The 72,089-nt window shown below is 35.3% G+C and overlaps 2 long non-coding RNA genes and 2 pseudogenes across 2 annotated transcripts; 2 read left to right on the top strand and 2 right to left on the bottom strand.

The window, feature by feature from the left end:
• Positions 1–33,396: 33,396 nt before the first annotated feature.
• LOC120126988 lies at positions 33,397–33,841 on the top strand. The gene is made up of 3 exons (XR_005516498.1): positions 33,397–33,445; positions 33,546–33,618; positions 33,686–33,841. It is a non-coding gene; the product is annotated as an uncharacterized LOC120126988 (long non-coding RNA).
• An 18,091-nt stretch (positions 33,842–51,932) lies between these two features.
• On the top strand, positions 51,933–53,166 carry LOC120126980. Its single transcript, XR_005516494.1, has 3 exons — positions 51,933–51,967; positions 52,051–52,171; positions 53,118–53,166. It is a non-coding gene; the product is annotated as an uncharacterized LOC120126980 (long non-coding RNA).
• A 4,016-nt stretch (positions 53,167–57,182) lies between these two features.
• LOC120126970 lies at positions 57,183–58,683 on the bottom strand (annotated as a pseudogene).
• An 8,430-nt stretch (positions 58,684–67,113) lies between these two features.
• Positions 67,114–71,751, bottom strand: LOC120128129 (annotated as a pseudogene).
• Between the last annotated feature and the right edge of the window lie 338 nt (positions 71,752–72,089).

The following is a 72,089-nucleotide window of genomic DNA, read 5'->3' as shown; positions in this document are numbered from 1 at the left end:
AATGCACAGTTAAGCATTTATTCTTTCATCCAAGGGTATTTACCTTTCATCCAACTTGCATTATTGGCACTTTTCTACCAAATGCATAGTTAGGCATTTATTCTTTTATTTTAGAATAGTTCCTACTCTAATAATTATTCATAATATCAATTAAATATTTAATTTAATTAGCTAATACAATAATTCACCACCACATTAAGAATTGCGTTGGAATGCACACCTAATGCCAATACGGAAATTCATAAACTCATTATGAATTTCTTAGGTTGCACACACAGTGCCAATACAGAAATTCATAAACTCATTATGAATTTCTTAGATTGTACACACAATGCCCATACAGAAATTCATAAACTTATTATGAATTTCTTAGTTTTGCACATACAGTGCCCATACAGAAATTCATAAAATTTGCACACACAATGCCCATACAGAAATTCATAAACTTATTATGAATTTCTTAGTTTTGCACACACAGTGCCCATACGAAAATTCATAAATTTATTATGAATTTATTAGTTTTGCACACAAAGTGCCCATACGGAAATTCATAAACTTATTATGAATTTTTAGTTTTGCACAGAAAGTGCCCATACGAAAATTCATAAACTTATTATGAATTTCTTAGTTTTACACACACAATGCCATACGGAAATTCATAAACTTATTATGAATTTCTTAGTTTTACACACAAAGTACCCATACGGAAATTCATAAACTTATTATGAATTTCTTAGTTTTGCACACACAGTGCCCATACGGATATTCATAAACTTATTATGAATTACTTAGTTTTGTAAACAAAGTTCCCATACAGAAATTCATAAACTTATTATGAATTTCTTAGTTTTGCACATATATTGCCATTCGTTAATCACCATACGTACATTAAGCAGCATGCATCTATGACTATCCCAACATATAAGTACATAATAAATGCACTCACCTGGCTTGCCTCACTATTATATCCTAAAACGCAAATATGATTACTCAACTACGTTGCCTTTGCCTTTCATTTTGCTCGACTCTGGAGCTTGATTTCAATCTACTCAAGCATCCATTAAAGACACGTACAATATCAAATATTAGTATATTCCCCTAACATTTATACTTACACAATACCCAAAAGTACTATTATTAAATTTTCTATAACAATCTCAGCCTATCTTAAAATTTCTGGCTCAATAGTATCGGTACCCCTACCATGGTATCAATATTTCTATACTATGGTATCGATACTCCCTTTCAGTATCGATACCATTTCTACATTCTGGATCTATAGTATCGATATATGTCTCTTAGTACCGATTCTTCTATATTATGGTATCGATACTCTATTACGGTATCAATACTCACCTTAGTATTGATACTAATTGCATCAGTATCAATACTGTTCAGCTGTTTTCTTCCAATTTAAGCCTATAGTATCGGTATTGTACAGTACCGATACCCTTACCTAAATTTTTCATTTTCAGCCCGATTTTTGCCCAAATTTAACCAATTTCCCTTATTTTTACCTCCAACAACACTATCAAACTCTTTTTTACTTATCCCGACTAACTTTCCCTCATTTAACTTCTTATAACATTTGCAATCTCTAAAGAACACTTCAATCCAAGAATCATACCACTTTTCTAACATGTTTTTAAACCCATTCAATGCTTTTAATCTATTATTTACTTCTTTGACAAGTCAAATATACTAGTAAACATAAATAAAACACATATCTTAACATATCATTCAAAAACCCATTTTCCTAAATCTCAAATATTTCATCCATCTCTTAGTTTTAATTTTATTTGACCATTCCTTAAACCTCTATAATACTCAATGATTCAAAAACCAAACAAAAAAACGAAAGAAAAAGCTAGCCAAATGAAGCCTTACCTTTAGTTATGGAGGAGAGCTCTTCCATGAGAAAGAAAAAGTAAAGAGAGATGGCTTTTGTTTACTTACTTTCCCCTTTTCCCTTACTTTAATACCTTATTAAAAAATGAATTTTAAATTCATTTCCCTTTAAAGGACCAAAATGCCCTCTTATTCATCTATTGTTACAAATTAGTCTAAAACACTATTCCAAATCAATTTCTTAGCTTTTATCATTTATTCAAATAAATCCTCAAATTTTTAAATCTTTTTAATAAAGTCAATGATATGATATTTGGGGTATTACATAAGCAGACCACCCAATAACATCAAAGTACATAGTAACTGAATCACGTAAATGCATTGAGTCAAGAATACACTCAGGAATATACTTACAAACTTGAAACTTATGATGGAGGATGCTATCGAGCTTCTAAGTTTCATCATCGTTGAAGTCCAAGTAACCCTGAAGAACCTCATCGACTGGAACTGAATACGGTCGACCACACAAAAAATGCTCGGATCGGATGAATAAATGTGTTCGGTCATGTCTTCTTCACGGGCAGGGGTGTTGCTTGAGCTCGCGAAGAAGGTTGGTAAAGGTAGATATTGGCCGCACAATTGGTATGACAATGAAGGTTGCTGCTGGCCGGAGAATGGGGCTGAAGATGAGGCATGGTGGGCAGCGGGTGACGGTGGTGCTTCGGCCGGGAAACTGCCTCGAAAATCCTCTGAAAGACCAAAAATAAGGTGCCATATTAGTAATGGCTCAATCAAAACGGGGTCAGATCTTACTGTCAAACGAGCAGAATAAGATGGCGCAATACGCGAGAGTATACGAGAATGAGAACCTGACGGTACCGTATGCAACGTTCCAGTGGTTGATGATGATGGACGGTTCTACCACAATCCGGAAGGACCAACAAAATCACGTAGGAATGTCATGAAGTTAGACAAGGTGGCGTTGGAAGACTCATGAGTGACATGGATAGGCTCGGGTGGTGGAGAAGGAATGTGTTGCTGCCGCGCGTGCTAGACACCACAGTGCTAGGCATGGGCAGGCTCGGGCGCGAGTTGCGCCGGAGGAAGAGAGTCAGAACTACTAGGCACATCAACGACCAGCGGGGCATTTAAGCGACGACGACGCCCAAGATTAACTGGCTGCCGAGACGGGTTACCACTTTGGTTCCTCGTGGGAACCATGCTTGAAATCGGGAAGCGAAGAGCGTAAACAATTGAATGATGATCGGTAGACGAGCGGAGCGATGATGCGACGATAGGGACTTGTAAGACGACGATAGAGCGGTGACTTGTTTGAAGATGAAAAGAAAATAAGGAGGAGTGGAGTTAGTCAAACGGTTGAATGAAGCCAAAAAGGGAAAAATTTGGGAGTTTTAATTGGGCACTAGATTTTTATGGGATAAAGATAAACAAAAGGTTTCATTTGTTTTGAATTTCAAAGGTTATGGGATATGGTAGGTGAAGATACTAATTTTTTACCCATATTAATTTATTTATTATTATTATTATTATAATTATTATTATTATAATTATTATAAATAATATTATTATTATTATTATTATATTATTATAAATACATTAAATATTATAAATATAATAAAAATTACAAGCCAGTCAACCGGCCACTGAAACCCAAAACATTTAGGGTTTCAGTTAGGGTTTCCTAACCCTAATCACGTGTGCCGCCGCCTCAATGGTTTCCAGCCGCCTCAGCCAACGGTCCAGCTTCCAGCCGCCTCTGCTGCCAATGCCACGCCTCCATCGAAGCCTCCAGAAGACCCAGATGGCCACCCACGTTGCTACTCTAGCAGTGAGTCACCACTGGTAGTCCGGTGACTCACCGAAGAGTAGTCTATTATCCGGTCCGATGACCACACCGGTGATGGCTATAAAGCCATCACCCCATCTGCGAGAAAAGGAAGAGAACAACAGACCCCAGAGAGACAAAACCGAGAGAAAAAAGATATAAAAATAGAGACCAAATCACAACAACCAGCAACCAAAAATAGAAGAAAAGGGAGGAGAGAAGCTTACCGAGGAAGCCACGACCACTAGAACCCTCCAAACGTCACACCAACTTCGAAACCGAAGGTATTTTCTTAGATTTGCTCCGATTAGGAGCTTTTTAGGAGAAAAAAGCACCGGAACCATCCTTAGGACGGTCCGATCTATCTAATGGTGTAAAAATAAAATTTTCCGGCCACCTTATGCGGTGGCCGGCGGTGAGGGTCACGGCGACAGACGGCTGCCGCCCGGTGACCGGCTTCCCTCCGATGAGGGAAACTAGAGAGAGGCGAGAGAGTTTTAAAACTCTCTCAGTTTAGAGAGAGAGAGTAAACTGAGAAATGAGCCCTTCGGGCCAGCCATTATGGACCTTAAATAGCCTTCCCGAACGACGTCGTTCGGGAAGGACTATGTGTAATTAATAATAGTTAAACCCCGTCCGAAGCCATCTAAACTTGTAAACTTTATATTCTAGTCACTAAATCAAATTTATAATCCTTTTAATTTGGTTCTTTAATTTTAATTTTATTTATTTTAGTCATTTCTATTAAATAATATATTTAGGATAAATACGTATTTAGTCCTTTAGTTTTAATAATTAATATTTCAATCCCGAGTTTATATTTTTAATTTATTTTAATCTGATATTCGAATTTTAGATAAGTTTTATTTTAGTCATTAAATTAATAAATAAGAAAATAGCATGTTTAATACCTATAATTTTGATTAATTATGAATTAGATATTTAATTTTAATTTTAATATAATTTAGTCACTATTTTTAAATGTGTTCATTTATTTTACTACTTTTAAATATATCATTCTAATTGTATTTTTATTGCTTTATTTAAATATTTTTATTATATAGTCATAAATATATATAATAAATAATAATTTATATTTTTTCAATAAATTATTTTAATATTTTTCAATATCGAAGAAAAGGACAGTCTTAATATAACTGGATGTCCTATTCTGGTATTTTAAAATTAAATATTATTAAAAATTATTATTTAATTTTATTTAAATTTAATTTTATTAATATCAGAGAAAAGAGCTGTCTTAAGGCACCTAGAAGTCCTTTTCCGATATTTTTAAATATTTTTTTTTATATATAATTTTCAAATAATAGAATTATAAATTAAATATATTTTGAATTTTTAAAATTTTTAATAATAGAGACAATTTATAATTAAAAAGTACCAATTTTGGGCGTTGTAGGGGTGCTAATCCTTCCCTAAACGTAACCGACCACGAATCCCTTTTTATTAATAAAAAGAACGAATTTTTGGTTATAAACGCAGATCAGTTCATCTTTTAACTGATGTTTTCTTAAAACTCTTTTAAAAGATAATTTTTAGGTATTCGACCTACCTGACCCAAAAGGCCGATGGCGACTCCCAAATTATTTTCAAAACCATTTATTCACATCACTTTTCCCGTCAAGTAAATATTTCGTGCCCGGACGAAAACCGGTTACGACAGCTTGGCGACTCCGCTGGGGAACTGTCAAACTTTAAAATCAATTGTAAATTGTCTCTATCAGTTGGAAATTAAAATTATATATTTAATTCTTTTCTTTCAAATTTTTTTATTACTTATTATTTTTATATTATTTTATATTATTTTATGTATTTATTTTATTCATGTATTAATTATTTTATTTGTCTGTTAGAGGTTTGAACATTTCTCCTCACACACAACACTTGCATTGCATAAACATAATCTCTATAATTGAGATTTATCCCTTTTAAGTGGGAGTGAAAGCGACGTCTTCGTGAGAATTTATTCTCCGTGTCAGACCTAGCAAGTAACTTTCGGGGTTCATATGCTCTATGTCTTCGTGAGAATTTATTCTCCGTGTTAGTCATAGAGAAATGTATCCCCTCGAATTGAACTCGGTCCGTTTAAGTCTGTAATGGACTAGGATTGAGGGTTTGATAGCCCAAGGGGGCATCAACAAGGACATTTTGAGTACCTTTACTCCTAGAACTGAAAACCTGCATATAATAAACCCTAGAAACTCTCCCGATCTGAAACCATGCCGAAACTTTGTCAGTAGGTATACACAAAGGAGAAATAAGCTCTAGCTTTTAATTTATTTTATTTCCTTTTATTTTTCCTGAATAAATGCAAGCGAACTAGAAATCGTGCGGTTAAGTTAAATTTTCCAAACAAAGCATGGAACTAGAAAACATGAGGTTAAGATTTTTACATTGATAAATAGATTTTTTTAGTTGGTACTAACTATTCTATTTTTTTTTCATGCATATTACATTGCTCTAATATGTTCATATTGATTTCTTTTGTTTGCATTACATGATCATGGCATAACCAAAAGGTGTTGGCTTGAAAGACTGTTCATCATATTGGAAAGAAATCGTAAATGGACAAAAAGTTTTATGATCAAACAAAATATGATACGACCAAGGAAAGACATCCTGAAGAAACTACGAGGATCGAGAGAAGTTCTACACACAGAGAACCGGTTATATTAATACCAAAAGTACTCCACAAAGATTCTGCCAGATTGATACCAAAAGCAGTATATGGTAAGAGTATCAGTCGGGACATTCATAGTAGTGGAGATTTTTATGAAGCTCAAGCATGTTATTTGAAGAACTTGAACGACCAAAACAAGAAATTGAGCATAGAAATGAAAACTATGCATGAAGATTTTCAGAAAATCAGTCAAGCCTTTCAAAATACTGGCTTAGGAAGTACCCCAGAAGAGTGGATCACAGGGGTCACCAAGCTGAAAAAGAACTACAACATATATGAAGATCTTGTTCAAGAACTTCTTAGACAGAAAGGATCTCTTACAAGGGAAAATGAGCAACTTCGAGAAGTGACACAGAAGATGAAAGAGAATTTCATAGAATAAGTTGCAGTCCAGACAAGCAATATGGTTCTTAAATGATAGATTTAGCTTATTTTACAAGAAGATGAAGCAGACTGAAGACTCAACTTTTTGAGCATGAATGGAAACTAATTAGGCTTTGGAAAAGTTAGGAGTAAAATATATCCCTATATGTAAAGTTTTGTTTGATGTACCAAAACTTTTGCGTTCAATGAAATCTGTTCTAAGATGATCACTCTTGAGTAACACCTTTTCATACATGCATTTGTATTTTGCATTTGTACATTTTTACGTTTGTATTTCCATTTACATTTTTAAATTTACATCATGCATTAAAACATATTTAATTAAATAATAATGTTTATTTATTTTCAATATCAAAGAAAAGGGCAATCTTAATATAACTGGATGTCCTATTCTGGTATTTTAAATAATTTACATTTACATTTTTACAATTGCATATTTACATTTGGCATCTTTGCATTTGTATTTTTATGTTTGCTTTTGTATTGCACAATTTGTATTCTTATTATTACATTCACATATTTACATTTGCATTTGGCAACTTTGCATTTTTTATGTCATAATACATTAAAACATTCATTCATTAAAATAAGGATTTCAAACGAAGTGATCTTGGTTTTTCCTTGAAGCAAGAACGCTAAGCACGACACAAGAAAAATGTCTAAAGAAACTGAAGATAGGCTAGCCAAATTTGAGATAAAGCAGAAAGAAATACAAGAGGAATTGAGGAGCAAGTTGGCACAAATCGAAGCTAATTCTCAGATCGATCTACTGAACAATATGAAAGAAATGATTGATAAGCATTTGACTGCTGGAAAGAGTCTTGTTGAAAACCCCACAAATTCTTTGGGTGTTACACCTGTTCATATTCCTGAGTTCACCTCTGTACCCCAGGAAATTCAGTCACCAATTTATTTTGCTGTTAAGAACTCACCATATCAAGTTGGAGCATCGTTCCCCACTGATTGTCCTACTACTTCTGAGTTGAAGCCTGATGAATTTTGTAATGAGGTCCTTGACCTAAACAAATCAGTTGAGAAGGAAAAATTCACTCAACTACTGGAAAATATAGAAGAGGTGATAAAATCTATAGAGACAGTTGTGACATTTTATGGGTTTGACGCCAAAGAACTAAGTTTGGTCCCTGGCCTGGTTATTCCACCAAAGTTCAAGGTTCCAGATTTTGAGAAGTATAATGGGACTACATGCCCTTCATATCATATCACTATGTATTGTCGTCGTATGACTGGCTATGTAGAGAATGAAAAATTGTTGATCCACTGTTTCCAAGACAGTTTATCTGGGTCTGCATCCAGATGGTATAATCAGCTAAAACGTACTCAAATATGTTCTTGGAGGGATTTAGCTCAAGCTTTTTTGGGTCAATACAAGCACATGACTGATATGGCCCCTGATCGAACAATGTTGCAAAGCATGAATATGAAGTGCAATGAAAGCTTTTGACAATATTCACAATGATGGAAAGACTTTGCTTCTCAAGTACATCCACTATTGACTGAAAAAGAGTTCACTACTTTGTTCATCAGCACATTAGAATTTCCTTATGTTAATCACATGATAGGGGTTGTCCCTAATAATTTCTCTGACATCATCATAAGTGGAGAAATCATCGAAATGGCTATCAAGAATGGCAAGATAAGAGGCTCTGACAATACTAAAGTCAAGAAAAAAGCTGGGGTTAATACAATGAGGTCTTATTCAGTTAAACATGGTGCCAAACCTTATAGAGTGATCAAGAAGAAAAAGAATGTGCAGGGATTTCAATTTCCTCCCTTCCACTGTTCGAGTGAAAAATTGCATCCAAAAATGCTCTCAGCCATATCAATTACTCCACAACTTGATCAATCACAATGGCCTCCAAATGAGAATTGGACCTATAAGGAAGTTCCTTGGATAAATTAGACTAGAATTCCAAATTGTTCAGCTAAGGTTCCTGGTAACCTTAAGGGAAATTTCCAAGACCCTTTAGAGCAAGCAATTCAAAAATGCAAGATAAAAGAAGGGGTTAAGGTTCAATGTTCAGAAACCATTGTTGTAACAGAAACTAATGTAACCAAATCCTACGAAGAATATCAGGCATAAGAAAATGGGAAAAGAAATCAAAAGGCTCTCATGGATGTAATTCGAGATTGGCCTATAGGTCTAAGAAAGAATGAGGCAGATATAACCCAGAAGACACCTCAGATACCTATATCAGATTTTCCGAAAACCAGTAAGGCAAGGGGAAACTTAAGGAGTCTGGTTAATACTACCCCAGTTATAGCTGAAATGAGCATTCAGAACCCCCTCAATAACATGAGAGCATTCATTCGTTCAGAACGATCAAAGAAAGTGATAGCCTCGCGAGCAAGAAAAACTCTAAAGGTGTTTCAAGAATCTATCTCAGACCTGTACCCTCATTTGGTTAAAGGTCAATACATTACACCAAGATTGGTGAAGGTGTCACCAAGGCCTTATGCTCATTTCTATGATCAAAATAGCTTCTGTAATTTTCACTTGGGAGTATCTGGACATTCAACAGGGAATTGTTGGTCACTGTTAAAGGAAATAGAGACGCTCGTCAATAAGGGAGTCTTGACACAAGAAATGATGATCAAGAAATGGGGAGCAAATAAGGATAAAAATCCTGGGCCAAGTACACACCCAACAATAGAGGAGTAATGATGCATAAACAAGTGGAAGTATTATTTACCACTGTAGTACCTTTCTATTTTCAGCATCTTGTTTGAATATGTTTTCTGTTCCTTTCTCCGCCTTTTGTGCAAAAAATAAATAAATTGTGTTGCTTTTATGGTTATGAGCAAAGAATCAAGTTTTATCTTGAGATTATTGAGTATCAAGTAGATTAAATATTCTTTTAAATTTGCAAGAGTTATATATCTATTGGCAAGTGATAAAATTATATCTTCCATATCCCATCCAACACCAATTACTCGACCTTTACCAAAACCAAATCCTGACACTACATTTATCTGAGACTCTGAAGAAATGTCTCTACCTGTTTTTGAGACACAAACTCTAGATGTTTACCTTCTCGGGTAGAGTCGATTGATTGATGATACTACCTTCCACCATATACATGACTTTATAAGTCACACATTTGTCCTTCCAAATACAAAACCATCATAAACCAAAAGACCTCAAAAGAACCAAACTTTCAACTATTCGTGAATTTTACTGCAAGAAGAGACGAGATGAGGCATCATGGACCAACTCATTGATGATAATTTCGAGTGATTAGGGCATACTCAAAGAAGAAGGGGAAAGTGATTGATTGAAATAAATATATCATGCATTAATTACATTTTTTCATGTAAATAAAGTTAATCTTGAATATTCATCCCCCTGTGGATACCTCTTTTTACAAAGGTTTCTGTGTATGAGATGATGAATGGCATTGTTTCATTTATCCTTTAATATATATATATATATATCCTTTGTTGTCCCCATTTGAGCCTGAATAATTTTTCTTCTAATTCAACCCTAACCAAGGATCACCCTCTACATTGGGGGGCAAGGTAAAGGATATTGGCTCACAAGAATAAAGATTGTCAATACAGTTTTATTACGAAGACAAGTTTCCATGAAGTCATGAAAGTTTTGAACTACAAAGTATGTCAAATACAGAGTGCTTGAAGATCAATCCAATCAAGAATAATGGAAAACCTCCAAAAAGCAAAAGGAAAAGGAGGTGCTCAAAGCAATTGAAGTATTATACTCATCCAGCAAAGAAAGAAGAAAAAAAAAAGGAAAATTGAATCAAGATGGGTGATTTATTGAGCCTCAAGTTACAAGGTTGATCAAGTACAAACAAGAAGAGCAAGAAATGCTGGAGATATGAGAAAATGGAAATGAATCCAAAATTTGGCAGTCTTGAGGGATCCAGTTGATGGAAAATTCCCCAGCAAGGCAGATCCAAGTCAAACAAAACAAGATTGATGGCATCAGAATGAATTGATCCTTGGTTTGATGACCCTTAAACACTTATTTGGGCCTTTTTATCCCTTTTTTTCATAATCATAAGCCATGGCCTACGTTACGTACCTGAAAAGTCCATTTTAATCGTACATGGATTTCTAAGTAAAAGAGAATATCTTCAGAATTCATTCCGCCTCTCAAGATTGATTTTTATTTGCAAAAATTGGTTTTTAAAATCTTTAATGCATGATATGAAAAATGATAAAAGGATGGTTCAAGATATAAATTTTTAAAAAAAACATCTTTGAAACCAAAGGAGGATTCGAGTTGAAAACCTGAAAAGGCGGCTCGAATATTGAATGGTGCAACAACGACATAAGAGACGATCTTAAGCTCTTAATGAAGCACCACACATCTCAAAAACGTTCCTGAGATTCTGGAAACGAGAAGCATCTCTACAAGATGAGCATAACAACCATTTCTTCAAGTTAGTGGAAGCCCGAAGCGACATACTGAACCAACTTGAAAGAACCTACTTTACCAAAATCAACCTACACCTCAAATCAGTCAATAATTTTGACACTTGCCATAGGACTATGATTTTTGAATGATTTAAAAGTGTAGTTGATTTATTTGATATTCATTAAACTCGTTGTTTATGATTCGATTATATTATGAACCTGAAAGGGGTAATACTTTGCAAAATTCTTTCATTCTTCAATAAAGAAAGGAGAAAAAACATTTTCAAACAGTACAGTCTCAAATGAGGAAGGTCCTTAAAGCAATTGTGGCTTATTCTACCCCTGTTGTAGAAAAAAGAATGAACGAGGCCAGAAGAATGAAGCACTTCACATTTTTGAAGGCAAGTGGTCCAAGAAGCCAGAAAATCTGGGGGAATTGAACTTGCGACACTCCCCTATGACATTATTAGCAGTTCATCAAGAAAGATTATCGTTTATCTCATGCCGAGGGCGATAAGCATCACCAGACAGATTATTTTCCCCAACCATTAATTCATGTTCTCTAAAAGATTGCATCACAGAGATATAGGTCCCAGTAAGATGTATTATGGGAATGAACAAGTCACTATCTGCGCTCTGGTTATACCGGGATGCTGGCTCAAGTCTTGATACATCATTGCTACTTCTTCTATGCCGATCATTTTCTTTGTCAAGATGATATCCATTATGTCCTTCAGAAGATGGCTAAATTTGAATTTGAGGACTTATGGCACAGAATAAGACATTGGAACAGAATCTATCCTTATAGGCCTTTTATATAGGGTAACATTATAGGGTAACATTGGTTACAGGATTCCAAAAGTTGAAGATGACCAGTTTTACTATTAATTAAACTGTTCCATGATTCGAAAAGAGTGGGATATATTGAAATAGCAGAAGAGACAGTCACTGTAGCAGTCATTGCAAGTAAATGCACCAACAAAAATCTTCAAGCCCATCACAATGATGTTTATTTCTTCCAGTAAGGTTGTTACGCTGGATGCCACTTACAACAAGGTCGAATTCGACAAAACTACTCATCAATTGCTCCAACCGATCATCATTCAGTTCTTGCACATCTGTTTTCAAAAGTATGCCAAGACAGTAAAAGGCAACTTCTGCATCATTGATCCCAGAGAAAAGAGACAGGACATTGATACCACCATGGAACATGTCTCTATACAGATCCTTGTGTATGGTTTTTAGGGAAACCTAGAAGCATTTCCACCTCATCAGATTCAAGTGGAACAGTTTTATTCTTTTCAACCCATACCAGATTCCATTTTCAGCACTCATCAAGAACATACTTCTGGACACTCGAAGGTGGCTCATTGTCATAAGCTTCAAGAGCCTTACAGATCCTTTCTGTCAATTTGGCACTTCCTGTACATGTTTATAAACAGTTTAACTTTGTTCTTGGATCCCATGAAGGCCATCATTTCTTTGTCAATGGAAAAGCATCAGCACATGGAGGAAGCAGAATAAGAGAAAATCTGTTCTCAATTGGCAGAATTATGAATATAGCCCTTTTCAGTGTAGTAGCATGAAAATGCTTCGAATCTACAAATTCTGGCTCTACATCGAATAAGTACTGTGATATTCCAGTCCAAACATTAACTAGAGCAAGTGCCATGTGCTCATAGTAGAAATAAGAAGACTCAATAGCATCTTTTGGAAGTGTTCTTTGAGTTATCTGATCTGGTTTGGTATGAACCCCAAAACCAATCATTGGATTTAAAAGATGAATTTGCTCATAGTAGAAATAAGGAGACCCAATAGCATCTTCTGGAAGTGTTCTTTGAGTTATCTGATCTGATTCGGTAGGAACCCCAGAACCGATCATTGGAATTGAAAGATGAACTGCATGATCATCTTCATTAAGAAGCTTCTTTTCAAGCTTCCTCTGCTTCTTCCTTTTCCACAAATCATAGCCCAAGTTTCGCCTTTGCTTGTAATTGGGATCATTGCATAATGGCTTCCTATCTTCTACCATAAGAAGTGCATCAGTAACCTTAGCCATTTGATCAGCACATATAAAATCTGTCAATTCTGCAATTGATGAATCTGAACCACATCTCTCCATGGTTATTGAAGCCTCAACCTTTGAGAATCCCATTTTTGTCAAGTATAACAGTTTACTCTCCTCATCAGAATCAGAATTGCCCAAGTTTCGCCTTTGCTTGTAATTGGGATCATTGCATATGGCTTCCTATCTTCTACCATAAGAAGTGCATCAGTAACCTTAGCATTTGATCAGCACATATAAAATCTGTCATTCTGCAATTGATGAATCTGAACCCATCTCCCATGGTTATTGAAGCCTCAACTTTGAGAATCCCATTTTTGTCAAGTATAACAGTTTACTCTCCTCATCAGAATCAGAATTCATGATTTCCTAGATATCAGAAGAACTATCAATATCTGTGAAATCATCCTGAAAGATCGCTTCATAATCAGATGAGTTGTTATCAGGATCAACATGTTGCATGGGTGCGGATTTTTGATGAGCCTATACCACTGTATATGTAGTCTTGCTATTGCATCAGATTACTGTTTGCATAAATTGATTTCTCTCCCACAGAAAAACATAATTCAGAGATGGCCTTCACTGAAAGATGATATGCCACTGTGTCAACCTGGAACGGATTACCAAGTTATTTTTACTACTCTGTCTGATTAAATCCCTCTATATACAGAAAATGGTCACTTCATTCAAAAGAGGCACATATCTCAGACGTTTTTGTCTAAATGATTGATTGTTTCTTAAGTCTGTGACAACGTGAAGAGGATTTCTCCAGTTACTTGACAACATTGCTATTCAGTAACACCAGAATGAGAGTATTCAAGATAAACAGATTTGAGGCATGAATAAAGCCACAAGTACAACAGTGTATTGTCAAATTAGCCTCGTGGGGATCATGATATTCAAGTCAAACAGACATTGAGAGTCAATCAGAAGCAGAATATTGGGGCATCTCGAAGCCATTTCAGATAGAAATGTTTCATATGGGACATCTTGAGGACCCATTTCAACCAGAAATAGAATATTGGGGCATTTTGAAGGCTCACAACAATATGAATATTTGGGCATTTTGAAGGCTCATCTCAACAAGAAGTAATGACTAAGCCTACTTTTAGCATCTGTATCAGTAAATGTGGGGCATTTTGAAGGCTCATCTCAACAAGAAGTAATGACTAAGCCTACTTTTAGCATCTGTATCAGCAAATGTTGGGGCATTTTGAAGGCTCAGATTAACAAGAAGCAAATGTTGGGGCATGATAAAAGCCCATTTCAATCAAAATCAAGAATGTCGATGCATTTTGCACGCTTGTATTAGCCCATGTTGGGGCATGCTGAAGACCCATGTCATCCTAAGAAAAACTCATCTGAAGAAGGATGAAGAAGTTCATAATGAGAAGAATTTGTTCAGATTTTTGCTCAAATCCATCACTTGATAGATCAACTTTTCTAAAGAAAGTTCATAATGAGAAGAACTCATCAAGAGCTTATTCAACCTTTTGAATGACTCTATCACAAAAAGAAAGATGTCAACATCATCCCCAGCGGAAAGTTCATAATGAGAAGAACTCATTTGAAAGAAAGAGAAGAATTTATTCAATATCTCCATCATAATCAAGTGAAGCCAAATGGATAAAAAAAATTTATTATCTTTTCATCTTTGCCCTATTCCTGTTAACACAGAATGAGCAAGATGGGCAGCTGAAGATAATTTTACCCATTATTTATTTATTATTTATAATTATAATATTATTATTATAATTATTATAAATAATAATAATAATATTATTATTATTATTATTAAATACATTAAATATTATAAATAATAATAAAAAATTACAAGCCCAGTCAACCGGCCCAAACCAAACTGAAACCCAAAACATTTAGGGTTTCAGTTAGGGTTTCCTAACCCTAATCCCGTGTACCGCCGCCTCAATGGTTTCCAGCCGCCTCAGCCAACGGTCCAGCTTCCAGCCGCCTCTGCTGCCAATGCCACGCCTCCATCGAAGCCTCCAGAAGACCCAGATGGCCACCCACGTTGCTACTCTAGCAGTGAGTCACCACTGGTAGTCCGGTGACTCACCGAAGAGTAGTCTATTATCCGGTCCGATGACCACACCGGTCCGAAGAGAACAACAGACCCCAGAGAGACAAAACCGAGAGAAAAAAGATATAAAAATAGAGACCAAATCACAACAACCAGCAACCAAAAATAGAAGAAAAGGGAGGAGAGAAGCTTACCGAGGAAGCCACGACCACCGGAACCCTCCAAACGTCACCAACAACCTTCGAAAACCGAAGGTATTTTCTTAGATTTGCTCCGATTAGGAGCTTTTTAGGAGAAAAAAGCACCGGAACCGTCCTTAGGATGGTCCGATCTATCTAATGGTGTAAAAATAAAATTTTCCGGCCACCTTATGCGGTGGCCGGCGGTGAGGGTCATGGCGGCATACGGCTACCGCCCGGTGACCGGCTTCTCTCCGATGAGGGAAACTAGAGAGAGGCGAGAGAGTTTTAAAACTCTCTCAGTTTAGAGAGAGAGAGTAAACTGAGAAATGAGAGAGCTGGCCCTTCGGGCCAGCCATTATGGACCTTAAATAGCCTTCCCGAACGACGTCGTTTCGGGAAGGACTATGCGTGTAATTAAATAATAGTTAAACCCCGTCCGAAGCCATCTAAACTTGTAAACTTTATATTCTAGTCACTAAATCAAATTTATAATCCTTTTAATTTGGTTCTTTAATTTTAATTTTATTTATTTTAGTCCTTTCTATTAAATAATATATTTAGGATAAATACGTATTTAGTCCTTTAGTTTTAATAATTAATATTTTAATCCCGAGTTTATATTTTTAATTTATTTTAATCTGATATTCGAATTTTAGATAAGTTTTATTTTAGTCATTAAATTAATAAATAAGAAAATAGCATGTTTAATACCTATAATTTTGATTAATTATGAATTAGATATTTAATTTTAATTTTAATATAATTTAGTCACTATTTTTAAATGTGTTCATTTATTTTACTACTTTTAAATATATAATTCTAATTGTATTTTTATTGCTTTATTTAAATATTTTTATCATAGTCATAAATATATATAATAATAATTATATTTTTTCAATAAATTATTTTAATATTTTTCAATATCGAAGAAAGGACAGTCTTAATATAACTGGATGTCCTATTCTGGTATTTTAAAATTAAATATTATTAAAAATTATTATTTAATTTTATTTAAATTTAATTTTATTAATATCAAAGAAAAGAGCTGTCTTAAGGCACCTAGAAGTCCTTTTCCGATATTTTTAAATATTTTTTTATATATATATAATTTTGAAATAATAGAATTATAAATTAAATATATTTTGAATTTTTAAAATTTTTAATAATAGAGACAATTTATAATTAAAAAGTACCAATTTTGGGCGTTGTAGGGGTGCTAATCCTTTCCTAAACGTAACCGACCACGAATCCCTTTTTATTAATAAAAAGAACGAATTTTTGGTTATAAACGCATATTAGTTCATCTTTTAACTGATGTTTTCTTAAAAACTCTTTTAAAAGATAATTTTTAGGTATTCGACCTACCTGACCCAAAAGGCCGATGGCGACTCCCAAATTATTTTCAAAACCATTTATTCACATCACTTTTCCCGTCAAGTAAATATTTCGTGCCCGGACGAAAACCGGTTACGACAGTAGGGTCCACGCGTAAACGGATCAGGTGTTGTTGGTTAGCGTTGGCAACAAGTCAGTTGTTATGTTTTGGAGGGGAAATTTAGGTTGAGTTTGGGTGGCAGGAAACAAAATAAAAATGGGTTAGGTATTGATATCCTACGTCGGACCCATTAATGAGCTGCTAAGGCGCACCGTTTAATGAAACGGTATGTACCAAATCTGAGAATTTATATTCCCTACTTCTGCGCGATACGTTGGTTGGGGGAAAGAGTTTTCTCCACTGTTCAAACCAAAAATATCCGAATTTAAATAGTAAAGACGAGGTACATGAAAAAAAAATTAAAAATAAAAATGTAAAATTAAAAGGAATAATAAAATGACAACGAAAATTAAGATTAAAATTGATCGAAACAAATTAAATATAGGTTGTCTCTCAAAAATGCTATTTTTAACGTCGTTAGGTCGATGACCTCGACTAATCCGATGGGAGCATTATTAAAATATGGTTTTAGTCTCTGGCTATTAACTTTAAATTAAGCTCTAGTTTCATTTTCAATCTCGACTGCACCGTGAGGAAATATATGAACCACCATGAAAGGTCCGAGCCACTTTAACTTGAGTTTACCTGCAGAAAGTTTGAGTTTAGAATTAAATAACAAAACTTTTTTTTCGATAACAAAAGATTTAAAAGAAATTTTACGATCATGATATTCTTTTGTATTTTCTTTAAAGATTCGATCGCTGACGTAAGTGTTTCTTCTACTTTCTTCTAATTCTAGGATATGTTCACTTCGCCGAACACCTCCATTTGCATGTTACATTCTTTAACGTCCAATGAGCTCGGTGTTCCAGTTCAACTGGTAAATGACACGATTTACTGAAAATGAGGCGATACGAGGACATTCCAATATGACCTTTGTAAGCGGTTTACTATGCCAAAGCGCATCCAGTACCTTGAGACTCCAATCTTTACGGTTCGGTTTGACAATCGTTTTAAGAATTGTCTTTATCTTTCGATTTGAAACCTTCTCCTGTCCATTTGTTTGTGGATGGTATGCCTTGGCAATCCTATGGGTTATGCCAAATTTATTCATAAGTTCTTCAATTACTCGGTTAATGAAATGAGTCCCTCGATCACTTATTATCACTCACGGTGTGTCGAACCTGGAAAAAATATTTTTTTTTCCAGAAAGTTAATTGTGGTCCTAACATCATTATTCGGGTAGCCTTATCTTCCACCCATTTAGTAACATAATCAACGACTAATATAATGTAAGTATTACCAAATGAAGAAATAAAGGGACCCATGTAGTCGATTCCCCACACGTAAAAGATTTCACATATATGAATCAGATTTTAAGGCATCTCATTTCGTCAGCTTAAATTTTCCGCAAGTTGACACTTATCACAAGTCTTACAAAACAAGAAAGCATCATGAAATATCGTAGGCTAAAAGAAAATGCATTCTAATATTTTATGGGCGGTTCGCTTTGGTCTAAAATGACCGCCACAAGAATATAAATGACAAAAATGTAGGATCAAATTTACCTCATCTTTGACGTTGTATCGTGGAATTACTTGATCAGAGCAGTACTTCCAATGATAAAGGTCATCCCAAATGTAGAGTCAGGATTCCCTTTTAATTCGATTAATTTATGCCATCGATAAATCTGATGGTAATTTACCTATAGCCAAATAGTTGACTATACCAACAAACCAAAGAGTAACTCCCTACGCCAACATCAAGCTTTTTTCGAGAAACTCCTTTGAATCGATGGGTCAGTTATGGAGAGGGGAATTCGACTCAAATAATCGGCCACTAGGTTCTCGTATCCCTTTCTTATCCTTAATTTCCAAATCGAATTCTTGTAGAAATAGAATCCACCGGATAAGTCTTGGTTTTGCTTCTTTCTTGCTCGTCAAATATTGCAAGGTTGCATGACCAGAATAAACATAATTTTAGTTCCCAGCAAATACGATCTAATTTTTTCTAAAGCAAAGATAACTCAAAATAATTCTTTTTCTATAGTGGAATAATTTTTCTATGCCTGGTCTAAGGTACGAGAAGCATAAGCTATGACATGTGAGATTTTTCCAATTTTTGTCCGAAAATCTTGCTTACTCTTGTATTCAATGCGTCACACATAAGCTCAAAGGAGTAGTTCCAATTTGGTGGTTGGATGACGGGAGCTAAAATAAGCTTTTCCTTTAAAATTTCAAATGAATATTTGCACTCTGGATTAAAATCAAAGACGACATATTTTTGTAGCAAATTACATAACGAATGTGCTATCTTCGAAAAATCTTTGATAAATTTGCGGTAGAATCCTACATAACCAAGAAAATATCGTATTTCCCTTATCGTTGTGGGGTAAGGGAGTGAACATATAACATCCGTTTTGGCTTTATCAACCACAATACCATTAGAAGAAACTATATGGCTAGAATCAACCCTTTATCAACCATAAAATGATATTTTTCATAATTTAAAACTAGGTTGAATTATAGCCATTGTTTCAATATGTTTGTTAAATTGACAAGACATTCGTTAAAAGAATTACCATACACGGTGAAATCATCTATGAAGACTTCGATACCTTTCTCAATATAATCCGAAAAGATGCTCAGCATACATCTCTAGAACATGGTAGGTGCATTACAAAATCCGAAAGGCATTCGACGGTAGGCAAATGTTCTGAAGGAGCAAGTGAAAGTCGTCTTTTTCTAATGTTCTGGTGCCACTATGATTTGGAAAAAACCTGGAAAATCCATCAAGAAAACAATAGTGAGTTTTATCAACTAATCTTTCTATCATTTGATCTGTAAATAGATATATTTTCGAGTTAGGGAGTTAACATGTTGTAATCAATGCAGACTCACCATCCGTTCGGTATTCTTGTCGGAACTAACCCACTTTTCGAGTTTGTAATTACTGTAACTCCAGTTTTCTTTGGGATTACATGGATTGGACTTACCCAATTACTATACGAAATTGGGTAAATCATGTCTGCATCAAGAAGCTTCTGATTTTTTTCTTTAGCACTTTCATCATTGGTGGATTTAATTAGCTTCATCCTTCTCGTGACAATTTTACTCCTTCTTCGGCTTTGATCTTGTGCATACAAGTCGAGGGACTAAGGCCCTTAATTTCAGCAATCATCTATCCTATAGTTTCTTTATGTGCGCGTAACACTTTCACAAGATCCTTTTCTTCCTCTTTTGATAACTTATTAGAGATACAACAACAACAACAACAAAACTCTATTCCCATATACAATGGGGTAAGGGGAAGTTAGGGTAGTAGGCTGGCCCTAATGCAAGGTTGAGAGCAGCTTCCGTGTAAGACCTCTGGCAGTAAGAAAAATTAAAAATAAAGATAAAATACAATGCATATATAAATAAATAAATACATAGTTGAACATTCTTCATATGCAGTCTTCATATGCACGTCTGAATGGGAAATAATCGCTGCAAATAAATCCCTGCGTAAAAATCTCTGCATATAGACAGAAAAATAAGACCCGACTAAATTTAAAAAGAAGAAACCTAAAGAGAATGATACACAGAAGTCAACGATAGTAAGCTACGAGAAAGAATAAAGTCAAATGGGTTAAAACCTACACTAAGGCAACACTACTCAACTACCCTAGTTCTAAGCCTTCATAAATTCCAATGACAAAAACGTATAAAAAGTAGAAGTCATGAGAATTACTACATAGGCATTAAAAAGAAGACAGAGATGTTACACCGTAAGGTTGTGACCCGCACTACTCGGCTACCCTGTTCTTAAGTCTCCATACTTTCCTATCAGAGGTCATGCCCTCAGTAAGGGCTAAATCCTTCAAATCAGATCTCAAGCAGTCTTCCCACTTCCTCCATGTTCGTCCTTTTCTTCTAGAACAGTCGACTGTAATCAACTCTACCCTCATGACCGCATCCGACGGTTGTCACCTAAGGACATGCCCAAACCACCGTAGTCTTCCCTCCCTCAATTTTTTGGATACAGGTACCACCCCCAAGGACATCTTAATGGCAGAGTTTGGTGTCATGTCCCACAGAGTCCTACCACATGCCCATCGAAGTATTCTCATTTTAGCGGCCTCCATCCTCCTTACGTGATCCTTCTTGATTGCCCAACATTTTGATCCATACAGCAGTGCTGGTCTTATTTCCATTCTATTAAAATTCCCCTTAAGTTTTAGAGGCACCTTCTTGTCACACAAAACTCCAGTAGCAGCCCTCCACTTTAGCCATCTCGCCTTTATAATGTGTGTAACGTCATCATCTACACCTCCATCTTTATGTATCATAGACCCTAGGTACTTGAAACAATCCTTTGAGGAGAGAACTTGTCCTTCTACATCTACATCTTCATCGTCTTGGTTCCCACTGAAGTTTGAACATAAATACTCTGTCTTTTCAATCTTGATCCTTAGACCTTTTTCTTTCAAAGCAATCTTCCAGGTAGCCAGTCGACTATTCAGCTCAGCTTTTGTTTCAGCAACTAGGACAATGTCGTCAGCGAAAAGTATACACCATGGAACATCGTCTGGTAAAGTCTCATTTTCTTCCAAAAATGCATACTTCAAGTGATTCGATAATTCTTTCAAATCAATTTTTAGAAGCCTGCAAAATAGAAGGTAAAGGTTTAGATTTTGAAGGAATTAATTAGGAGTTAGAATTAATTAAAAATATTTCTTTAAACTCCTTGATTCCCTCGTCAAATTCTCCAATTCCTTGTAAAATTATCAACAAAATTAGATTCCACAAATTCATTAACGGCAAGCTCTAAAACATCTACAAAGTTTAAACTTTCAACTATATTAGGATATCGCATGGTCTTATATACATCAAATTTAACGACCTGATCGTCGAATTTCATCGTAATAATTTTGCTTCTTACATCATCTTCGTATTTGTTGTATTAAGGAAATGGTGTCCAATGAGGATTTCAGAACAAAAATTAGTCCGATCGTTTTCCATGTCAATGACATAGAGATCCATCAGAAAGATGAGTTCATTTACCTTAACTAAGACAACCTCCAGAACTCCTTCTTGGTAAATTACCAAGCGATCCGCAAGCTGTATAATTACTTTTGTATCTTCAAGGGCCCAGTAGAGAGTAAGTTATATACAGACAAGGGCATTAAATTTATTGATGCTCCCAAATCAGACATTGCACTAGTAACATTAAATTTACCAATTTTTCATGGGATAACAAACATACCTTGGTCCTTCAGTTTTGGTGGAAGTTTTTGTGTCAAGACCGTAGAAACGTGTTATCCTATATTTACCTTCTCATGCCCGGTAAGTCTTCTTTTTGTAGTGCATAGTTCTTTAAGGGATCGAGCATACCTCGGTATTTTTTGGATAAATTCAAGAAAAGGGATATTAATTTCTAATTTCCAGAAAACTTCCAAAATTTCCCTTTCTTCAACTTGTTTGTCTCTTTTCACTAATCTGGAAGGGAATGGTGGTGGGACCTATTGCAAATATTTTCTCTTCTTTATATGTATTCTTGATCCTATTATTGTTTCCTCTTCTTGTGATTCCAGTTCTTCATTTTTTTTTTCTTGGGATTCTGCACCTACACCCTTTGGGATTAGCTGTGCGACAACTTTTCTACTCCGGAGGGTGATAGCACTCATATTTTCCCTCAAATTTACCTCGGATTGAGATGGGAGTTTACCTTGTGACTTTAATCGCCCCATAGATTAAGCTAATTAAATTATCTATTTGTCAAGCTCTTGTAAATGGGCCTCAATACGATTTTGGAACTTTTATTGGGAAAGATCCAATCGTTCAATAATTGACTTGAGTGATGACTTCGACGATTGATAAGGCTGTTGTTGGGGTGGTCTTGGTTGATAAGTCTGATTAAGCCTTAGGTTTTGCATGTAATTGAGGTTTGGATGGTATCTCCATCTCGGGTTATATGTGCTACTGTGAGGATTGTAGGGCCTCTATGAGAGGTCCTAGGAAGTTCCCTACAACATTAACTTGAGCGCTTCCATCTTCCTGAAGTAACGAGAAGCAATACGTCGAATGATCCAACATCGTGCAAATCCCACATAATCTAGATGATCCAGTTTTTCTACATTAAAAGAATTAACTACTTCAGTAAGTTTATCTAATTTTTTTTCTATTGAAATAATACTTATCTTGTGAACTCGTCGACTGGGTATTGCACCAAACTATTTTGAATTCGTTGCCATTATTGAAATTAAGTCCCTTGCTGCTTGTGGGGTCATGTTGGTAAGTGCTCATCAGCTAGCAACATCGACCATTTTCATTTCCAATGGGAGCAATCCTTTGTAGAAATACTGAATAAGCGTTTGCTCAGTTAATCCATACTGCGGACAACTTGCACTAGCAATACTTTGAATAGAATTTTACTACGGTTAAATGTCGGTTTGAGTCCGCAAGGTTCAATCCTTGTAGTTCACTTTTCCCTTTAGTGATTGATTTTTCCCAAATCTATATTAGAAATCTCAATATTTGTTCGGGTTAACTGCAACCATTGTAGTTAATTAAAAACAATTTAAAAGCGCTTCAAAAAAACCCTAACTCAAATTATTCTTTCTTTATGAGAGTCGAACTTGATCTTAATCTCCCCTTAGTATGCTATCAAAAAGTGTGTTCTAGGGAATTCAAATCAATAGATTCTATAATCCCAACGTAAACCATAACAACATCCAAGTTAAAATCTATTTTTAAAGTGAAAGCCTTTTGATTTTAAGAAAGATGGTCTGTTAATCTAGTTTCAAGAAAATTGAGAAATTTAACCTGAAGGGTATGAGGTATTTTTCAATTCTCATGATAGGAATTGAGTCATCACTTCAGGCTTTGGCTATGAGCATTTAAAAAAAATAACTTGAAAAAAATAAAAGAATAGCATAGTAAGAAGAAGAAGAATTTTATAAAACTAAGAAAAGAAAAAAAAAGTAAACTAAAAATGCTTGGAATAACCAAGATGATCTCTAAGGCTTACCTTAAAGAGATATTTATAGTTTCCTAAAACCATAGAAAATTACATTTGAAATAATTCAAGATAAATCCAAATATTATCCAAATAAAATCTAAAATAAAGATAATTCCAAATTTAAAGTTTGAATTTGCGGCTATTTATCCTATCTCCATGGAAACATTGATTGGACCTTCTAGAAGATGCTGACTAGATGCCACGTCAGTAGAATCATGCCTCAAGTCATGCCCACTAGTCCAGCCTTGACTCCGGAAAAGAAAAAAAATAGAAATGTACCTTTTTGGTGCTATTTCCAGTATCCAATGCTCTACATAGAAAATAAAAGAAAAAGCCCAAATAAACAACAAAAACCAAGAAATCAAGAGTAATTAACAATGAAATATTAACTAATTTCAACTATAATCAATGGAGAAGATGAGTGCAATAATAGTAATCTCCAAGTAACTCTCTGTCTTAGGGAGCTCAAGGATGTGATTTACGATGTTGAAGACTTGTTCGACGATGTCTCTACCAATGCTCTTCGGAAAAAAATAGTGGCTGGTGATGGCATGGCTAGAGAAGTACACATTTTCTTCTCAAAATTGAACCAACTTGCTTATAGGCTGAAGATGGGTCATAGAATTAAAGACCTTAGAGAGAGACTAGATGATATTGCAGATGATCGAGCCAAGTTCCAGCTCAGCTACCACCAAGTTGAGCCACCACTTGAAGTTAGGGAGAGGAACCAAACATATTCCTTTGTGCATTTAGAAGATATAATTGGATGAGGTGATGATAAGAGGAACATTGTACAACTGATGCTTGAAGCTGAACCGTAACAAAATGTTTCCCTTGTTCCCATAATTGACATCGGAGGTTTAGGGAAGACCACCTTGGCTAAAATGGTATTCAACAACGACGAGCTCACGAAGCAGTTCAATCTAAAAATGTATGTTTGTGTCTCGGAGAAGTTACAATTCGGAGTCATTGTGGAAAATGTTGATAATGCTCAATTAAGTATTGGATAATGCTCATTCAACTAGCATTGTAAATATGCTCAAAAATTGTCATTTCTTGATAATGCTCAATGTTGATAATTATCATGCTCATTCAACTAGCATTGTAAATATGCTCAAAATTGTCATTTCTTGATAATGCTCAATTTTTATAATGATAATGCTCATTCAACTAGCATTGTAAATATGCTCAAATTTTTCATTTCTTTATAATGCTCAATTTTGATAATGATAATGCTTATTCAACTAGCATTGTAAATATGCTCAAAATTGTCATTTCTTGATAATGCGCAATTTTGATAATGATAATGCTCAAATTAGGTTATTCCACTAGTATTGGAAATGACAATTTTGCCCTCATTATTTAGCCTATAAATAGAGAGCAATTTCATTCATTTTGAGATGTCCAAGAAAAACATTTGTTTTGAAAACATTCCTCTCTTTTGAGTGTTGTTTGAGTTGAGAGAAGAGAAAAACCACCAAGTTCACTCCAATTTTCGGGTGTACGAATTCTTAGAGAGCCGTGTTAACCTCGGGGGGAATGATCCGCCTACTGCAGCGATTACACACATCGGGGCGAATTCGTTTCTAAGGCAGTGGTTAATATCATGACACTATTTCTAATTTGTTTATTTTAAATTATAATTTATCTTTCCTATCAGTGATAACGGTGTATTTTGCAGTCTATTTTCCTATAATTTAGAAACGAATTCCTTTATACTGCAATCATGACAACACCATTGAGCAAAATGATTCTCGATCTTTCCAAGCTCGATGCACTTGATGGAAACAATTATAAAAGGTGGTCCCAAAGAATCCTGATATTCTTCGAGCAGCTTGATCTTGACTATGTGCTGCTCAAGCCACCACCTACCATGTCGCCAACCCCAGCTACCGATAATTATGCATATCCTGTCCTGAATGATGATGCCTTAGCAACTGCCGCTGCCGCACTCGCTACCTACGAAAGATATGAGAAAGACAACAAAATGGTGCAAGGACATCTGTTCAGTCACATGTCAAATAAATTATTTGATATGTTCCTTAGAGAAATGAGTGCCAAGGCAATATGGGGCACTCTGGAGAAAAAGTATGGTGCGGACGATACAGGTATCAAAAAGTACATTGTCGGTGAATGGCTCAAATTCTAGATGACAGACGATAAGCCGATAATGGATCAAGTCCATGACTATGAGAAATTAGTCGCTAACATCATTGCCGAAGGGATACAAATGTGTGAGGTACTACTAGCCAATGTTCTCATTGAGAAGCTACCCAAGTCCTAGTTCGACTACCGTAATTCTCTTAAGCATAGGAAGAGAAAAATTTCACTTGAAGAGCTGGTGGGCCATATGAAGATTAAAGAACTCAATCGTTTAAAAGATAAGGTTACTAATTCTCTGAGTAATTTATCTTTTAAAGCTAACTTAGTTGAGTCTAGATTCAAGAAACGAGGGAATCAAGACAAGAAGACAAAACCTCATAAGGCTACCAACTTCAAGAAGTCAGGAAAGACTAAACCTGAAGGAAAGACGTTCAAGTGTTATGTCTGTGGTTTAGCCGGCCATAAAGCTTACCAATGCAAACACCGCTCAGACCGCCAGAATAACAACAAGCCGTAAATGCACGTTATAGAGGAAGATGATGAAATCATTAATCCGGTGGTCTCATAAGTTAATATGGTGGAAAACAGTTCGGAATGGGTAGTTGACACTGGCACTTTGAAGTATTTATGCGCAAGGAAGGAGTTTTCACCGAATTCAATGATGGGAACACAGGTGAACGTGTGTACATGGGGAACTCTAGCAGCTCTGAAGTGCTAGGTAAAGGCAAGGTTTTACTCAAGCTGACTTCTAGTAAAACTCTGGCTTTAAATAATATTCTGTATGTACCTGCCTTGCGTAGAAATTTGATAAATGGTGGGCTTCTGAATAAGGCATGTATTAAGTTAATTTTTGAGGCAGATAAACTTGTACTTTCCCGAAATGGTGATTATATTGGGAAAGGGTTTTTAATCAATGGTTTATTTGTCATAGAAACTCAATTTAATGAAAATAAAGCTACCACTTCTGCTTATATTGTTGAATCCATTGATATGTGGCATGCTAGATTAGGACACGTGAATATTCATGCTTTAAAGAAATTGATGAATATAAATGTTCTGCCTAAACTAGACACAACTAGCTTTAACAAATGTGAGATTTGTGTAGAAGCTAAGCATACTAGACCTCACTTTAAGACTGTTTCTAATAGAAAGAATGAACTGTTAGAACTCATTCATACTGATCTAGTAGATTTTAGAAACACTGAAAATAAAGAAGGAAAACACTACTACATAACTTTTGTAGATGATTATTCAAGATATACAAAAGTTTATCTCCTAAGAACTAAAGATGAAACTGAAAACTTCTTTCTTATTTATAAGGCAGAAATTGAAAATCAGTTAGATAGGAGAATCAAACGGGTTAGATTTGATAGAGGTGGTGAATATGGATCTAATTTCTTAAAAGATATTTATGAAAAGAATGGCATAATTCATGAAACTTCAGCCCCCTATTTTCCTCAACAAAATGGTATATCCGAAAGGAAAAATAGAACTTTAAAAGAGATGATGAATTCTTTACTAATAAGTTCAGGGTTATCAGATAACATATGGGGGAAGCCATTCTATCGATAACTCATATCTTGAACCGGGTTCCTCATAAGAAATTAGATTATACCCCATATGAATTGTGGAAATGATACGCTCCTAATTTACAATACCTGAAAGTGTGGGGGTGTCTGGCCAAAGTGGGTTTGTTGGACTTTAAGAAGTCCACCATCGGACCTAAAACCGTTGATGCAGTGTTTATAGGGTATGCTACGAATAGTGTTGCATATAGATTCATGCTTTTACAAGATTATTCTATTTGTGAGTCAAGAGATGTTGGTTTCTTTGAAAATACTTTTCCTTTAAAGGAACCGAGACAAATAGAATATATTCCATCTACTTCTTCTAGTAATCATGCTAGGTCTTCTGAACAAATTATTTTTTAGCCTAGAAGAAGTAAAAGGCAAAGAGTTGAAACCTCTTTTGGACCAGACTTTATTACTTCCTTTATTTCTGAGATAAATGATTTAGACTCCATTTCAGATCCTATAGCTCAAATTTTTATGTTAGATGTGGATCCTAAAACTTTTGAAGAAGCTATAAGATCTATCGATGCTAGTTTCTAGAAAAGCACTATTAATGATGAACTAGAATCGATAATGTCTAATCATACTTGGGAATTAGTTGACTTGCCTAAGGGATTCAAACCAATCTGCAATAAATGGGTCTTTAGAAATAAACTGAGGCCATATGGTTCGATTCAGCGGTACAAGGCAAGGTTAGTCGTCAAAGGGTTCACTCAAAGGTTTGGTTTAGATTACTTTGATATATACTCTCCCATTACGAAAATATCAACGATTCGTGCATTATTTGCGCTAGCCTCTATTTATAAGTTGCAGGTACATCAAATAGATGTTAAGACTGCATTTTTGAATGGGGATCTAGATGAGGAGATTTATATGGAGCAACCACTAGGTTTTGAAGCACCTGGTATGGAAGACAAAGTCTGTAGACTTAAAAAGTCACTTTATGGGCTTAAGCAGGCTCCTAAACAGTGGTATGAGAAATTCCATAAAACTATTCTTAGTTTTGCTTTTGTTGTGAATGGTTCGGATGCTTGTGTGTATTCGAAGATGTTTGTCACTGAATATGTTATCATAAGCCTATATGTTGATGACATATTGATTTTTAGTTCTAATATTGAGTCCATTAACAACGTAAAAAATTTCTTGACCACAAAGTTTGAGATGATAGATTTGGAAGAAGTCGATGTAATCTTAGGAGTCAAAGTTACCAAAATTGAAAATGGATTTTCTTTAAATCAAGCACATTATATAGAGAAAGTACTATAGAAATTTGATAGTTTTAATGCCGTCCATGTTCGAACTCCTTATGACCCTAGCATACATCTCTTTAAGAATAAAGGAAGTAGTGTTTTCCAAACTGAATATGCTAAATTAATCAGAATCTTAATGTTCTTAATGAACTATACTCAGCCTGATATTACTTATGTTGTGAGTAGACTGAGTAGATATACTCATAATCCAAGTAGTGAACATTAGATTGCTCTTAAACGCTTACTGAAGTATCTTAAGGGTACTTTGGATTGGAAACTTGAGTTTGTTGGCTTTCCTGCGGTACTGGAAGGATATTATGATGCCAACTGGTTTTCTGATAATGATAAGCTCTACGAGCGGGTATGTTTTTACTTTAGGTGGAGTAACAACCTCGTGGAAATCATCAATGCATACTTGTATTGCTCGTTCTACCATGGAGTCAGAACTTATAGCTCTTGACCTAGCTGGGCAAGAAGCAGAGTGGCTCAGAAGCTTGTTAGCAGATATTCCGTTGTGGGGAATACCGACTTATCTGATTTCTTTATTGTGTGATTCACAAACTGCGATATGTGTGGCTAAAAATAAAGTTTACAATGGTAAGAAAAGACACATTCGCATAAGACATGAATCAGTTAGCACTTAATAAAGAATGGAGTGTTCTCTTTAGAGTATGTGAAGTCGGAAAGGAACCTAGCAGATCCACCTACCAAAGGGTTAAGTAAGAAGCTGGTCCTAGATTCGTCGAGGGGGATGGGTCTAAAGCCCATTGGTTGAGGAATTCATGGTGGATACCCAACTTAGTTATCTAAGTTCCATATGGTTAAACGAAACCATGGAAAGACTCATAGTGCACATTTCTACTGCCTATCCCTATGATGAATAATGTGCATGCCCAGGATGAGCTTAATTGCTCTTAATAAATTCATAGCCCAGACTTTGGGTGGTCCTAGTGAGAAAGACTTGATGAATTTACTGATTTTGGCTGAATATCTATTCTTAATAAGTTCATAACCCAGAGTTAAGTGGGTAGTTCTAATCGCGAAGGACTATATGAACTTACCGCTTGAGAGGATGAGTTTTCTTAAACTCTTAATGAATTCAAACCCAAGAAAATAGGAGTTCCTAGTAAGAATGATATATTGAATTCACCGAATTATGAGGTTGAATATTTATTCTTAATGACTTCTTATCCTAGAGTTTGGGTGGTTCATTTTTAATGAACTTGAAGAAAGTCATCATACCCTTTATGAGGTTAAGCTATTATAAAAGCTCTTAATTATTTCATAGCTCAATTTGAGTGGTTTATGTTGAGATAAACTTGATGAAATAACCTACGTAAGTGAGAAGGATTAGCCACCTTCTATGAAAAATGTTGGGTCGTTTTTCTAGTACACTTATTAGAATCCTGAGGAAAGAGGGCTAAACATATATATGCTTTTGTATATACTCTTTGTAGACACATCGAGGACTTTGGTGGATGAAGGGGTTAGTTGTGTGTTATGAGTTTACCCCAATCTTAGAAAGTTCAAGAATAGTTTCACTTATCTAAGAGAAGGATTGCTCATCATCACTATGTACTAGTTCTAGATACGTTCACTAATGCTTAAGCAATTAATCTCGCTATTGCTCTTCTCGTGTTTTAACTTCATTTCTCTCATCTTTACAAAAGAATTCTTTCGCATTAGTGGGGGAATGTTGATAATGCTCAATTAAGTATTGGATAATGCTCATTCAACTAGCATTGTAAATATGCTCAAAATTGTCATTTCTTGATAATGCTCAATGTTGATAATGATCATGCTCATTCAACTAGCATTGTAAAGATGCTCAAAATTGTCATTTCTTGATAATGCTCAATTTTTATAATGATAATGCTCATTCAACTAGCATTGTAAATATGGTCAAAATTGTGATTTCTTGATAATGCTCAATTTTGATAATGATAATGCCCATTCAACTAGCATTGTAAATATGCTCAAAATTGTCATTTCTTGATAATGCTCAATTTTGATAATGATAATGCTCAAAATAGGTTATTACACTAGTATTGGAAATGACAATTTTGCCCTCACTATTTAGCCTATAAATAAAGAGCAATTTCATTCATTTTGAGATATCCAAACAAAACATTTGTTTCGAAAATATTCCTCTCTTTTGAGTGTTGTTTGAGTTGAGAGAAGAGCAATACCACCAAGTTCACTCCAGTTTTCGGGTGTACGAATTCTTGGAGAGCCGTGTTAACCTCGGGGGAACGGTCTGCCTACTGCAGTGATTACACACATCGGGACGAATTCGTTTCTAAGGCAGTGGTTAATACCACGACACGGTTTATAATCTGTTTCTTTTAAATTATAATTTATCTTTCCTGTCAGTGCTAACGGTGTTATTTTGCAGTCTATTTTCCAACAGAAAACATCATTGAGTTTGCATTTTGCATCTGGAAGAAAGCCTGAAAGGGGCCTTCAGCTGGAAACACTGTTAAATCACCTTCATGGCTGCATTAATGGAAAGAAGTACTTGCTGGTTCTGGATGATGTATGGAATGACGATCTTGACAAATGGCGCAGCTTATGGAATCTACTATCAGGTGGTGTAAGAGGAAGTTGGATTGTTATCACTACACGCAGTGGATTGGTTGCAGATATCACAAGCACAGTTTCACATCATCTTCGAGGCCTATCGGAAAGTGAGTCTTGGTCTCTGTTGAAGCAAACGACATTCAAAGAAGGAAGTGGAGAATCTAATAATACACGAATAGAGGCAATTGGTATGGAGATGGTAGGCAAGTGTAAAGGGGCCCCTCTTGCCTTAAGGGAACAGGAAAGATATTGTATAATTGAACAGAAGCAGAATGGGTGAGGGTGAAGAACAATGTGAATAAATACGTTAGTCACGAAGAAAATGGTATTTTACATATACTAAAATTGAGTTATGATCATCTTCCACACATGAGACAATGTTTTGCTTACTGCTCTTTAATTCCAAATGATACTGGTTTTCCAGTGTCGAAATTGATCAAAGCTTGGATGGACCTGGGGTTTATCCAGCCCTTGGGTGGAGACAAGGATCTTGAAGGCAATGAGTATTTGAATGATCTGATTTGGAGATCATTTCTTGAATGTTTACCACTGGAATTTGCAGGAAATAATGATTTTCGGATCATAATGCATGATCTAATGCATGATCTTGCCTGCTCTGTTGCCGGAGAAGACTACTGCATCATCGATTCGGAAGCAGAAAATGTAAATGAAAAAACTCGTCATGTGTCGTTCAATTTGGAACTAGATTCCTCTTGGGAAATTCCAAACACCTTGCTTAAAGCAACGAGATTGAGGTCATTTATTCAACGAAGATGGCGTTGTACTTGAATCTATCAACTTTGAGTGCACTCATGTCTAGTTTTAAGTATCTGCGCATGTTGGATTTGAGTTACTCAGAATATGACGTATTACCGCACTCTATTGGAGAATTGAAGCACCTAAAGGCTCTGTATCTTTATGGAAATCGTAAGATAACAAAACTGCCTAGTTCATTGTCGAGGATTCAAGATTTGAAAACATTGGATCTCCGTGGTGCTGCAATCTTGTAAATTTGCCGAGCAAAACAAGCAGATTAGTCAGCCTCAAGCATCTTCAAGTTGATGGTTTTGATAAATTGGCTTACATGCCTTCTGGACTGGGGAAACTAACTTGCCTGGAAGGGTTGGGGATGTTTGTTCTAGGAAAAACCACAAAAAAAAATGGTGGTCGATTAAGAGAGTTAAATGAGCTGAACAAACTAGAAGGCATGCTGCGAATTTCGGGTTTAGAAAATGCTGTTGCAGAGCAGGGATCTACTTACTTGAAGGAGAAATTGAATTTGAAATCCTTAAAATTGGAGTGGAAGATCAAGGAAGAAGATTATGTATTTGATAATGTAAATGAGGAAATGGTTTTTGAATGCCTTGAACCACAGGCAAATCTGGAGAAACTTTTGGTGTGTGGTTACCAAGGAAGCAAGCTAAGCTGGTTGTCATCCATGTTCAGTTTAACTGAACTAAGGGTCTATTTGATTGGGGGAAAACATTTTAAGGAAAATGCATTTTCCTGTGTTTGTTCCCGTTTCCAAAACGGGAAAATGACTTACCGTTTCCAAAACGATAAGTCATTTTCCTTCATTTTCCCTTCCCTTCCCTTCCCTTCATTTCTCCCCAAAGCCCGATCTCTAACTCATCAATGTCGGATGTAATTCCATTTGAAATCATATAGAAAATCGATTGGGAAATATATACTTTCATTTTACCCAAATGGATACACCTTTCAGATCTCGCTTTTGCATTTTGTTCCTCCTCACTTGTTTATTAATTTGTGGTTTCGCTTTTGTTGGAGCTCAAAATCAAAGGCCGAAGAACGTTCAAGTTGCGATTCGGGATAAATGATCGGGTACTCCATTGCTCTTGGAAGCAGGATCGGTTCCCTTTCTTCTTATTATCGCTTTAATTTTGGGTTTGTTCTGTATATGATTTTCTTGTTGTGGATTTCGTTTATTTGTTCATATTCGTATTAAATTTATTCTGTTGCTGTGATCTGTTTGTTTAGTTCTTATTTTTGAGCCAATGTCAATGTTGCAGAAAATGGCTGAGGTTTGTGTTTTCATTTCCAACCACTGCTTTAAAGTTATTTGCTGGGTTTGGTTCTTTTTTGTCAGTGGTTTTATCATTTATCAATTTCATTCTGTGACAGATAATGGAGTATTCATACCTGCTAGATCTGGCTGATGAATGCGAAGATCCTTACATGCGATTAGTGTACACTAGTAAGGTTTCTTCTAACTTCTCTTTCTTTCTAAGTTTAAATAGGTGACTGATGGTAGCTAATTGCAGCTTCATGGGCTATATCTGTCTATTATGCCTCTCAACGTACCTAGAAACCATTCAATCCCATACTTGGGGAGACTTATGAAATGGTTAATCGTGGTGGCATTACTTTTCTAGCTGAACAGGTGGGTCTTTTAGACCTGAGTTTGGGTTCATTTTTCCCCCTTTTAATGTTTTGGGCTCTTCTAGCACTTTTTTCTGCATAATTTCTCTGTTCGGCTTATGTTTAAGGTATTTATTAGACATTTTCCCCTTTTCAGGTTAGTCATCACCCCCAATGAATGCCATTATGGATCTTTGCATTTGAATTCAATTGTGATATTTCCTTGACAAATGTGACAGTATGTTTGTGGTTGATGTTTTTGGTTTCTTTATATGGATCTTCTTTAATCATATTGTTCTCTCTAATGCATACACTTTTGTCTTGGTGTTCTAACTTGTTTGCTCTATGATTTTTGGAAACTTTCAACCTTGATTAGTCCTTTAATGTTTTAATATTATTATTATTTCTTTTTTTATGTTTTCTCCTTATGACTACATCTCATTCTTCTTCATCGTTCTCAATTGTAGTACAACTTCTTGGGAATGCCTATGGTGTTCTATTACAAATATAGATATCTTGTAAAAAACGCATTCATGCAAGTTTTATTTTAGCATGCATGCTTGTTTGCTTCTAATCACATTCTTTATTTCTTTGGTTGAGGTATCTAAGGACTTGAGGTTTGAATTACAGGTGTAATTCTAGAAGATCCTCATACTGAAGATCTTAGCCAAGAAGTTGAGGTATCTAAGGACTTGAGGTTCGAATTGCAGGTATCTAAGGACATATGGGAGTTGGAAAGTTCTAGTTTAGTTCCAGGTCCCAGTATTTGATTGAACAATTGCTTACATGTGAAACATGAAGGAATTCATGGTGAAGCTTTTGGGATTTTACACATGTTGTAAAGCATGACAGATCATTATGATAAATTCTTATCATTCATCGATTATTCTCTGAGAAATATTTTTTCACGATTGATTTAGATATATAGTAATTCATGTTAAAATAGTTCAAATAGATAAATAAATCTTGTAATTTTAGTGAGAATGAATTCTAAATCTGCTGCTTTTATTGCAAATGCAGTGCAAATGTTCATTATTTAACCTCCAAGTTTTTCTCTATTAAAAAAAAATACTCTGTTGTGAGTTTGAACACACTGTAGTATCTTATGATTTAGGGATTTAATTTGATGCATATATCACTCTATATTAGGGTTGAATATTATTTTTTTAATGTGTTAACTCCTTTAATTATATATTTTGACATTCATTTATAAACTTTTATAATATTTTTTTAATCAATTATTCAAATAACCCTATATAATATTAATTATATGTTGAAATTCATTTCTAAAAATACGAATGAATAAGCATCATAAAGATTTTAAACCTAAAATGGTGTATTTATAACACAATCAATATAAATTATTAATATTATCTAAAAATTTAGTTTGACGTACTAATAATTTTTTTTATAAAATATAATTATATAAAAAATAAAATGAACCTTAAGAATAAAAACATATCGAATATGTAGGATTCTTTATTAAAAACAGATTCTGAAAATTATTTTCAGAAAAATTAACCAAACAGTGTAAAACATTTTACAATGTACCATCCAAACACTTTAAAATGTTTTTTGAAAAATATTTTCCAAAAATTTAATTCATTTTCCGGAAAATGTTTTCCTCAACCAAACAGAGCCTAATATTGTTTAGTTGTACTAAATGCAAGCATTTGCCACCACTGCATCCGTTACCTTCCCTCAAAGCTATCCAGCTTTTAAAATTAGAAGTTTTGGAGAATGTGTCCGAGACCGAAATGCAAAAGGATTTGTTTTCTGGAAAATCAACAACATATTTTTCATCCTTGGAACTACTATGGATAAATGATTGCCCAAATCATAAAGGATGGTGGAAAAGTGATGTTGGTGAATCTTCAAATCTACACTTGCCTTACTTTCCTAGCCTTTCATTTTTAACCATCAATGACTGCCCTAATCTAACCTCTTTGCCACTGTTCCCTTGGGTTGAAGATTTGAATTTGAAGAAAACCAGCTTGAAAACCGCTCCAAGAGACAATGAAGTTGAAGATGACAACACCAGAAGCATCGTCGTCATCTTCTTCAACTCCACGTCCTTTCCCCAAATTAAAATATTTGCGCAAACAGGAGATTGAAGATCTAGATTCTCTACCAAAGGAGTTTCTGCAAAACCTAACTTCTATTCGGAACTTACGCATACATAGATGCCTTAACTTGACATCAATGCCAGAGGGGATGCATCACCTCACTTCTTTGACCACATTGGAAATTCGTTATTGTCCCCAATTATCTGAAAGGTGCCAAAGGGATACTGGTCTGGACTGGCCTAATATTACTCACATTGAAAACATTCTGATTGATCGAACAACATATTTTGCTTCCAAATACATGGAGGCCTTCTCGATAGTGTGATTGTCGGAACCTGTTTCGATTTCGAATGGTGATGCTTTATGTGGTTTTGGTTTGTCCTAGTCTTGCACTTGCTGGAACCTGTTCCAAATTGCCATGCTTGTTGTATTGTTTTGGTAATCTTTCATTTGCTTTGTTCAGTTGATGCTTTTTGTGTGATTGGGTAGCTTATGTAATATTCAATGATGCGAATCATCACACAATGTATGATTAAAACTTGTTTGCGGTTGTTGTTGCAGCCCACATATGCATGATTAGCTCATAATCATTGGTGGTGTTGATTAGAGACAAGTTTTACCATATGACTATCAAACTATATGTTATTTAGATTACCAAATCTAAGTGGAAGCTTCAATGATTCATCTCCACGTTCTTCTCTCCTTTACCTCCAACTTCCGTCACGTAACATTAAAGAAAATCTAAAGCCAAGAAATATTTTTTTTTACCAAGTATAGACGTAAACATGTTCGAATCTTGAATCCATTGAATGATCTCAATGATAAAAAAGAGTTAAGTTCTCGCTAAAAAGTATCGAATTCGAGCAGTTACGTCTATAAAGTAGTGTGCGCATTATCAATGATTAATAAATATTTTAAACTGAATATTACATGGTAATCATCACAAACTATTTAAAATTAAGCAAAATAACACATTCAAATCTTAAAGATTTTAATTAATGTATTCTTATAATTATAATTGTAATTAATCATTATAAAGTATATATAAACAAAATCACAATCAAAATAATTTTGAACAAGACTTACATAATTTTATTTCAAGAGACTTGTCAACTGGAATAAAGGTATGAAAGGTGAGTTTTTTAATTTCTTCTCAATTCTATTCATGATTGTTAAATCGATTTTATATAAATTGTTGGTTCTTAATTGTAAACTAATGATTTCCTAATTATTCAATTAGATAAAATCATAAAATCAAGTATATTTAAATATTAAAAATCTTTTGATTTAATAAGATAAAACATTTTATATAGGTTAAAAAACAAATTTTCTCCTTCAATAGAAATAATAATCTAAAGGGTATAAGCACTTATCACATACCGAACTCCACGTGATCATCTCCCCACTCTGAATATTTACTTATGAGAAAATAACCTCAGTGACCAAAAATCCCATATAATATACGATTTTAACCAACTTTTTCCGGATTTGCCAAAATGACCAACAAAATCGCAATGCGATCGCTAATTCGCAACGCGATCTCCATTATCGCAAATTCGCGTTGCATTTCGCGTTGCGATAGTTGAAAATCGCGTTGCGATGGTCTACAGTATCGTTGCGATTTTCCCAATTCGCAATGCGAATAAGTAAATCGCAACGCGAATAAGTAAATCGCAACGCGAATTGGGAAAATCGCAATGCGATACTGACTATCGCAATGCGATACTGACTATCGCAATGCGATAATACAAAATCGCAACGAGATACTGACTTTCGCAACGCGATTCTGACTTTCGCAACGCGATAATACATAAGCGCAATGCGATTTTCAAAGCGCCATTAGTATCCTGGCCAAGTATTTTATTTTTAAATTCCAAACACGAATATTAATATATTGGAACACTGAACCGTCCACAGTATATCCCGTAATCGCAACTCATAACCTAAAACCTAAAATCACAACTCAGTCCCATCTCTATCTCTCACTCTCTCACCCATCTCCGACGAAATCCGTCCCCATCTCCGGCAAAATCCGTCTATCTCCATCTCTCAGAGCCACCCTCACAATCAAAAATGGAAAATCAACCAAATCAACCAACGAGGGTTAGTTTTTTTAATTATTTTCTTTTTGAAATTTTTGCATTATTATTAGGTTTTTCATATTGAAATTGATGATAAGTTTACTGGTAATTTCAATAATAGATTAACCATTTCACTTAGATTGCTTATTAAATCAACCGAGAATCGCAACGCGAAATGCAAATCGCAACGCGATTTTAGTTTCGCGTTGCGATAGTCAAATTCGCGTTGCGATAGTCATTTTCGTGTTGCGATAGTCATTTTCGTGTTGCGATTTTCATTTTCAGAAACTATTCTTATTCTGCAAATTGAAACTTGAATGAATTGCATTACTTCAACCAAAAAACAAAGACAAATACGAAAGTCACAGTGTTGCAAATTTAAGTTTGAAGAATAAACTACTACTCTTTATGTTTATTATTTTTTTTGGTATATCTTCACAGTGTAGTTTTTGGTATATCTAACTTAGTATGTTTATTGTTTTTGTAGAACTTTTATTCGGCTCAATTGACCTTAAGAAATAAAGTCAGCCTGGCCAAAACAATTGCGTCGAAGCTTTCACCTGCACAAAGAAAAATGTTTGAGGATACATGCTTCGGGCCATGGCTGAAAGTACAACATCCCGGTGGAGATGCGATGTTGACACACCTGTTTCTTCAAACCATGACTAGCGATCTACCAGAGACTATACAACGTTGTGATGAAGAGATATGGTTTGATTTTCCACCGGCGTATACGTGTTTTGGGCGGGAGGAGTTTTGCTTAATCACCGGTCTACGCTTCGGACACGATGATGTAGGTCGGTACACTAGACACATTACCCGCCCATCATGGCTATCCCGGGTTTTTCTTGAGCTGGAGAGGCTAAATCTACACGCAGAAGACCTGACAAGATTGTTGAATAAGAAAGATGGTTTTACTCGGATGGATGACGTCGACGTTGTCCGAGTATGCCTTCTAATTCTTTTGCATGCCGGCTTTTTAGGCAGAGAGGCCAGACAACCTATTCCAAATGATCTAATCAAATTGGTAGAAGACCTAAATGCGTGGAACATGTTTCCGTGGGGCTCGTATTTATGGAAAGCTACATGGAATAAGTTATCATCTGCCTTGGATGATCGAAAAAGTTTGCATGGCGATGGTTCTAAATACACTTTGACAGGCTTTATTTGGGCCTTTAAGGTAAGAATTTTTATATAATGTTTCCAAAATTATAAGTAATTATTTAACAATTACTAATGTTTGTTATTATATTGTTTGTAGATTTGGATATTTGAGGCCTTTCCCGCCATGAAGACATATGCAATAAAAACTTCAAATGATATTCCCAGGGCTATTTCCTGGAAGAGGAAACAGACCTTGCAATGGGAAGATTTACTACGGTATACGACAATAAATAATGTAAGTTAACATAAATATTACCATATGTTTATAAACAAGTTATTACTAGTACACGTTTAACTTTGTTTGAGCTTTTATATTGTTAGGAGGCCAACACTCCTCTACAGAGGCTGACACCCACGGAAGCTGAGCTTGCCACTGATTGGTGGCAAGCTAGTAAGCGTTTTTTTGATGGAACGGTTGATGAGCAGCCTCCACTTCGGGAGCCATCACCTCGCCCAGAGCTATCACCTCACCCAGAGCCATCATCTGATCGACCCGACTATACACCTCCACAACGACAGCCATCACCTATTCTGTCACATCATCGAGCCTCTTCTCCACCATCACCGCAAGATAGGCGACCGGCAAAGATGCCACGACATTTATCTCCCTGTTCTCCACCTCCACCTCAACGGGATGAGTTAGGGGAGTTACGTGATGAGGTCAATGCCTTGCGTGAGGAGGTCGGTACTTTACGCAAAGACGATGGTGCATGGCGTGTTGAGGTGTCTACATTACGAGGTGAGGTAGCCGCTCTACGTGAGATGGTAGCATCATTGCAGAATGAGGTTTATACTCTACGCAACGAGGTAAGTTTAAGATTTTTTATACTCGTAATTCATTCGGTTGCTGCCAATACTGCTAAACTGTTTTTGTTAGTATTTGTTTTTGGTTTTGTTTTTGTCTTCTGGTTGAAGTAATGCAATCCATTCAAGTTTCAATTTGCAGAAGAAGAATAGTTTACTTTCGCAACACGAAAATGACTATCGCAACGCGGAAATGGCTATCGCAATGCAAAATGAAAATCGCAACGACAAAATCGCAATGCGAAATGAAAATCGCAACGACAAAATCGCAATGCGAAATGAAAATCGCAATGCGATTTGTGTTTCGAGTTGCGATTTTTTCGTTGCGATTTCATTTCGCATTGCGATTTTGTCGTTGCGATTTTCATTTCGCATTGCGATTTTGTCGTTGCGATTTTCATTTCGCATTGCGATAGCCATTTCCGCGTTGCGATAGTCATTTTCGCGTTGCGATTTTAAGTTTCGTGCTACGAAAGTAAACTATTCTTCTTCTGGAATGTTTATATACGTTGTCCTTTTAAATGTTTATATAAGTGCTTACTTCTGGAATGTTATCTGAGCATTTTGTGAACTATGATAGAATAATGACTTGGGTGAATACAATGCTAGTTTGAAACATATTTGTCTTTGTTTAATATCATGTATGTTTATTTACTGATTTATGTATTAATTTTTTTTAGCGGCCCGATAAGGTGGATTCTTTACGTCGGGTTTTCCTTGCACGACGGAGTTCACGCATCAGACGGCGTGGACGTGCTATTACGTCTCCGTTCACCCCAATGGTGCGAAGACTCCGCAAGAAGAAGCCCGACTCACCTGTCATCCCTCAAGAGTCCCCTCCAATCGTTCAAGAGGCCCCTATCCTCCCTCAAGAGTCCCCCCCACCGTTCAAGAGGCCACTGTCATCGTTGAAGAGGTCCCTCCCACCATTCCAGAGCCCGATTCACATGGGGTAATATATCGAAGTATTGAGAAACCCCCACCGGTTCCGGACATGATGGATGAGAGTTGGCTCTCGTATGAGTTACCGACTAGTACCCTTCCGGTATCTGAAGTGGAGAGGAGACAACTACCGGAAACAATTGTGGATAATACCCTTTGGGCTAAGACCGCAGTTGATTTTTATCTACATGAGCGGAGCCAAGGGTGTTACACTGACATAAGCAAACTCAACGATGAAATGTTTTTGTTGCTTGATCGGTCTTGGTGGGGTGTGCTATTAGGGGTTGAAGACAGTGGCTATTTCGATGGGGAGGTAAGTATTATATTTGTCTTATATATGATTTTGATTAATTTTTTTAAAAATTAATGTAATTCACTAATATATGTATTTTTTTGTAAAACAACATATCGATGCGTGGGTGTCACGTCTACTAATAATAAGGAAGCTTAGGAAAAATAAAAAAAAATTCGCGATATACAATAATGCCGGCGGCTTTTCACGCAGTTCACTTGAAGAATCAACGAGATGAATCATTTTCGTTGGGCAACGGACAAGCTAAACTTTATCCTGCATTGTGGGAGGTCGATACGGTTAGTGTTTATTTTTTAAATTTTTTAAAGGTGTTCATAAATAAGTGCGCAAATAAATGAATTATTACTTATGATTGCAGGTGTTTATCCCTATTTTGGAACGTCGTCATTGGCTTCTCGTCCAACTTCAGCTCCCATCCCTGAAGATAATAGTGTATGACAGCATGATAAATTATATATCACTTTCTGATTTGAGAGATATGATCAAGGGATGGAGCTCTCATTTGGCTAAATTCTTGGATGGGATTAATTATTGGACTCATTCTGGACACAAGAAGCCAAAGAAGTTCAATGTCACAGTTGTCAGAGACGAGACCGCGCCACAACAATCGACGGGAGCCAGAGGGGATTGTGGTCCTCTCGTATGCTTGTGCTTGGCGCGTTTGACGACGGGAAGCACAGAGTTTCTACCTCCCACCGATAGAGATAGAGCTGCAGTAGGCTTGTGGTTTCGACATTATATGGCTAGAGCAATATATTCGAGACGCTGTCTACCTGCATCCGCCTTATGAAAGTGTCCATTGTTAATTGGTAAGTCAAATGCAAGTTTTGTTAACATATATACTCCTTTTGGTTTGAAAATGTTTGGTTAAGTACCTAGAATTCAATAATTTGCTGTTTGTAGGTTTTAGATGTGTAGGAAGTCTTGTTTGAGCAAATGTTTGGTTTCTGCAGGTTAATCCTTAAGTGAGCTGCATGAAATGGATGTACGGGGTCACAAAGTTGTTGATTCATTGATTCAATTATTTATGAAGAAATAAGAATTATTATTATTTTTTGATTGTTTAATTGATTTGTAAAAGATGATTTGTAAATGTTGATTTGTTTAATTGATGTGTACATAATTCTTATTTGTGCTTGTTTAATTGATTGAAATGTAATAGTTGATTTATTGATTTTCAATCTGCATTATGTTGAAGGCAAAACAGACTATCGCAACACGAAACTGACTATCGCAACGAGAAAATCGCAATGCGAAATGAAAATCGCAATGCGAAATGAAAATCGCAACGAGAAAATCGTAATGCGATTTTCATTTCGCATTGCGATTTTCTCATTGCGATAGCCATTTTCGCGTTGCGATAGCCATTTTCGCGTTGCGATTTCCCCGTTGCGATAGTCAAATGAATGTCTAATAAGTGATAACAACTGAACAGATAATAGCAATGTTCAAACTCAAGTTACTAATACATGCCTAACTGAAAATGTTAAAAGTGCACACATAAAATACACATAATACAACGTTTGCATTTAAAAATCACCTAAGGTAACAGTCCCAAAAGGTGAAGCCGGTTGTGATTGGGATTTTGAAGATGATTGCGATTTTCAGAATCTCGTTGCGAAAGTTAGAATCTCGTTGCGATTTTGTATTATCTCGTTGCGATAGTCAGTATCGCGTTGCGATTTTCCAAATTCGCATTGCGATTTACTTATTCGCATTGCGAATTAGGAAAATCGCAACGCGATACTTACTTTCGCAACGAGATAATACAGAATCGCAATGCGATTTTCAAAGTTCGCAATAGGTTTTAGTTTCGCAACACAAATTTTTTGTGTATATATCTACGCAGAAGCAACAACACATAACCTAAATCCCTAAATCACAACTCATTCCATCTCCATCTATCACTCTCTCCGGCGACATCCGTTCCTACATCCTTCCCCATCCGGCAACAGGTCTTAGTTTCGCAGCTCGTTTGTTTAGTAAATTAATTTACAACCATGAAATCATCTAATGTTGATCATGTTTGGATAGATTTGTGTTTTGGAGGGTCATGGGAGAATGTTCATGGTGTTTTACAATATATGCCTTTACCCATGAATCTTCAACTAAAACTATCATTAAAAAAGTTAACTTATGAAACTCTAATGTTACGTGTTTCAAAGAAATTGATTTTAGAGCCCCTAAGTGGATTTAGGCTATCTTATCAGAGGAATGGTAAAGTTTATTTGTTAACCGACAATGAAGATGTTGAACGATTCATTGCTTACATTAGTGTTTCAAGTGATGATGTTACATTGTATGTTGTTGAACCTAGAAGTAGTATTGTTGGGTCAGTAGCGGGTAGTAATCAACTAAGTTTTTCTCAAAACCCACAACCTTTCTCTAATCCAAATCCCAATCAACTTTTAGCACCAAATTCCGGTTTTCGTATTGACCAATTAGACAATGATGAGCCAAGAGAAAAAATTGTGAGTACTAGTCAGTATTCGAAATTTGATCTTGGTCAATACCCAGACTTTGATATTGGTCAATACTCGGATTTTGATGATGTTTCAGAAGAAGAAACATACCCTGCGTGTAATGATTTTGATATTGGTCAATACCCGAATTTTGATGATGAAACAACCGTTACCGAGGAAGATGTTGTTGATGATAATGAGGAGGAAGTGGAGGCTGTGAATGAACATGTTAAACATCCATTCTGTAATTCATATAATCCTGAAGAAGAAAAAGAAGAAGAAAAAGTCCCCGAAGAAAAGAAAATGCCACGGGAGTATAACTGGAATATGCCAGAATTACTTCAGATACCGGAAGAAGAGTTGGTAAAGAAAGCAGTTGATTGTTACACAAAAGTTATTCGTATCAAGAAAGATGATTGTTTTGATACAAAGGAAGACTTGAAGATAGCTTTGTATATGAAATGTGTGGAAGATGGCTATCAACTAAAAGTTAACAAATCAAGCAAAGATCGTTTCGAAACAAGGTGTATGATTGACAAAAACTGTACGTGGCGTATGATTGCAAAGAGGATAAAAGATTGCGAAATGTTTCAAGTTAGGACTTTTATTGATAAACATACATGTTCAAGAACCCAAGTTTTTCCTCATCATAGACAGGCAAACGAAAAGGTGTTGGGTGGTTTTCTGGCTGAGTTAATGTTTTTGAATGGCAGGGTATATCGAGGACATGAAATTATGACTGACATGAATGCTCGGTTCAAGATTAGTATATCATATTCTCAAGCTTGGAGAGCCAAATATTATGCCTTGGAATTGTTGAGGGGGTCGCCAGAAGCATCGTTTGCCCAACTGTCGGCTTATTGTCACAATTTAAAGCTGAAAAATCCTGGGTCGGTAACTCATATCAAAACAGATAGAGATGGACGCTTTGAGTTGCTGTTTATCGCCATTGGTGCTGCGGTTAGTAAATCAATATAATTCTGTTGACTCATTTCTGTTAGTTACATGCATTTCACATTTAAATGATTATATTTCTTGTGTATATTATTTTGTAGATTCGTTCGTTTATTACTTGCATACGCCCAGTTATTATAGTTGACGGAGCACATTTGAAAGGTCGATACCTTGGAGTAAACTTATTAGCAGTAGCCATGGATGCTAACAATGGGATATTGCCAATAGCTTACGGGGTTGGCAAATCTGAAACCTCTGATTCATGGACATGGTTTATGGGGCATCTTAGGGATTGCATAGGTCCTATTAGCAATCTGACAATCATATCCGATAGGGCAAACTCAATTGAAAACGCTGTTAGAAGGTGTTTCCCAGATGCTTTTCATGGACTTTGTGGTGTTCATTTGTATAGAAATCTAAAATCAAGGTCTGCTGGTATAAAAAAGCACAAATGGACATACTGGAAGGCTGTAAAAGCTTATCGGGAAGTGGATTTCAATAAGCATATAAACTGTTTAAGACGTGTTTTGCCTCAGTGTGCTCAAACACTAGAAGATGTCGGGTTTGAAAGATGGTCAAGAGTACATCAACTTGGAGCAAGATATGGTTTCATGACGTGCAATAGTGCAGAATCAATCAACGCTCTAAGTCGTCATTCCCAGAAATTACCCATTACTATGTTAATGGAGTTTTTTCGAGCCTCTATTCAACAGTGGTACTATAAGAAAAGAAACCATGCAGGTATTATTTCTTTGAATTCGTAACTTATCATATATTTTACTAAGTATTATTTATTTAAATTTACAGGAACATTGGAACATCGTGTTACACCATGGACTGAAAAAAAGATAACGAAACGTGTTGTGAAGTTAACGTCATGGAGAGTTGAACCATGTTCAAACACTTTGTTTGAAGTACTGGATAATAACTTAAATGGGCTTGTCGATCTAAATGCAAGGACGTGTAGTTGTATGAAATGGCAAACATCTGGTTATCCGTGTGGCCATGTTATAAAAGTTGCTCTTCATCTAAATCAAGATGATTCAAGCACATACGCTATGGATTGCTACACTACAGAAGTATATCGACAGACTTATGCCGAGATTGTCTACCCTATTCCACATCCTTCTGAGTGGGACATACCAGATGACTTACAAACAGTTTTGCCACCAGCCATGGACAGAAGGCTACCTGGCCGACCAAAAAGTCACGATCGTATACCGTCTAAGGGTGAAGAGAAGAAGAGATCGACATGTAGTCGGTGCAAGGAAAGTGGTCATACAAGGTTGACATGTGGATCACCAGTGCCATCACAATCATCTTTTCCTCTACCAAAATATGGATCATCATCAAAATCCAAAGCTCATATGGTGTCAAGAAAAAGGCAATCAAAATCACAATCATCTTTAAAATCTCAATCACAACTGGCTTCACCTTTTGGGACTGTTAACTTAGGTGATTTTTAAATGCAAACGTTGTATTATGTAGATTTTATGTGTGAACTTTTAACATTTTCAGTTAGGCATGTATTAGTAACTTGAGTTTGAAAATTGCTATGATCTGTTCAGTTGTTATCACTTAATAGGCAATCATCTTAATGTCTATCGCAACGCGGAAATTACTATCGCAATGCGAAATGAAAATCGCAACGAGAGAATCGCAATGCGAAATGAAAATCGCAAAGCTAATTTCGCAATGCGAAATGAAAATCGCAACGAGGGAATCGCAATGCGAAATGAAAATCGCAACGTGAATTTCGCATTGCGATTTTCATTTCGCGTTGCGATTCTCTCGTTGCGATTTTCATTTCGCATTGCGATAGTACTTTTTGCCTTCAACATAATGCAGAATGAAATCAACAAAATCAACCATTACATTTCAATCAATTAAACAAGCACAAATAAGAATTATGTTAACATCAATTAAACAAATCAACTTTTACAAATCACCTTTTACAAATCAATTAAACAATCAAAAAATAAGCAATAATTCTTAGAGAAAATAACACTTCTACTATTGAATAAACTTTTGCAGCCATACATCATTTTCACGCAGCTCACTTCTGAGATTAACCTGCATAAACCAAACATTTGCTCAAACAACACTTTCTACACATCTAAAACCTACAAACAGTAAATTATTGAATTCTAGGTACTTAACCAAACATTTTCAAACCACAAGCATATAAACATACCAATTATTTATGGACATTTTTATAACGCGGATGCAGGTAGGCAGCGTCTCGTAGATATCGATCTAGCCATATAATGTCGAAACCACAAGCCTACTGCAGCTCTATCTATATCGGTGGGAGGTAGATACTTTATACTTCCTGTGATCAAACGGTCCAACGCCAAGCATACGAGAGGACCACAATCCCCTCTGGGTCCTTTGGTTTGTTGTGGTGCGGTCTCGTCTCTGCTAACTGTAATATTGAGCTTCTTTGGCTTCTTGTTTCCAGAACGAGTCCAATAATTTATCGCATCCAAGAATTTAGCCAAATAAGAGCTCCATCCCTTAATAATATCTCTTAAATCAGCCAATGATATGTAATTTATCATGTTGTCATATACTATTGCCTTAAGGGATGGGATCTGAAGCTCGACGAGAAGCCAATGGTTACGTTCCAAAACAGGGATAAACACCTGCAATCATAAGTAATAATTCATTCATTTGCGCACTTATTTATGAATACCTTTAAACTCAATCTAAAATAAACACTAACCTTATCGACCTCCCACCATGCAGGATAAAGTTTAGCTTGTCCATTGCCCAACGCAAATGATTCATCTCGTTGATTCTTCAAGTGAACGGCGTTAAAAGACGTCGGCATAATTGAATATCGTGTATTTCTTTTATTTTCCTTAAGTTTCCTAATTATTAGAAGACGTGACACCCACGCATCGATATGCTGTTTTACAAAAAAAGACATATATTAGTAACTTACATAAATTTACAAAAAAATAATCAAATTAAAATATAAGAAAAATATAAGACTTACCCCTCCATCGAAATAGCCATTTTCTTCGACCCTTAATAATACGCCCCACCAAGACCGATCAAGCAATAAATAGATATCATCGTTGAGCTTGCATATGTCAGTGAAACACCCCTGGCTTCGCTCATGTAGATAAAAATCAAATGCGGTCTTAGCCCAAAGGGTGTTATCCAGAATTGTGTCCGGTAGTTGTTTCCTCTCCACTTCAGATACCGGTATGGTACTAGCTGGTAACTCATATGAGAGCCAACTTGAATCCATCATGTCCGGCACATCAGAGGGTTTCTCAAGAATCCTACATATGACGCCATGTGAATCGGGCTCTTGAATGGTGGGAGGGACCTCTTCAACGATGACAGTGGCCTCTTGAACGGTGGGAGGGGACTCTCGAGGAATGATAGGGGCCTCTTCAATGATAGGAGTGGACTCTTGAGGGATGAAAGGCGAGTCGGGCTTCTTCTTGCGGTGTCTTCGCACTATTGGGGTATACGGAGACTTAATAGCACGTGCACGCCGTCTGATGCGTGAACTCTGTCGTTCAAGAAAAACCAGACGTAAAGCATCCACCTTATCGGTCCGCTAAATAATTAAATACAAATATCAGTAAATAAACAGACATGATATTTAAACAGTGAAAACAAAGACAAATATATTTCAAACTTTCAACCAAAAGACAAAACAAAGACAAATACTAACTTCACAGTGTTAAAGAATACACAGTTTAGCAGAATTGGCAGCAACCGAATAAATTTACTTCAACCAAAAGACAAAACAAAAAGACAAATACTAACTTCACAGTGTTAATAAACAGTTTAGCAGTATTGGCAGCAACCGAATAAATTTACTAAGCAATCTAAGTGAAATGGTTAATTTAAGTGAAATTACGAGTAAATTTATCATCAAGTTAAATATGGAAAATCTTAAACTTACCTCGTTGCGTAGAGTATGAACCTCATTCTGCAACGATACTACCATCTCACGTAGAGCGGCAACCTCACCACGTAAAGTAGACACCTCCACACGCCATGCACCATCGTTATCGCGTAGAGTACCGATCTCCTCACGCAAGGCATTGACCTCATCACGTAACTCCCTTGACTCATCCCGTGGAGGTGGAGAACAGGGAGATAGAAGTCGTGGCATCTTTTCCGGTCGCCTATCATGAGGTGATGGTGGAGAAGAGGCTCGATGATGTGACGGGATAGGTGATGGCTCTCGTTGTAGAGGTGTATAGTCGGGTCGATCAGGTGATGGCTCTGGGTGAGGTGATGGCTCTCGAAGTGGAGGAAGTGGAGGCTGCTCATCATTCGTGCCATCAAGAAAATGCTGACTAGCTTGCCACCAATCAGTGGCAAGCTCAGCCTCCGTGGGTGTCAGTCTCATTAATGGAATGTTGGCCTCCTAAAAATATAAAAACTCAAACAAAGTTAAACGTCTACTATTAATAACTTGTTTATATATGATAGTATTTGTGTTAACTTACATTATTTATTGTCGCATATGGTATTAAGTCTTCCCAATCCAACAGATGTTTCCTCTTCCAGGAAATAGCCCTGGGAATATCATTTGAAGTTTTTATTGCATATGTCTTCATGGCGGGAAAGGCCTCGAATATCCAAATCTACAAACAATATAATAACAAACATTAGTAATTGTTAAATAATTAATTATAATTTTGAAAACATTATATAGAAATTCTTACCTTAAAGGCCCAAACAAAGCCTGACAAAGTGTATTTCGACCCATCGCCCCGCAAACTTTTGCGGTCATCAAAGGCAGACGACAACTTAGTCCAGGTAGCTTTCCATATATACGAACCCCACGGAAACAGATTCCATGCATTTAGGTCCTCTACCAATAATATTAGCTCCTGAGGAATAGGTTGTCTGGCCTCTCTGCCTAAAAAGCCGGCATACAAAAGTAGTAGAAGGCATACTCGGACAACATCGACGTCATTCATCCGAGTAAAATCATCTTTCTTATTAAACAATTTCTTCATGTCGTCGACGTGTAAGTTCGGCTTCTCTATTGACTCATCAGGAAAAACCCTGGATAACCATGATGGGCGGGTGATATGACGAGTGTACCGGCCTATATCATCGTGTCCGAATCGTAGACCAGTGATTAAGCAGAACTCCTTCCGTCCAAAACAAGTATACGCCGGTGGAAAATGAAACCATATCTCTTCCTCACCACGTTGTATATTGTCGGGTAGATCGCTAGTCATGGTCTGAAGCCACAAATGGGTCAAATTAGCATCTCCACCCGGATGTTGTACTCTCAGCCATGGCCCGAAGCAGGTTTCCTCAAACAATTTTCTTTGTGCAGGTGAAAGCTTCGAAGCAATTGTAGTGGCTAGGCTAACTTTATTCCTTAATGTCAATGAAGCCGAAAAAAATTTCTACAAAAACAATAAACATACCAAGTTAGATATACCAAAAACTACACTATCAAGATATACCAAAAACAATAAACATAAATAGTAGTTTATTCTTGAAACTAAAATTTGCAACACTGTTTTGTCTTTTGGTTGAAATGAAAATCGCAACGAGATAATGAGAATCGCAACGCGGAAATGACTATCGCAACGAGAGAATCGCAACGCGAAATGACTATCGCAACGAGAGAATCGCAACGCGAAATGAAAATCGCAACGCGAAATGAAAATCGTAACGAGAGAATCGCAACGCGAAATGAAAATCGCAATGCGATTTTGGTTTCGCGTTGCGATTCTTTCGTTGCGATAGTTATTTCCGCGTTGCGATTTTCATTCTCGAAACTATTCTTCTTCTGCATTACTTCAACCAAAAGACAAAACAAAGACAAATACTAACTTCATAGGCTAAACAGTTTAGCAGTATTGGCAGCAATCGAATGAATTTAATAAGAAATCTAAGTGAAATGGTTAATCTATTATTGAAATTACCAGTAAACTTATCATCAATCTCAATATGAAAAACCTAAAATAATGCAAAAATTTCAAAATAAAAATAAAACAAAACTAACCCTCGGAGGTTGATTTTCCATTTATGAATGATTGTGAGGGATTTTTGACTGTGAATGGTTGTGAGGGATTTCGCCGGCGATGGGGACGGAAATCTTCGGAGATGGGGACGGATTTCGCCGTAGAGAGTGAGAGATGGAGATGGGACTGAGTGTTGTGATTTTGGGTTTGAGGTTATGAGTTGCGATTACTGTGGACGGTTCAGTTTCCGATTTATTAAGAAAAAATTCGTGTTTGGAATTTGAAAAAAAAAATACGCGTTAATACGAATGGCGCTATGTAAATCGCGTTGCGAAAGTCAGAATCGAGTTGTGAAAGTCAGTATCTCGTTGCGATTTTGTATTATCGCATTGCGATAGTCAGTATCGCATTGCGATTTTCCCAATTTGCGTTGCGATTTACTTATTCGCATTGCGAATTGGGAAAATCGCAACGATACTGTAGACCATCGCAACGCGATTTTCAACTATCGCAACGCGAAATGCAACGCGAATTTACGATAATGGAGATCGCATTGCGAATTAGCGATCGCATTGCGATTTTGTTGGTCATTTTGGTAAATCCGGAAAAAGTTGGTTAAAATCGTATATTATATGGAATTTTTTGTCACTGAGGTTATTTTCTCTTTACTTATTACCGTAAATAAACGTCAAATAAATATTCACAAATTTTATTATAAAAATATTTATACCAGACAGAAAACAAAGCACCTGATATTAAAAACTTGTCCCCCCCGCCCCGGATGTTGGAATTACATCTTCTTCTTCTTCTTAATCCCATAATCCAACAAAAAGAGAACCACACCTCTCTCTCTCTCTTTCGAGCTTCAGGCAACTCTCCGACGTTATAACAAAAACCAGTTCAGTTTCCAACATATGTCAGTTAAAGCTCTGTCATTTTAACAAACAAAAGAGTTGTATACGGTCTTCGTAAGTTTTTTTTTCTCCGTTAAACCGTTTGGTGATTCATATCCGTTTTGCAAACTCTTGTTTTTTTTAGAATGCTCTTTATTTTATCTTCCAATTAGGTGTTAATTGATTCCCCATTGGTGACGCTGTATAGAGTCTCTCCTCCATAGTTTTTTCTATTAATATCCCCTTCATTTTTCCCGAGAAAATGACGGAAAATGCAAAGTTGGTAAGCATAATATTTCTGGGGTTTCCCTTTTCTTCAAATATTTCCCTTTCTTTCTTCTTTCTTGTAACTGTTTAAATTGGTTTTTATTAATTTCTCAAAGTTTTGATTTTATTTCTGTTTCTGGTCCTGAAATTCGGTGATAGGAGTCAGAAGAGAATTCAGTTTCGGATCATATAAATGCAGATACACCCGATAGCTTTGTTATCGACATGGAAAGTTTTGTATCCAATAAAGAAAATAATCCAAACTCAAGATTCCCAGTAAGTTCTATTTCCATGGAAAGTTTTCATTTACTTTTCAATCATTTTCTTGTTAACTGAAAAAGAATACTTTTCTCTGGCAGAGAAGCATTTCTCGCAAAGGGTTACTTCGAGGTGATAAGAAGAATGTTAATAATTCCAATTCTACTTCCATTGCCAGTGATCATAGAGATTCTTTTGTTTCCAGCTCCTCCACTCCTGGAGGTACAAACTTTTTTCCCTTACAATGCACATTAATTGCTTACATTCTACCTTGCTCCATTTTCACTGTCTTTTCTTCATTTGCTCGTTATTGGAACTTTCGCCGGGAAAGATTTTCCCTTACAAATTCACATTATTTGATTTTCTTAACCCATACCATAATGCAGACAACAGATATAATAAATTAAGATTTTGAACACTTTTAGTGGTTTTCCATATTGTAGATTTTAGTAGTTTAATACACTAATTTCCATCACCAACCTGGACCAGCCTGAGTTTCCACTTTGCCATACATCTGGATAGATGAATCTAATTATTGTAAGTGATCAATCATGAAACACAGTTTAAAATTATTAAAACTGAATATCTAGTAAATATATTTGAAAATTAATTTAGTGAGGATTTTTGGAATGATAAAAAAAAATTTGAGGGGCCACACTCTTCTGACCTCATTACGGTACACCCCTTATCATCATCATCAATATTAGTTTGTTTCTAAGATTCTCAATAATGGATATTCTAATTTACTTCTGGCATAAAAATTGTTCTGAGTTTTTAAAGTATTAATATTCAGTAATTGGATCATTTCATTACTGTGAATGTTGAATATTGATTCAAATATAACGTGAAGCGTATTCAAAAAAAGAATCAAATCGTAAACGAAAATGTATTTATTAGACAAACGATTCATATCTAATTTGTTAAAAAAGAAAGAAACATAGATTGACATAGTTTACTTTTTCAATATCTAGGCCGAGGAAATGATCTGATTGATAAAATATTTATATTTGAAAGCTCAACTGGAATGTTACTAAATTTAATGAATAATTTAGAATATATGTCACAGTCCGAGGATATCTTGTGCAATTCATCCTAATTTAACTTGCATTAAACTAAGAAGAGGTCCTGCAGGGCAGTATAGCTGTTAATTTGCATACTAATATGACAGGGTCACCGGAAAATCTCACAGCAGTGACCGAGGAGTCCGGCGTTCATCCGAGCAATCGACAGATCAGCTTTACATCAAACAATATCAGTGCTGCAACTGAAAGCAGATTGATGATGAGTTTAAGGAGAAATAGTATGAAGCGATCTCCTCCACCATGGCTACTAGACCCCAAGAGGATTCTCTTGTTCTTCGCCACATTGTAAGTTTTCAAGCCATGACTACAAGTTTTTAAGCTATTATTACGCATTGAAAGTGAGAATTTTTTTTTCTATTTTCTGTTGACAGGTCCAGCGTGGGTACAATTTTGCTGATATACTTCACCTTGTCAATTAGTGGAACCAATACAGATGGGAAAGTGTCAAATTAGTTGTTGTCGTTAAAATTACCATGTTATATTCCTTTTCGTTGTTTTTATTATATATAATCAGAATCTTATGAAAATCTAATCAATAATGTTCAATCAATAGTAAATTTACATATCAAATTTACAATTACTTCAAAAGACATTTCACATGAACAACTAATGATATTATCAATTTGGATATAAAAATATAATAACCCATGGTATCAAATTAAAGTGGAAGTGAAACATCAAATTTCAGTATAATAGAGGGATTATAATCAGTATTGGACCCATGCATTCTTTTTTAGTTTTGGGTATCGGGAAACAAGGTTTTTTTTGGCCCAATAAGGCACTCGTTGTAATTATTTGGCCCAACAGGACACCTCAAAAATTAATTTGGGATCTATTGTATTTTTTACAGTCTAGAGCGAATTCATCATATCGAGGTGATGAGTTCTATTGAAAAAATATATATTTTTTTAGATTATTATGTGAATTTAATGTTGGAAAGAAAAAAAATACATAGGAACTCATCACGTCAAGGTGACGAGTTCTGTTAGATTTTTTTCATCTCCGAAATGTGGTAGATTATGTTGAAAAGAACAATAAACTATGAACATTAGATTAGACTTTCAGAAATGCACATTATGAAGAAAAAAAACTACAAAATTAATACATTAAAATAAGGACGTAAATAAGACAATTTCAATCAATAAGTCTATTCTTGATCAACATAAGGATTATCAGCCTGATCGATATCTTGAGAGATGTGAACAGTGTTTCCTATTGTGGCCTTCACCTCTGCAGTGGCCATATAGCTTCTGGAGACCTTGCTCTCTTTGAGAGTTATCCGTATTAGTATTTTTTTTACTAGATTCAGGACAACCCCTCAACTTCCTTCGTAATTGCGGATTAGACAACCATTCTTCAGAGACATTAGGTGGCCAATATGCATCGTTATGGAGATACTTAAACTCGTAACTGTATATGTTGTGCATAGTATGCAAGCTATTACAATCATCAACGTTAATGTATGAGTCTACATTCACATGCATACATGCAGCAACCACGTGAGCACATAGGTATATGAAGGCTTGAAATCAACCACAATCACACCATCTTCTATTTAGATTACCAGTATAGGTGGCAGAAGTCCCACCCTCATATGGTCGAACAAGTGCTTGGACAATATAATCAAATTTTAGTCTGGTGAAATTACGAACATACATTGATGTCGCATGAGTTTGATTTTTGGTCATTGCTTTCTCTAGATCTAGAGCCCAATTTCTACTTTCGTTGAGCATTACCTCTACATGGGCACTTTTGTCTACCCAAACTTTACCCAATCTGAAGTATGTCTCCCGAACAATACTTGCCACTGGAAGATGTCTATTCTCTTTTAGCATTGAATTGATACAATCGGCAAGATTAGTTGTCATATGACCATAACGTCAACCTTGATCATCATATGCATGTGCCCATCTTTCTCGGGGTATCTCAACTGCAAAGTTATACACCTCATCTCCATACTTTTTCAGATTTTCAATCTTGCACGAAAGCTCAGTTGTAGCAATGCAAAGCCTGAAAAATAGTTACATGTAAGTATAATAATTTTAAATGAAGACTAAGACCAAAAAACGAAGGGTAAAACTAAATAAGTTACCCATATTGATAATATCTTTCTTTATCTTTTTATTCTTGAACCTCGTCATAGCATTTGAAGCAATATGGCGTATGCAATACGCAGGAAATGCATGCGGAGGCGACCACATACTTCCCAGCCTGTCAATTGTGGCCAACAACCCATGTGAACGGTCTGAGATCATACAAATCCCATCTTGAGTGACAACATGGGAGTGCAAGTTTGATAGAAAGAAATTTCACGTTTCCTCATACTCATTCCTAACAATGGCGAAGGCAATGTGGAATATGTTTCTATCACCATCTTGTGCAACAGCTATCGTAAGGACGTGTTTGTATAAGCCGCACATAAAAGTGTCATCCACCTGAACCATCTATTTGCATTAACTAAAGCCTTTAATTTGTGACTTGAAAGCCCAGAACAAACCTCCGAAAACTCTCTTCCCAGGGATAACTTGTTCATCTAATGCGGTTGCAAGATAAGTGTAGGAGCGAACAATGGTCCCTGTAATGAAATATTCCATTGCGTGCAACAAATGTGGCAGCTCATTGTACGACTGATCCCAATCACCGTATAATAGTGTCATAGCTTTCCGTTTGGCCATCCAAGACTTGTAATAAGATGGAATATACCCAAATGTATTTTGTATTGATGCCACAATCATTGATACCAGGATTCTTGGATTTTTTTATCCACCAGTAGCTTCACGTATGCACAAATGACATCGAAATCTATGTGTTTGTGGTCTTTTGTTAAGGAGTTGAACGTGCAACTGTGCTGGTTGTGGAACCTTGTCACTTCCCATAACATCTTTAGCTATAGGTATGAGACACGTATCCTCCACTTACACCCGACGTTGTTGTTAATACATCTGCTATTAATATGTGTGAGTTGAAAGCCATTTTACTCTACTATTGAAGCAAAAAAAAACCCCAAAACACCTTCAATCTTTCACTTCCAAAGCTTGAGTTTTTTTAAACATGTCAACTATTTATTCAACTATTTACGTCCTTATATTAAAGTATTAAGTTTATAGTTTTTTTCTTCCTAATGTGCATTTATGAAAGTCTAATCTAATATATTAAGTTTGTACTTCTTTTCAAAAAAAATCTAACAGAACTCGTTACCTCGATGTGACGAGTTCAATTGTATTTTTTTTCTTTCCAACTTTAAATTCACATAATAATATGAAAAAAAATATTTTTTAATAAAACTTGTCACCTCGAGATGGCGAATTTTACAGGAAATATTAAATTATTGGGCCCGAAATATAAAAATTATATTTCATGAAACTTGTCACATCAACGTGACGAGTTCATCATAGAATGTAGAAGATGCCATAGATCCCAATTTAATTTTTCAGGTGTCCTATTGGGCCAAAATATTACGGTGGGTCCCCTATTGGGTAAAAAACGGTGAAACAAGGACAAGTCAGCCCACCAATTTGGCCTAACAATAGTGTTAAGGAGCCTCACTAATACAATTGGGCTGAAAATATTATAAGGTTGGCAGTGGACAGCCTTTTAGAATAGAATCTAAAAATGGTATAGATCGAGTGCTGATTTAAATACCTATTTTATTACTTTTTGTTATCATTAGATGCTGATTAGTGGAAAGTGGTAAAATAAGCTTTAAAGCTAATTAAGGACATGAGTTGTCAAACGATGACTTTACAGCATAAACAAGATATATTTTTTCAAACGAGGAAGCTTTTATATCATCAAGCATAACATTTACCTTTACGTTCTTGTTGGTAAATGTATTATTATTTTGAGGAGAAAAATAAATTTAACAACGTAATACTTATATTATACTTTGAACGAAAATACTATCTATGGTATGAGAAATTGACAATTGATTAGTTCTAATATCATAATAGATTATTCGATAACGACAAGAAACTAGCTATAGAAAGATGAAAACTAAGAGGATTGTGTTAAAAGTTAAGGAGAAGAAGAAAAAGATATAAATAGTACATTCCTTTATTTGATTGAAAAATTAACTTTACATTTATACTCTCACCTCAGCTGACCAATCAGTAACCAACTATATATGGTTTACTCAATATGGTGAATATATTTTATACAAGAAACCTTGTAAGCCCTACTTTATGATCACCATAGTTTTGAACATCCTCTCGGACCTGTTGTCTATATTCTTTAAAGCTGAACCTTCTATAAACCGAGGGCTTGCGGCAACTCTCTATCACAGTCTCATACGATGGGCAAAGGAAATATGCAGCCGAGTACCTTTCTTTTGTCGGATTTGTCACCACACAATGTTGCACACTTTTATAACGATCATTGCTCCATGCCTGCAGAACAAAAAGCCAATTATTTAGCATGAAAAGCGTCGACAAATCACTGTTGTAATTACAAATGATTTGAAATTACCTGAAATAAATCTCCAATGTTGATGAATAAAGCATCGGGATTAGGCTGAACTGCAATCCATTTGCCATCTTTCATTAACTGCAATCCTCCGATTTGGTTTTGGTGCAATACGGTGAGGAAATTGCTGTCTGTGTACGGCATTAGACCGAACAACTGGACGGGGCACGGCGGGTATCGGTTCAGCTGGAGATAGCAAGTGCTCAACAATGAATTCTCTTGGAAGAAAGTGTAGTTATGACCTGATTTCTCTGCCAAAATTTGGGCTAACTCCTGAGCAAGATTCGCAACTTTTGTGGCAAACAGTTCCACCGATGAACTTCAAACGAGATTACGGGTACTTTAGAGTTTAGACATTATAATTTATATCCAGAAATGAAATGAGTAATAATAATAGAATTAGTGCTTAGTTTTCTACATAACGAGATAAAAAGTAGAATCTCCCAAGTATGAGGAAGTGGGTCCAAATTACAATCCAGTAGTTAGTAACAATAATATAAATCATGTATTAAGAAAATGGAACCCTTCAATGAGCAAAGTTCAATGTGCTCGTCTGATATAATATTTCAAAAGTTTAGATCAGGACACTTTTTGCTACATCAATAACAAAACTATAGCTAAGCTACGCCGACATGCAATCTCAGCAGCTATATTCATTGTCTCAATCCTAAACAAGACATAAAACAAGTTGATTCTATAAACTGTCTAGCAACGAAGATTAAGGAACGTTTTGTAAGTAGCTGAAAGTGGTATTTAAGGCACCAAAGCTGGAGATATCGGTCATGGGAATGTGAAAAGCTTCGGACCATGGTAATTGCCTTAGCGAAGTAGCTGTTGGTGTTCCCCAACGGTAACTACCAGCAGAGAAATTCATGAACTTGTCTTCCCTGCACTTGTTGTAAAAAAGTCGCTTGAACACTCGCTTGCTCTTCCCTCATCTTATCGAATACGTCCCTTGAGATCCCATGGTTAATCACTTGGAAAAAAAACCCATTTAATTGCAGCCCTAGCTATCTCCTCCTTGCAACTTTCCTTCTCGACCTCGTCTTCCAGACATAACCGGCTTAGATTGATCAACGGAAGCTCACATTCCTCGACTGCGGTGGGACGGTCGAGGTCTTTCGGAGATGTCTCGGTCGTCGAGGCGTAAAGGGCCTTGTAGGTTTCATGGAATGGTGGGTCCCAATCCATCATCCCTAGGGGATTTGAGTTGAGGGAATATACAAGTTTCTTTGTCAGAATTTGGAGGCATCTACATTTATTGTATGCATACATTCATTATCATGTTTATCATCTTTCAACATTCTTCTTCCACTTTCTTTTTATTTATTATTATTTTCTCTCACTAATCCAATTATCTAATGAAATCATATGTTTTTGAATTCTAAATCCATTATCCTATGTTAATTATGAGACAAGTATAATGATCGTGAAAAAGGTAAATTTAGGGTTGACGATGAATTGGTGGAACATCAATAATTTGTAATATATAGAACATCAATGGTTTAAATCAATGTGTTTATCCAAAACTTATTAAAATTTAAATTTAACAGTTTTTTTATGAAGGAAATAAATGGCATTGTTCAATGACAGCTACAAGAAGAGACCCATGCAAAACGCATTAAATGAGTGATACCTTATTCTATTTCGGCCTGCATCTCCAACTATACCTTCATATTAATATAATGATAAAGATTTTTATGGACTATGAACGAAGGTAAAATTTCATGTTAACGCTATAAATAATATATATATATATTCAAAATTTAGGTATATAAAATTTTAAAAATATAAAATTATATCATTAATGAAAATATAAAAAGTACTTGAAACATATAAAAAAGTGAAAAATAGAACCACACTCAATACCCCTAGTTCATTTCTTCAGTTGTTGATTAATTAATGTTTGAGTCTTTTAGAGGTGTAATAATATTTGGATCACACTAACATCTAGGGATGGGTATGGGAACCAAATCTGATGGGTTTCGACACGATTTGATCCGATCGAGTCAGGTTTTTTAAAAAAAAAAATTGGAGTCGGATCAATCGGGTCAGGTTTTTTAAAGGTGATGTTCGTGTAACACCCTTAACCCGTATACGTCTCGATATATGAATCAAATATGTCACATCAACTTAAAAACATTTACTGAACTGAAATTGCCTAAAATTTTGTTTCATTTGAAAACACTCTTATTCTAATTTTAAAAATCTATTTTAAGTATATATCAACTATAATTTATTTTTTTGTCACAGGAAAATAAATTTATTTTTTAATCAGTAATTTTCTAAACCATGTATTTTCGTGAAATCTTTTAAAAACATAATAATGTAATATAATATTTTCATGCATAGATACTAATAAAACTAAACTAAGTAAAATAAACTAAAATAATTCTAGTTTACTATTACAAATTATTTAAAATAAATACGATAAATAGAAACTACTGACATAATTATACATGTCACTACTAGTCAAAAGAAACTTCAATGATATCTTACTGATACGGGGTATTATAGATGATCTACACATGATGCTTGGAATGCTCCTCATAAAATGTTTGTATCTCAATCAGACCCTACGCATGAAATTTGACAATTGTCGTTTTGGTGTCAAAATAAATTCATTTTTCTCAATTAATAAATAAGGAAATACATAGTATAGAGAAATAAGGGTCGAATCCTCAGGGACTTAGAAAATCACAAATTTATGTTTGAATGGTTTTTAACCAGGCGAAAAATAGTAAAATGGGGGGGTTTGCAATATGAGATTTAAATAGTAAAAACGAGTAAATAAATTAAAGTAATTAAAGTAAAAATAGGATGATGAAGATTGTGAATAAATATGGTAAAAATCGCCTCAAGCTTCGCTTTGATTCAATTTCCTTTAGATCATCGAATAAGATTTTCTCTTCGGGATTCACGTCGGTTACTTTGTCTACAAGGGCAATCCCCGTGACTTTATCTTGTATACCGAACACCCAAGGCAATCTTTGATTTCAGCTTCGATAATTGATTCTAACGACATCAATTGTCGTAGATCAATTATCGTTTAAGTTCGTAGCGTTCGACTCGGATTGTTGCTTATATAACCGTTAATTCCGATTTCAATTCCCTCTTGGCGAAACTATCTCGCCAAGTGTGTTCCCAGGAAGTCGAATTTCTTTCTATAAGCCGAATCTTCCTCCCACATATTTAATCGCAACAACCTCTTGACCAAAGTAAATCTTTGATTTTGAAAAATAAGCGCAGAGATTGAGAGAGATATTCCGAAGATATTAAGGGACAATTTCAATTCTCCCATTGGAATTGAATCATCGCGACAGCTCTCGGCTTTTGAAAAGTTTAGTTAAGCATGACAAAAGTCATACTTAGCATTTTGAAAACAAAGCTTGAAAATAAAAGAAAAAAGGGAAAAACTTGAAAAGTAAAAAGAGAAAACTTTAATAAAACTAGAGAGAAAAGAAGAATGTAATTTGAGTGATGAGTTTAGGCTTACCCCAAGTGGGTATTTATAGCCTCTCAAAGCCTAAAGGATAAGCAAAGAAAATAATAAAATAATACAAAAGATAATTGTTTTTAAATTTAAATTCAAACTTAAACTAGTCTCCTAATGCAACTCTACTCGTCAATCTTCCAGAAGGCGTGTGGATGAAGTATTCTAGAAACCGCCACTAATTGGACCTTCTAGAAACTGCCACATCAGACCGCGTCGTGCCCAGAGTCGTGCCCATGTCTCCAGCCATGACCAAATAATAATAAAAAATGCAGAATTCGCCCGTTTTATCACTAATTCTGGAAAGTAAGGACCTGCACGAAAATAGGCATAACACAACCAAATCAACAGCAATAACTCCACAAAATCGAAGAAATAACGAGCAAAGATTAACTATTCTGAACACTCATCAAAAATCATCACGCGCTAAGTATAACTTAGTGAGGCAGTAATAATCTAAGGTGAGAAAAAAATCTGAAAATATCATAAACATAAATAAAAATAATTCGAATCAAAATATTAAACTGACAAACCAACTTATACAAGTCGATTTCTTTACTGAGACCTGAAATTTCTTTTTAAATCATGAACTCATGAAAATTTTGATAAATCATATCTGATAAAATAAGCATATCATGCTTTATGTCAATTGGAAATCATTCACAACTTGCATATTCATTTTCATAGCCCAATGCATATTTATGAGAACATAAGATACGTGAGTAAGGTGCGCACTATGCACAACACGGTGCATAACGTAACTGATACTGAGATATGATGCACTTCAGTGCCATCATAACCTGAATAAGCACCAACGGTGTTGGACATTGATACACGAATGTACAAAAGCTGATATGATAACATTGATACACGAATGTAGAAAAGCTGATATGATAACATTGATACACGAATGTATCAAAGGTGATAATGGATAAATACTCAATTAATGGCATGCCAAGTGTTCCAACAATTCTCACTATAACACACAATGGGCTGATGTATATTAATAAATCCATCATAAAAATATCATGCTTGGGTAATTCAAACCCTAAATCATTCATAAAACTATTATAAAATATTATAAAAATATTCTTTATAAACTTTATAAAGCATACTGTAAATTGGAATGAGATTGACTTATCGCAAGTCGTCCTCGATCAAAATACTTAAATAAATAACTGCACTCATATTTGCCTCACTACAAAACTTTTATACAATAGTCCTAGTCACGAGCTTTGTCCTTTCCTTTCGGATCGTTCATATTGCTAGATTTATCGTAGTCTGACAATACCAAATTATAACACAAAATGTTCGAACTACATATTAGTATCGTACTAGCATAAGTTGATTTTACATTCGAAAATATATAAAAATCGAGATTAAATCGATATCAACTAAATCACATTTCCATTATAATTTCCAACTTCTCAAAAATATTCTTCCAAATTCATGAATATTTATTTTCATCTTTAACCCTTCATATTTGCTAAATTACACAAATAAGCCACAAATTGTGAATTCTTTTAAGTCACAAATTGTGAATTCTTAAACTTTCGATTTTAACCACTTAACTTTATAAATTTGTAATTCAACCTCAACTCAATCAAAATTCAGCATACTAATAAATTTTCCAGCATTCAATAATTTACTCAAATAACACTTCTTCATTTAATAACTTGCAATCAAGTCCCCAAAGTTTTGGAACCTTTCGAATTCCACCATCTAACCATTAAAATGAATTCTTTTAGAATTATTCTCAACATTTCCAATTTATTCAAAATGGTATCTTTCCATTTAAATTCAATTCCAAGCATCCAAAAATATACTCAAACATTTAAACATTACTCTTCAGCTTCTAATCCATTTCCACTTAAATTCTAAAATTTCCATATTTAGACAACTCGCACTACCTTTAAAGAATTAATATTATGTATTGATATACACACTGGAATTTAATTCTGTTTTTCCATTGAAAACTAGACTCAAATAAGAATCTATACATATAAATAACTTCTTCTAGTACATTCTGTACAATTTATGGTGAATTTTCAAAGTTGACCGACATAATCTGTTTGTGCAGAATCTACTGCCTGTTTTTCTGACCTTTCCTCGGTTAAAAATTCATATATTTTTGTATATACCTTGAAATTGATCCCCGCTTATTTAAAAAAAACTGGATTGACAAAAGAACACAAATATATAAAATCGCCTCCAAATAATATTTATATAATTTCTGGTGAATTTTCAAACTCACTGCCAGATTTAAAATCTAAATTGTTTTCATTAATTTACATCCTTATGTTCTTCATCAATTCTTACAACACTTCTAATATTGTTGAGTTAATCGAATGACGAAATTGGCCAAGAGGGGGGTGATTTGGCAATAAAAATTTTGTGGAAGCTTTTGCAGAAAATTGAAAGCAATTGCACAACGATTTACAGTGGTTCGACTTTCTCAAACAAAGTCTACGTCCACTACCTTAGCTATCCACACTAAGGATTTTCCAACAAATTCACTAATTTGTTCTTTCTTTTGAGGCCAAAGAGATAACCTTACAATTCCCTCAAGAGTATACCCCAACTCTTGAGAACACTCTTTTCTCAAAGAGAAGATTACAAATTTGCAAACTTACAAGAAAACCTCACAAGGTAAGATGTTTGCACAATTCTAGAACAAAGAAAAGAACACTCAAAGATGAATACAATTGAGCACAAAAAGTGTTCTTGAAAGCAAAATGAATATTGAATGAAAATGGGCTTGAAATGCTCAAACTTGAGGTTTGATGCTTTCTCTTTGATTCTCTCTTGATTCTAGTTGCTTGATGTTTCTTATTATTGATCAATGGCTTCTAAGCTTGCTTAAATACACCTTGGATCACTTCTGAACGTTGGGGATAATTAGAGAAGATATTATAGCCGTTTTAGTGTGAAAACATTTAATAAAACAGCTTGGACAGTGGGGGGAATCGGTTCCCTATCATAGGGAATCGGTTCCCTAAGTGTAAAATTCAAATATTTCGACCGTTGAACAGGGGGGAATCGGTACCCCCTTGGGGGGAATCGGTTCCCTCCGAGCATTCTGGAAATCTCGGAGCCAAACCATTCAGGGGGGAATCGGTTCCTCCTATGGGGGGGAATCGGTTCCCTCTGAGTATTCTGGAATTTTTGGCTTTGAATTGGTTCGAAATACTTTGTAAAATATTTTGAAATTGTTTTATGATTAAAACTTAATTTTACACTTAAGTAAGGATCAAAAATGATTTTTGAAATATTTGGAGTAATGTTTTGATATTCGAATAGTTATATCGAATATACTTAGAAAATCATTTGGAAAATCTTAAAATCCATTTAACTTAATTTGTTATATCGAAATATTAAAATGTTTCAACAATCTCCCCCTTTTTGATATAACAAAACATTTTAGTAATTTTAAGATTTTTGAAATCAAGTTTTGAAATTAGAAAAATGAAATTAGAAATTACTTAGAAATTACTCCCCCTTACTTTAACACTTATTCTTCTCCCCCTTTTTGTTAAATCAAAAAGACATTGTAAAACAAGGTTTTGTAAATCATTTAGCCAATTGATTTATTAATTATAAGCTTTAGCTTCTAAGATCATAATCAAAAGAGAGGTTAGCCATTAGTTTCATAAATCAATATTCATAAATAATGTGATATGACAAAATTGGTCATATTGCTAATGATAATGTAAATGATGCAAAAATGAATAAAACAAACCAAACATATAAGTTCACACCATTCATATATCCAAAATCCAACAATCCACAAAATCAAACATATCAAAATGTTGAAACAATATTCATTTTGTTCAAAGTTTTAAAGCTAAACATAAAATCAAGCATCCGGATCGGTAGGAGGAAAACGGGCTCGCATAGCGGCCATCTCGTGTGTGAGTTCATTGATACGAGCATTGGTTGATTCATTGTTTGCACGCATCTCCCGAAGAATCTCTAATTGTTGAGCTCCCATTGTGGATAAATGAGACTCTATAGAGGAAAAACGCGAGTCCATGGTAGCGTATCGGAAATCGAATGTCTCCATAAAGGATTGAAAATATGGAGGCATTTGATGCGTTTGTTGTGCTTGCTCCTCGGGCTGCTCTTCGGGCTGATCAGGTTCTTCTTCAACTTCATCAATATCCCTCATTAATTGTTCAAACTCGGGATCTTCGTCAGCTTCGGGTGGAGCTTGTGAAGAACTAGCTCCCGGAGTAGAAGAACGAACCCATTCACCGGTTTCTTTGTCCTTTACCCATCCCGCTCTCGTTAAGGAAAGAAGATTTATTTGTTTCTTAAGAGGAAAAACGGCATCTAGACTGACTCTAAGCCCAGCTTTGGAAAACAGATTACTCAAAAAGCAACCGTAAACTAGAGATGAACAGTGTTTCTTGTTAGGAACAAGATTTACGGTTTCAACAATTTCAGCAAAAATAATCTGAGGTAGGTTAATTTTAATACGGTTTTCGAAACAATGTAACCACCAAAGATCCAAAGCTCTAAGAGTAGAATAACGACCTCCGGATGGTCGAAACCACCAAGAAATCATTAGATGAAGAAAACGCTCATGTAGGTCTAAGACACTCGCACTATCTCTTCTTTTGTAACGAGAACCTAAAATTTGTTTTTCATTCGAGATACCATCATTATCTAATCCAAATGTATTGGCTATATATGCCGGGTCAATATATAAGAATTGTCCTAGGAGGTAGGAACGAATTCCTATGGTTTCTGTTTCAGCTTGGTTTTAACACATACAGCATTAGAGTAGAATATACGAACAAGTTGATGGTAAACGATGGGTTCAAGATCAAATAGTTTATCAAATTTCCATTCTTGTAAAATGGGAAGATATTTAAAATCGATAGCTAACATAGCTTGACGAGAAGGAATACGTTCTTTCCGGATTTTGTAAGAATCGAAATATTGATAATACCAATATCGGTGATTTCTAGACCCAGGATGATTGAAACACGAATTTTGGATGGTCAAGTTAGGATCAGTGGGATTGGGATTAGAAATTGGAATAGAATGAGGATTTGGAGGTGGATTTGGTTGACGACTGGAACGACTAGATGAAGACCTAGGACGTTTAGGATTTGACATGGTGAAGGAAATCGGAATAGATATAATAACCTGCAATTTTAAAACAAGTGTATGCAATTCAATTAATCCCAAAACTCAAATGAGTCCTCAATATTTCAAGATTCTCTAAAACAATCCTAATGGGCAAAGTTTTTGAAAAACTTTTGAAAAATATGGTTTTGAGAAACAATATATGTATAGTTTTTCATAATAACAATATAATTTGATCAAAACACAATAATTTGAAAAATAACATTTTTTTTTATTTCGAAAATTTTAAAAAAAATTTGAAAAATTCTTGTGTTTTTGATGAAATTAGTTGTAACATCTAGTTTCTAATCACTAAATAATCAATGCCCGATCACTATTTCAACCTAGAACTAATTGAAACTAATCCTATGTTCAAAAATAATGAAATAAAGAGTTTAGAAAAATTTACCTTGAAATATGAAGATTGAGGGGATTTAGATGTTGTTTGCACGATTTTAATGATTCCAACAGGTTTGGAAGATGATTTATGAAGCAAATTCTGATTAATATCGTTGATTTGAGGCAAAAATGGAGATTTGAGGGGTTTAGAGGGTGAGAACGGCGGAGAGAGAGAGGAAGAGGGTTTTTGGAGAGTTTGGGGTTATTCTGCCCGATTTTAGCAGAACCCCAGGGGGGTATCGATTCCCCTGTGGGGGGAATCGGTTCCCCTTCAAAGGGGGAATCGGTTCCCTCAGGGGGGGATCGATTCCCTCTGCACCAAAATGCTAAAATCTGAATTTTTTAAGCACAAAATGCTAAATTAATCTTTTCTAGTGGTATTGGCAACTCATATATCAAACATTAATTATGTTCAAATAATCAAATTAATCTTTAATTGATTTTTGAACATAAAATTAATTTTCATTAAGAATCACAAACTCCCCCTAACTAATAGCAAGAATGCAATCAAAAAATATAAGCATTTTTCAAGATTTATTAAAAGTGCTAAAATTATTTTAAACACTAAGTGAAGATAGATTGGTCAAACCTAATTCTCTCCTAAGTGTCCAAAATCTTTCCTTGTCTAAGGGTTTTGTAAAGATATCCGCTAATTGGTGCAAAGTATCAACAAATTCTAGAACTACATCTTCCTTAGTGACATGGTCTCTAATGAAGTGATGTCTTATTTCAATGTGCTTAGTTCTAGAGTGTTGGATGGGATTTTTAGTGAGACAAATAGCACTAGTATTGTCACACTTGATAGGAATAGTTCCTACTTCAATTCCATAATCAAAAGTTGTTGTTTCATCCATAAAACTTGTGCACAACAACTACCAGCTGAAATGTATTCAGCTTCAGTGGTAGATAAAGCAACACAATTTTGTTTCTTTGAAAACCAAGAAATCAGCATATTTCCAAGGAATTGGCAAGTACCGGAGGTGCTTTTCCTATCTAATTTGCATCCTCCATAATCCGCATCAGAAAAAGCATGCAAGCTAAAACTAGAGTCTCTAGGATACCAAAGTCCTAAATTAGGAGTGTCCTTAAGGTATCTAAAGATTCTCTTAACAGCTAGTAAATGTGATTCCTTAGGACATGATTGAAATCTAGCACATAAGCAAACACTAAACATAATGTCCGGTCTACTTGCAGTTAGATAAAGCAAAGAGCCAATCATTGACCTATATAATTTAACATCTACACATTTACCTCCTTCATCTAAGTCAAGCTTTGTTGAAGAGCTCATTGGAGTGTTATGAGGTTTCCCATTTTCCAGTCCAAACTTCTTGAGCATATCTTTGACGTACTTAGCTTGATTAATGAAGATGCCATCTTTTCTTTGCTTGATTTGGAGTCCCAAGAAAAATGAGAGCTCCCCCATCATGCTCATCTCAAATTCACTTTGCATTAGCTTAGAAAATTCTTGACAAAGAACATCATTAGTAGAACCAAATATTATATCATCAACATAAATTTGAACTACTAATAAATCTTTACCTTTTCTCTTTAAAAACAATGTAGTGTCAACCTTTCCTTTTAAAAAACCTTTTTCAATTAAAAAATTTGACAATCTTTCATACCAAGCTCTAGGAGCTTGTTTTAAACCATAAAGAGCTTTTGTCAATTTTAAAACATGATCCGGAAAATTTGAATCTTCAAAACCTGGAGGTTGTTCCACGTACACTTCTTATTTTATAAAACCATTTAAAAATGCACTTTTAACATCCATTTGATATAATTTAAATTCATTGAAACATGCAAATGCTAATAACATTCTAATTGCTTCCATCCTAGCTACGGGAGCGTATGTTTCATCATAGTCTATGCCTTCTTCTTGAGTATAGCCTTGAGCAACAAGTCTAGCCTTGTTCCTCACTATATTACCACTTTCATCAAGTTTATTTCTAAAAACCCATCTAGTACCTACAGTAGATTTATCACTAGGCCTTTCAACTAATGTCCATACTTTACTTCTCTCAAATTGATTTAATTCTTCTTGCATAGCCATAATCCAATGTTCATCTTTTAATGCTTCTTTGATGTTCTTAGGCTCTATGCATGAAATAAATGCAACATAATTACAGATATTTCTAAGAGAAGATCAAGTAGTTACCCCTTTTGATAGATCACCTATATTTTCACCATCCTTGACATAGTTGTACTCTCTTGGAAAAGATACTTCCCTTTCTTCAATGGTTGGATTCTCGAGGGGATCATGAGTTTCCTCATCTTTTGTTTCTTCCTTTGATGATGATTCTCCAACGTAATGTCTAACGTCATTTGCTTGTACAATACCTACATCATCATTAACAGAAGAATCCTTCCTCGGAAGGGGATTATCATCGAAAACAACATGTATAGACTCTTCTACAACTAAAGTTCTTTTATTAAATACACGATAAGCTTTAGAATTTAAGGAATAACCCAGAAAAATTCCTTCATCACTTTTAGCATCAAATTTACCAAGATTTTCTTTACCGTTGTTTAAAACAAAACATTTACATCCAAAAGGATGAAAATAGCTAATGTTAGGCTTTTTATTTTTGAGAATTTCATATGGAGTTTTCTTTAAAATTGGCCTAATCATTACTCGATTTACAACATAACAAGCGGTATTTGTGGCTTCCGCCCAAAAATATTTTGGCAAATTATTTTCACAAAGCATGGTTCTAGCTATTTCTTCTAAAGTTCGATTTTTCCTCTCAACAACTCCATTTTGTTGAGGGGTTCTAGGTGCTGAAAAATTGTGGCTAATACCGTTAGAATTACAAAACTCAATAAATCCAAGATTTTCAAATTCAGTTCCATGATCACTTCTAACACTAGTGATAGAGTAACCTTTTTCATTTTGGATTATTTTTGAAAATGTGATGAAATTTTCTAATGCTTCATCTTTAGTACTTAAGAATAGAACCCAAGTGTATCTAGAATAGTCATCTACCAAGACAAATGCATATTGTTTTCCTCCCAAGCTAGTAGTTCTAGTTGGCCCAAAAAGATCTAAATGGATCAATTGTAATACTCTACTAGTTGATACATCATTAATAGATTTAAAAGAAACTCGTTTTTGTTTTCCTTTAGCACAAGCATCACAGATTTTATCATTATCAAATTTAAGCTTAGGCAACCCTCGAACTAAATCACCTTGAATTAGCCGTTGCAAAACACTCATACTAGCATGACCTAGTCTCCTATGCCATAACCAACTATCATGCTCATCCTTAGCAACTAGGCATAAATTAGTCATATCAATAGAATCTAAATGCACCATGTAAATGTTTCCTATTCTATGACCAACAAGCATAATCCGATTAGATGCAATGTCAATGACTTTACAACCATTAATTTCAAATAAGACATTGAATCCTTTATCGCATAATTGACTAATACTCAATAGATTATGCTTTAATCCATTCACATATAAAACATTTTTAATTTGTATGGAAGAGGTATTACCTATTGTACCAATACCTTCAATGTGACCTTTTGAATTGTCTCCAAAAGTCACTTCCCCTCCATTTTTGGCGTTAAGCTCAATGAACCGGCTTTTGTCTCCGGTCATATGTCTTGAGCATCCACTATCAAGGTACCATGAGTTTGAATTTGTTTCCCGTGCCTTGTAGCAATGCTCCTTTCCCTACAAACATAGATTAATTTTTGATTTTTGGTACCCAAATTCTTTTGGGTCCATATTCATTAGTTTCCAAAATCCTAGTCCCTTTAGGTATCCATTTGTGTAGGATATTTTTATCTTTAGTAGTAATGAGTTCTTTAGGAACCCACACACTTCTAATGATTTTTCCATTTGAGGTTCTTTGGGGACCTCTATGATTGTAGTTTCTAAAACCTTTTCTAACAAAGTTGGATTTTGAATTTTCACCTTTTTCAAAATGTTTTGTTCCAACTTTATCAAAAGAAGTTTTAAGATCATCAATTTTCTTTTGATGATCATCATTGATCTTTGAAAGTAAATTTTGCAAATCTAAATTTTTCTTTTCAAACTCTTCTAGTTTGATTTGCAAATTTTTGATTTTACTTTCAAGATCGTTGTTGGTTTTGGATATGAGTTTGTTTTCATTTTTCAATTTTGAAACATCATTTTTATATTTTAAAAACAATTTCTCATAATCCGAAGCCAACCCATTGTACTCCTCAAATAACTCATCATAAGATAAATCATCAAAATCAGATGAGTTAGAGGTTACCTTAGAATCTTCCCCGAATGCCATCAAGCACAAGTTTGCTACTTCTTGTTCCTCTTCATCGGAACCTTCTTCATCGCTCCATGTAGCCACATGAGCCTTGTGCTTATTCTTTGATTGACCCTTTTTCTTCAATTGTGGGCAATCATATTTGACATGCCCCGGCTTTTTGCATTCATAGCAAATGATTGGGTCCTTCTCTTTTGGTTCATTTTTGAGGCCTTCGTTTCGTTTGAATTTTCTTCCTTGGTAAGGTCTCATCATTTTTCTGAACCGTTTGGCAAACAATGCCATTTCCTCGTCGTCATCATCATTAGAATCACTCTCATCTTTTGTGGATTTGAGAGCAACTCCAATGTTTTTCTTCTTCTCCTTCTCCTTTGGTGTCTCTTCAACTTTATCAAGGTCCACCTCATCTTCAAGCATCATCTCATGAGTGAGGAGTGAACCGATAAGTTCTTCAAGAGTTAAGGACGATAGGTCCTTAGACTCGATGATTGCCGTCTTCTTTGATTGCCATGATTTTGGGAGGGAGTAGACTAACTTCCTCACAAGCTTTTCATTTGAGATGATCTCTCCATATGATTTGAGACCATTGACAATCGTTGAAAATCTATCCGTCATAGCTTTGATGTCTTCATTTGGTTTCATCCTGAAATTTTCATAGCTATGTGTTAGAATACTAATTTTTGATTTCTTTACCTCATCTGTACCTTCATGTGTGACTTGAAGTTTGTCCCATATTTCTTTGGCGGTTGTACACGATGAAACTCTTCCGTATTCATCTGGTCCAAGAGCACAAAAAATAATATGGATGGCTTTGGAGTTGAGCTGGAACATTCTTGTCTCTCCTTCACTCCACAACCTTGGATGAGTGAGAGGTTTGATGTATCCTTCTTCTACAGCATTCCATGCTCCCATGTCACTTGCTTGAATGAAGTACATCATTCTATTCTTCCAATAGGCATAGTTAGCTCCATTGAAGAAAGGAGGCTTGTTGACGGGCATCGAATCAAGACCGGAGTCGAAGTTTGAAGTGGAGGCCATTGATGACTTTGTAATCGATGTAACTCTTCCCGGATCGACTCAAGAGGCGATTAAACCTTCAAATGAGTTAGGCTCTGATACCAATTGTTGAGTTAATCGAATGACGAAATTGGCCAAGAGGGGGTGAATTGGCAATAAAAATTTTGTGGAAGCTTTTGCAGAAAATTGAAAGCAATTGCACAGCGATTTACAGTGGTTCGACTTTCTCAAACAAAGTCTACGTCCACTACCTTAGCTATCCACACTAAGGATTTTCCAACAAATTCACTAATTTGTTCTTT

Source organism: Hibiscus syriacus, unplaced genomic scaffold (assembly GCF_006381635.1).
Source record: "Hibiscus syriacus cultivar Baekdansim isolate YM2019G1 unplaced genomic scaffold, ASM638163v2 tig00001478_pilon, whole genome shotgun sequence".
Taxonomy (NCBI): Eukaryota; Viridiplantae; Streptophyta; class Magnoliopsida; order Malvales; family Malvaceae; genus Hibiscus; species Hibiscus syriacus.
The sequence above is the reverse complement of the archived record's forward strand: the minus strand, read 5'-3'. Positions and strand labels throughout refer to the sequence as shown.